This window comes from Phyllobates terribilis, unplaced genomic scaffold, assembly GCF_046119375.1.
Source record: "Phyllobates terribilis strain yellow unplaced genomic scaffold, ASM4611937v1 Scaffold_7__3_contigs__length_470593459, whole genome shotgun sequence".
In the NCBI taxonomy this organism is placed as follows: Eukaryota; Metazoa; Chordata; class Amphibia; order Anura; family Dendrobatidae; genus Phyllobates; species Phyllobates terribilis.
The window spans coordinates 354578188-354650276 of NW_027362767.1; the positions used below are offsets into that span (position 1 = coordinate 354578188).

Genomic DNA, 72089 nt, shown 5'->3' on the forward strand with positions numbered 1-72089 from the left:
AGTCCAACTTTCCCTTTGCCTGGCCCTCACAGGGTATCAAATACTTAGGAATTCCTATTCATAGAGACCTCTCCCATCTATGTTATCTTAATTTTGGGCCCTTTATTGAACAACTCCATACAGACCACGGTTGGCAAGTTAGAACTGTAAGATTCACTACGTGAACCACTGGTGTTTTGTGGAAAAGCACATGTACACTGTGTTCCAAATTATTATGCAAAAAGTGTTTAGGAGTGATAAGGGAAGAATTTGTTTGTTTGTCAGTTAAACTCATTGATGGTGATGTGTGTCAGGGCTCTTTATATCACTGTAAGCAATTGCATACACCTGTGCTAATTAGTTTGGCAGATGTGTCCAATGAAAGGCAAGACTACTTAAGAAGGCTGTCTCACATTATTAAGCAGCCTACATTTTCTGCCAAAATGGGAAAGAAAAAGGATGTGTCAGCTGCTGAGAAGCAACAAATTGTGGAGTGTTTAGGTCAAGGCATGACTACAATCAACATTGTGCGATGATCAGGATGAAGTGTCTTGGCAATCAAGAAGTATGTAGCTGATTAACAGTACACACGTGTGCGTGCTGATAAGGGCAAATTGAGGACTCTTTCCTACAGGCAATTACGTCAGGTTGAAAGAGCAGCGGCAAAAAAGCCTTGTCATAGCAGCAGACAAGTTTTTGAAGCTGCTTGTGCCTCCAACGTCCCCCGAACAACAAGATGCAGGGTCCTTCAGAGGTTTGCAGCTGTGCATACGCCATCCTGTCGACCTCCTCTATCCACTTCACACAAGCAGAAACGGCTCCAGTGGGCCAAACATTACATGAAGACTGATTTCAAAACTGTTTTGTTCACGGATGAGTGCCGTGCAGTGCTCGATGGTCCAGATGGATGGAGTGGAGGATGGCTGGTTGATGGACACCCCACGCAAACACGGCTACAGCGCCAACAAGGAGGAGGTGGAGTAATGTTTTGGGCTGGAATCATGGGGAGAGAGATTGTCGGCCCCTTTAGGATCCCTGAAGGCGCTAAAGATGAACTCCATAATGTATGTGGATTTTCTCAAACAGCACTTCCTGCCATGGTTCAAGAAGAAGAACCGTGTATTTCACAGCAAGATCATTTTTCTGCATGATAATGCACCATCTCATGCTGCACATAAAACATCTGCATCTCTGGCTGATATGGGCATAAAAGGGGACAAACTTATGGTGTGACCCCCATGCTCCCCTGACCTGTACCCCATTCAGAACCTTTGGAGCATCATTAAAAGGAGTGTCTATGATTGCGGGAGGCAGTTCACATCTAAGCAACAGCCCTGGGAGGGTATTCTGTCCTCATGCAAAACAATTGAAGCAGAAACCATCCAAAACCTGACAAATTCAATGGACGAGAGAGTTCAGAAGCTCCTTTCGAACAAGGGGTCCTATGTGAAAATGTAACATCACCTAGAATAAAGTTTTGAGTTGAAAACTGTTTGATTTCAGTTTCTAACAACCTGCTAATGCTTATAATTTCAAAAATGACCATTTTTTTGGTCTTTATTAAAATGAAAAGGTTGATCGAAAAGTTTGGGGGATCTAAGAGTGTGGCAACCCAGTAGTCATGATTACTTCGAATTCTGACAATATGAGGGTCATGCTGCAGGTAGTGCAGCAAGAAGGCACTTATGTGTCTTGCGCATCTCGGAGCCCCAAAATTATTTTCCGGGTTAGATGCAGCTAAAAATTATTATTAATTTTAAATCTGGTGAAGCTTTAGTATAGGTGGCCTAATAGGATCAGTGCTGCACACTGCTACAAAGCCCAAATTATTTTCCAGTCAAGATACAGATAAACATGATTAGTAATTTTAAATCTGGTGGAGCTTATTATAGATGGCCTAATAGAATCAGTGCTGCACACTGCTACAAAGCCCAAATTATTTTCCAGCCAAGATACAGATAAACATGATTAGTAATTTGAAAGCTTAAAACGGTTGGTAGGGTGATTTTAACCAATCATCAAGCTTTTACTCTCCCCAGGATGACACAGGGGTAGAAAAGTCGTTTCGGATCCATGATTTGTTCATCTTTATGAACGTGAGTCTGTCTACATTATCAGTGGAGAGCCGCGTGCGCTTATCTGTCAGCACACCACCAGCAGCGCTGAACACACGTTCAGACAGAACGCTGGCTGCGGGGCATGACAAGATCTCCAAGGCGTAAGTGGCTAGCTCCGGCCATTTATCCAGATTGGAAGTCCAAAAAGAGCAAGGGTCCAGTGACACAGTCGTGGCTTCAATGTTTACTTGGAGATACTCCTGTACCATCGTCTCTAGGCGTTGACTATGTGTCAGACTTCTTGTCTCCTGTGGCCTTGCAAAGGATGGGCTAAAAAGGTGGTGAAATGATTCCGCAAAATTGATGTTACCAGCAGATACTGTGGTTCTGTTACGGTTTGAGTGCTGAACACTTGACGGTCCCACGGTTGGCAAGTTGGAACTGTGAGATTCACTACGTGCACCACTGGTATTTTGTGGAAAAGCACATGTAAGATTCTGCAACAGTCTCTGCTGATACTCCTGCATGCGTGCATCTCTTTCTATGGCAGGAATAATTTCTGCAAATTTACTTTTGTACCAGGGATCTAACAGTGTGGCAACCCAGTAGTCAGGATTATTTCTAATTCTCACAATTCGAGGGTCATGTTGCAGGTAGTGCAGCAAGAAGGCACTCATGTGTGTTGCGCATCCAGGAGCACCAAGTCCCTGTTGTGTTGGTGGCGAGGTAACAATCATGCTTCCTTCCTCTGTCCTCTCCCCCCAACCTCGCACAACAGAAATGTGATCAAGGTCTCCCTCATCTGATGAGTCTTCCATCAGTTCGTCCTCCACTTCTTCCTGGGCTCCTGCACCTTCCTCACTAGTTTGGCTGCTACCATGCGCCCTGGTAAAACCATCTCCCCCACCCTCACATGCCTGCCGCCTTGGTGCTGCCGACCGTCTGGACCTTGCAGATGTTAGCCCTTCCGCATACAACTCCTCCTCCTCTACTTCCTCCACCTCCTCTTGTGCCACCACCTGACTCCGAATTCTGTTTAACATGTGCTCCAGCATGTAAATCACCGGAATAGTCATGCTGATAATGGCATCGTCAGCACTAAACATTTTCGTCGCCATTTCAAAACTGTGCAGAAGGGTGCATAGGTCCCTGATCTGAGACCACTCCTCCAGCGTGATTTGCCCCACCTCTGGATCTCGTTGGCCCAGGCTATACGTCAGAACGCACAGTCGCTGCAACATGTGCAGAGTTGAATTCCACCGGGTAGGCACATCGCATTTTAGCCGGTGAAGTGGCAGGCCCAACGACTTCTGTAGAGATGTAAGTCACTGAGCTGCGGGATGCGAACGGCGAAAGTGAGCACACAGCAACCGTGCCCTCTGCAGAAGGCCATCTAGTCTGGGATAGTGGGCTAAAAATTGCTGGACAACCAGGTTCAACACGTGAGCCATACAAGGCACGTGTGTGACATTGCCCCGGCGAAGGGCCGCACCCAGGTTTGCAGCATTGTCGCACACGGCCTTCCCTGGTTTCAGGTCCAGTGGAGACAACCATTCATGAAATTGGTTCTCCAGAGCTGACCACAACTCCTCAGCTGTGTGACTCTCATTTCCCAGACATTTCAATGTAAAAACCGACTGATGACGTTGAGCCCTACTGCCAGCATAGTAAGGAGGTGTGCAGGATCCCTTCTGCGCAGTTAGAAAGCTTGTGGCATGACCAGACAGGCTTTGGGTGCAGGTGGAAGACCGAGAGGAGGTTGAGGAGGCAGAAGCAGTGGAGGAACTTTGACATAAAGAGGATTGACGCACAACTCGTGGGGACGGCAAGACTTGGACAGCAGCCCCTTGTCCTGCTGTCACCATAGTTACCCAGTGCCCAGTCAGCGACATGTAACGCCCCTGTCCATGCCTACTCGTCCAAGTGTCTGTGGTGAAATGCACCCTGTCACACACAGAGTTTCTCAAAGAAGCGGTGATGTTGTGTGCGACATGCTGGTGGAGCGCAGGCACACCTTTCTTTGAGAAGTAGTGCCGACTGGGCATCTGGTACTGGGGCACTGCGACGGACATAAGATCTCGAAAATCCTCTGTGTCCACCAGGCGGAAAGGCAGCATTTCTGTAGCCAAGAACTTGCAGATGGTGAAATTCAACCTCTTAGCTTTCTCATGGCTAGGAGGAAATGGTCTTTTACTTGTCCACATCTGAGGGACCGAGGGCTGGCTATTGTGCTTAGACGGGGTTGATAAGGGTGTCCCCGGCAAACTGCCGGTCTGTGAGGAAGATGCAGGCGGACATGTTAGGTTGCCTTGATCCAAAGGTGGTGCTATCGATTTCGGACTGCGCTCAACACCAGCTGGTGTTACCACCTCCAAAGAAAATGATGACCTGCCAATCACGCTGGCTGTTGCGGGTAAAGAGGTGGCAGGTCTGCGCCCCAAAACAGGTGTGACTGCTGTCCCCCCAGTCACAGAGGATGAAGAGGCCGCGGATGCACAAGATATGGCAGACGGTGGTTGGCCCGGCCGGCTAGGCCGCATTGTAGCACACTGAGCTTCCCACTGCAACTTATGCTTCATGTCCATGTGCCGGTTCATGCATGAAGTACTCAAACTATGTATTTTTTGGCCTCTACTTAGCTTTTGCTGACAAATGTTACAGATAACACGAGTTGGGTCATCTTTATCGATCTGAAAAAATGCCCAGGCTATGCAAGGCTTAGCACCCATGCGACCTGAAGAGCCACCACGACTTGTGGTGAGAGGCAGAGTTGTGTTTGAGGATGCAGTTGTTGACGTGCTTCCAGTACTACGTCTCTGTCCTGGAAGGCGCAACCTGACCTCGTCGTCACTAGCATCTTCCTCCACCTCCTCTGCTGACCTCATCTCTTGGCTGACTGTGGGTTGACAGTAAGTGGGATCTCCAACCTCATCATCATCACCCTGTGTGTTATCACACCCGTCGTCCTCAGAGCCAACCTGTTCCTGCCCTGACAAAAAACTAAAGTTGTCGCTCCAATCAGGTATTTGAGTCTTATCATCGTCTTCCTCATTGTCTCCACCAACAGGAGTTACAGTTTGGGAATGAGGGTCTACATTATGGTCAGAACCTTCTGCGTCTGGTCCTGGATCCGACTCATAAAGATTATGGGCATCAGTGCAGATCATTTCCTCGTCTGGATTCACAGAAGCGCTGGAGTCGACCTCTGATTCCCAGGCTATAGTATGAGTAAACAGCTCTGCAGACTCAACCATCTGTTCTACCTCATACTCAGACGGGCAGCTGGAGATTTGGGAGCTGTGAGGAAGCAAGTGCGATTTGGGTGACACCTTTGAGGACTGGAGTATTTGTGATGTTGAAGTTGATGTGGAGGAGAGCCCACTTAAAGGAGCACTTGATATCCGTTGAAGCACCTGCTGTTTTTGTGCCTCATCTGGAATTTGTAGCGATTGGCGTGGCCGTAAGAAAGGGATCTTATCACATTGTCCGCTAAAAGAAGTAGACATTTTAGTTTGGCTGGAAGATGGTCTTTCTTCTGCAGATGTTACTGTTGCTTTAACACCTACCCCACGGACACAACCTTTTTTCCCCTTCCCAACACGCCTATTCCCCTTTCCACCAGCAGCAGGCCTTTTTCCACTCATTTTGGTGGTTAACTAATTCACAACTCTGGAGTTGTTTGCACAAAAAAACAATGGATGGTAACCGAGCAGAGCTGAGTGGCCAAACTGTGGTATTAGGCCAAAACTATTGGCTGGGTTAGATGCAGAAAAAAATTATATTCAATTTGCAACCTGATGGAGGTCAGTATAGATGGACTAATACAACAAGTCCCACACACAGCTAGAAGCCCAATATTTTTTCAGAGGTAGATGCAGAAAAAAATAGATTCAGTTTGCAACCTGATGGAGGTCTGTATAGATGGATTAATAGAACAAGACCCACACACAGCTAGAAGCCCAATATTTTTTCAGAGGTAGATGCAGAAAAAAATATATTCAGTTTGCAACCTGATGGAGGTCAGTATAGATGGACTAATACAACAAGTCCCACACACAGCTAGAAGCCCAAATATTGTTTCAGAGGTACTGTAGATGCAGATAAAAATTATTTTTAATTTGCAACCTGATGGAGGTCAGTATAGATGGACTAACAGAGAAAGTCCCACACACTGCTAGAAGGCCAAATATTTTTTCAGAGCTAGATGCATACAAAAAATTATTTTGAATTTGCAACCTGATGGAGGTCAGTATAGGTGGACTAATAGAACAAGTCCCACACACTGCTAGAAGACCAAATATTTTTTCAGAGCTAGATGCAGAAAAAAATTATATTCAGTTTGCAACCTGATGGAGGTCTGTATAGATGGATTAATAGAACAAGACCCACACACAGCTAGAAGCCCAATATTTTTTCAGAGGTAGATGCAGAAAAAAATATATTCAGTTTGCAACCTGATGGAGGTCAGTATAGATGGACTAATACAACATGTCCCACACACAGCTAGAAGCCCAATAGTTTTTCAGAGGTAGATGCAGAAAAAAATATATTCAGTTTGCAACCTGATGGAGGTCAGTATAGATGGACTAATACAACAAGTCCCACACACAGCTAGAAGCCCAAATATTTTTTCAGAGGTACTGTAGATGCAGATAAAAATTATTTTTAATTTGCAACCTGATGGAGGTCAGTATAGATGGACTAATAGAGAAAGTCCGACACACTACTAGAAGGCCAAATATTTTTTCAGAGCTAGATGCAGAAAAAAATTATATTCAGTTTGCAACCTGATGGAGGTCAGTATAGATGGATTAATAGAACAAGACCCACACACAGCTAGAAGCCCAATATTTTTTCAGAGGTAGATGCAGAAAAAAATATATTCAGTTTGCAACCTGATGGAGGTCAGTATAGATGGACTAACAGAGAAAGTCCCACACACTACTAGAAGGCCAAATATTTTTTCAGAGCTAGATGCAGAAAAAAATTATATTCAGTTTGCAACCTGATGGAGGTCTGTATAGATGGATTAATAGAACAAGACCCACACACAGCTAGAAGCCCAATATTTTTTCAGAGGTAGATGCAGAAAAAAATATATTCAGTTTGCAACCTGATGGAGGTCAGTATAGATGGACTAATACAACAAGTCCCACACACAGCTAGAAGCCCAATATTTTTTCAGAGGTAGATGCAGAAAAAAATATATTCAGTTTGCAACCTGATGGAGGTCTGTATAGATGGATTAATAGAACAAGTCCCACACACAGCTAGAAGCCCAATATTTTTTCAGAGGTAGATGCAGAAAAAAATATATTCAGTTTGCAACCTGATGGAGGTCAGTATAGATGGACTAATACAACAAGTCCCACACACAGCTAGAAGCCCAATATTTTTTCAGAGGTAGATGCAGAAAAAAATATATTCAGTTTGCAACCTGATGGAGGTCAGTATAGATGGACTAATAGAACAAGTCCCACACACTGCTAGAAGCCCAAATATTTTTTCAGAGCTAGATGCAGAAAAAAATTAGATTCAGTTTGCAACCTGATGGAGGTCAGTATAGATGGACTAATAGAATGATGCTATGCCCAAAAGATTTTACTTCACTAGGTGCAGTAAAAAAATTGGTATTCTATACACAGGTGGTATATCTTGCAACACAGATAGGCTACTCCACTGACTAACACACTCTGCAATAGGCCAAAAAGGATTAGCTTTGCTAGATTCAGCCAAATGCTGTGAAAAAAACTTGCACAGCACTGGCACAGACCTGCCTGGCAAAAACTGATAGGAACTCATGTAACCTAGTCCTGAAAAGGACTCCAATTACAATTAGTCTTTACTCCCACAACCTATCTATTTAAGAGCACAGACCTGCCTGATAAAAGTCGTAGGAAATGCTGTAACCTAGTCCTTAAAAGGACTGCAATCACAACTATTCCCTACTCCCAAGCTATCTGTATATTTGTGCGAAAATTGGCTTGAAATTAACAAGGTATAGCGCACACAGCAACAGCGGTGCCGTCTAACACGCAGCTGCAGCAGTGAGAAAATGGTGGCGACGGGGAAAATGGCTTGGTCTTATAGGGCAAGGACATGTGACATACACTGCCAATGACACATTCCCTTGCTTGTGTGAAAAAAAGCACTTCGCTCCGTGTGTGCGCTGCTGATAGGCTGACAGATTGCACCTCCCCACTGTAAATGCGGGAAAGAGAAAAAAAAATGGAGATCTTCATTGTTCCTGCAGAGATCCATCCCCTGCCCCTCCCCCCACCCCGCTGTACACTCAAACTGCGTATTAACGTTAATTTTCATCATTACTGAGAAAAAATCCAGTTATGATTTTGGTGCACGAACAGTTATCGAACATAACCTCGAACAGCCGAATTTTTCTCAAATTGTTCGTGTTCGCTGAACGGCTCGAACACCGCCCAAAACAGCTCGAATGTGAGATTGGCGAACAGTTCGAGTAGAACAACGCTCATCTCTAGTCCCCAGCCGCCCTGCGGCCGGGTGTCCACACACGGTCCCCAGCCACCTGGGGGCAGCCGGGTGTCCATAAACGGTCACCAGCCGCCCCTATTTCTCCTGTCAACTTCCCCCCACACACTTTTCTTAGCCTGGTCTGCTTTAGGGAAGCATTGGATGAGCCCACCAGAGAACCTGACTCCTCCGGTGGGCCCTGGCTTCTCCATCAGGGGAGTTGAGAGTGCCAAGGTGAGGAGCATGATGATGATGATAGAAGTTAGCATCTGCTTTGTTTTCTTGGAATGCAAGCGCATGTATGTAGTAGCGGCTAGACCTGAGGTGGTCAGCGTTTTGGCACATATCCTACCTCCTCCGAGGATTGCTGGATGTTTTCCTGCTACTATCCCAGTTCTATGACTCCCGTTAAAACAAAGATTCAGGTGATAAATGATGGATGAGGTGGTGGCAAAGGAGAAAGAGCAGGAGGAACAGGAGCCATTCACATCAATATCAGGCCAGTCAACCACATATGTCTTGTAGGATATGTTTCTGTAACAAAAGGAGCGGTACGGCTACACAGTTATAGGGCATACAGTGAGTGCAATGCCTACCAAAAATTTCGAGGCACTCTAATGCCCCTTGAAAATGACATGGAGGTCAGAGGGCCTTAACTAAACCGTTTTTTCCATTTATAGCAACTGGGTCTCCTGTACAATGTTGGCCTAAGCAGTGAATGGAAGGCTTTCCAAAAATTATGAGGAACTGCAATGCCCCTTGAAACAGACATGGATTACAGCGTACTAAAAACCTTCTACCCATTATTGGGGAGTGGGTCTCCCTTAGTTTTCGCCTTTGCATTGAAAAGCAAAAGCTGACTAAAATTAGGAGGAAATGCAATGCCCTTTGGAAGAGTCGTGGAGGTTAGAGGTAATTAAAAACAACATTTCAATGCCCCTTGGAAGAGCTGTGGAGGTCAGAGTGGCTTAAGAAGACACTTTTAATGCCCCTTTGAAGAGACGTGGAGGTCACAGTAGCTTAACAAGATGGTTTTAATGCCCCTCGGAAGAGACGTGGAGGTCCCAGTAGCTTAACAAGATGGTTTTAATGCCCCTTGGAAAAGTGGTGGAGGTCACAGTAGCTTAACAAGACGCTTTTAATGCCCCTCAGAAGAGACGTGGAGGTCCCAGTAGCTTAGCAAGACGCTTTTAATGCCCCTCGGAAAAGTGGTGGAGGTCACAGTAGCTTAACAAGACGCTTATAATGCCCCTCAGAAGAGACGTGGAGGTCCTAGTAGCTTAACAAGATGGTTTTAATGCCCATTGGAAAAGTGGTGGAGGTCACAGTAGCTTAACAAGATGCTTTTAATGCCCCTCAGAAGAGACATGGAGGTCCCAGTAGCTTAACAAGATGGTTTTAATGCCCCTTGGAAAAGTGGTGGAGGTCACAGTAGCTTAACAAGATGCTTCTAATGCCCCTCAGGAGAGACGTGGAGGTCCCAGTAGCTTAACAAGACGGTTTCAATGCCCCTTGGAAGAGACGTGGAGGTCCCAGTAGCTTAACAAGATGGTTTTAATGCCCCTTGGAAGAGACGTGGAGGTCCCAGTAGCTTAACAAGACAGTTTGAATGCCCCTTACAAGAGCCATACAGTACAGCATCTTAAAAATATTATTCCCATTATTGGGGAGTGAGTCTCCCACAGTCTTTGCTTATGCCTTCCAAGCAAAAGATGACAAAAATAAGGACAGAGGAACTTTCAATAATGGCAACACGGACCACGGTCACCCTGGTGGTATAGTGGTGGTGGAGGCTGAGGATAAAGAGAAGAACATAAAACAGCCAAAATGAGGAAGCGTATACCCATGTGTGGGTGTGAAGCGGTGCATGTGAATACACCTCCCGAAATAACACAGTGGATTTGACTTTATGTTACTCTGCTGTCATTTGGTGGTGATGAGAAGTCTGGCCCAATCCAGCCCTTGTTCATTTTGATAAGGGTCAGCTTGTCAGCATTGTCAGTTGACAGACGAGTGCGCTTATCAGTTATAATTGCCCCAGCAGCACTAAAAACACGCTCCGATAACACGCTAGCGGCAGGGCAGGCCAGGACCTCCAAGGCATACAGAGCGAGTTCATTCCAAGTGTCCAGCTTGGATACCCAATAATTAAAAGGCACAGAGGAATCACGGAGGACACTGGCACGGTCGGCAAGGTGCTCCATCACCATATTTTGAAACTTTCCACTCCTTGTGAGAGTACCCCGCGCCTCAGGGTCTGTCCGAAGGGAGGGTCTGAGAAAACTGTCCCAGAACGTTGACAGTGTTCCCCTGCCTCTGCTAGATTGGAGTTGCGTCTCTCTCGCATGTACGCCTTGGTTGGGCAATGAACTGTGACCTCTGCCGCTAGCATGTTCAGATGGGAATTTTTTTAACAGTTCTGCAGCAAGGGCCTTCTGGTACTGCCCCAGACAGACAAGTGGAATGCTAACACTAATGATGGCGTCATCGCCACTCACCATCTTGGTAGACTCCTCAAAGTTTGTCAAGATGGTACATAGGTTAGACATCCAGGTCCACTCCTGAGGTCTTAAGTGTGAAGTCTGACCAGATTATCGACGGCTTTGTTGCAGCTGGTACTCCACAACTGCTCTCTTCTGCTCACAAATCCTTTGCAACATGTGGAGGGTAGAGTTCCAACGTGTGGGGACATCACACACCAGTCGGTATGATGGAAGCTGCAAACGCTGCTGCAACACAGCAAGGGCGGCGGAAGCTTTAGCCGACTTGCGAAATTGAGCTGACAGGCAGCGTACTTTGACGAGCAGATCTGGCAACTCGTGGTACAATTTAAGAAACCGCTGAACCACGAGGTTAAGCACATGAGCCAGGCATGGTACGTGTGTGATCTCGCCTCGCCTCAGAGTCGCCACCAGGTTACGGCCATTGTCACACACGACCATGCCTGAATGTAGGTTCAGCAGTCTCAGCCACAGATCTGCCTGCTCTTTCACAGCTGTCCACAACTCTCAAGCAGTGTGAGGTTTCTCACCTAAGCTTATGAGTTCCAGCACAGCCTGTTGCCACTTGGCGGAGGCAGTACTGCAGTGCTTCCAGCTTGTAACTGATCTGGTGATATCTGAGATGGAGGCTGAACATTAGGAGGAGGAGGATGATGAACAGGAGCTGTACAATGTGGGGGCAACTCTGACTGACATAGGGCCCGCAATCCTCGGTGTGGGGAGGATGTGTTCCGTCCCAAGGTCTGACTGGGTCCCGGCTTCCACTATGTTTACCCAGTCTGCCGTCAGGGAGATGTACCGTACCTGGCCACAAGCACTTGTCCACGTGCCCAATGGCAGGTGGACTCTCCCAGTAACTGCGTTGTTGAGGGCACGGCAGATGTTTTGGGACACGTGCTTGTGTAGTGCGGGGATGGCACACTGGACAAAATAGTGTCGGCTGGGGACCGAGTACCGAGGGACGGCCACCGCCATAAGGTTGCAGAAGGATTCCGTCTCCACCAGCCTAAAAGGCAGCATTTCCAACGCAAGCAGTCGTGAAATGTGCGGACTTAGGACTGTGGCCTGTGGGGCATTGGCTGCGAATTTCTGCTTTCGTTCAAAGATCTGGGATATGGACAATTGAACGCTGCGGTGGGACGTGGACGTGGATGTTGATGCTGTTTCTTGAGAAACTTCCATAACAAGTGAAGACTGAGAGGAGGGGGTATCTTTGCATGCAGTATGGACAAGGGATTGCCTTGCACACACAGCAGGGGGTTCTATTGCACGCATAACCGCGGAAGAAGCAGTGGTGACACCCACTGACACTGGTCGTGGACTCTGGGGTTCAACCCACAAAGTCGGGTGCTTTGCTGCCATGTGCCTGATCATGCTGGTGGTGGTCAGGCTGGTAGTTTTGTCACCCCTGCTGATGCTGGCATGGCAGGTGGTACAAATGGCCTTTTTGGGGTTATCAGAGGAGTCTTTAAAAAAATTCCAGACTCGGGAAGACCTACAGGTTGTACTGGCAACGTCCCTCGTGTTGGTGTTACGGGGAACTGTTGCCTGCCTTCTGTGTGCGGCCACCACACTGCTTCTTCCTGCCTGTTGGGGTACTCTGCCTCCCTCACCCTGTATGCTGCTGGCCTTGCTCTGCGTGTCCACTTGCCACGTTGGGTCAGTTACTAGATCATCCACCACCTCCTCCTCTTCCACTTGCGCACCACGATCCTCCTCCTCATTTCCTGGCAATTGTGTCTCGTCATCGTCCACCTCTTGTGACAAATTGCCAGCGTCGACTTCCTGTGGCCGTGGCTGTTCAAATATTTGGGCATCGCTACATGGGATCTCGTCTTCCACCACTTCAAGCGGAGCAGGCGAGGGGCACAAATCTGGAAATTGACAAGTGAACAGCTCTTCAGAGTGTCCAAGTGTGGGATCAGTTGCTGTCTGACGACACTCGGCATGGTGGGAGGAAGGAGCATCAGGGTGAGGAAGAGTATGCGGTCGAGACTCATGGCTACTAAGAGTTGACCGTGTGGAAGACAGACCGGAGGTGGTGGTGCCCAGGTAACTGGAAGTATTATCTGCTATCCAATTAATAACCTGTTCACACTGATCAGTTTGCAATACTGGTGTTGTTCTGTGCATCCCTAGTAATTTGGTCAAGAAGTGGGAGCGAGAAGATATGGCTGTTGGTTGTGGCACATTTTCACCTTGGCCATGGCCCCGTCCTCTGCACGCACCATCACCAGAACGTCCAGTTCCACGTCCCTTGCCACGCGCCTTGCCCATTGTAAAGGAAGTAAAATAGCTTACACTTGCACTATCAATGGAAAAAGGGTAATAAAAAGTAGATTAGAACCGTGGAAGAGGAAAACCACAGTTCTATTTCTCTGGCCTACACCCGACTCTTTTAAACTATCTGAACAATAAGGGAGAAACTATTACTGTTTTTTTACTGAAAAAATAGCAAAAGCTGAATAATAGAGATTTTTTACCGTGGAATGGCAAAACCACAGTTATTGTTTACTGGGGTATACCAGACTTTTTTAAATATATATATATTTGCGGCTGAACAGTCAGCGACACACTCAAACTGTTTTTTTTAGATACAAATGGCCCAAAAGTGGATAACACAGAGGTTTGAGCCGTGGAAATGCAAAACCACACTTCTGTTTCTCTGGCCTACACCAGACTATTTTCAACAGATATATTTGTGTCTGAAAAATCAGGGAGACACTATTATTTTTTTTTTTATGGCAAAAAATGCCAAAAGCAGGATAATACAGAGATTTGACCCGTGGAACTGCAAAACCACACTTCTATTTCTCGGGCCTACACCAGACTATTTTCAACAGATATATTTGTGTCTGAACAATCAGGAGACACTATTAGTTTTTTTTATGGCAAAAAATGCCAAAAGCAGGATAATACAGAGATTTGACCCGTGGAACTGCAAAACCACACTTCTTTTTCTCGGGCCTACACCAGACTATTTTAAACAGATATATTTGTGTCTGAAAAATCAGGGAGACACTATTAGTTTTTCTTTACGGCAAAAAATGCCAAAAGCAGGATAATACAGAGATTTGACCCGTGGAACTGCAAAACCACACTTCTATTTCTCGGACCTACACCAGACTATTTTCAACAGATATATTTGTCTGAAAAATTAGGGAGACACTATTAGTATTTTTTTTACGGCAAAAAATGCCAAAAGCAGGATAATACAGAGATTTGACCCATGTAACTGCAAAACCACACTTCTTTTTCTCGGGCCTACACCAGACTATTTTCAACAGATATATTTGTGTCTGAAAAATCAGGGAGACACTATTAGTTTTTCTTTACGGCAAAAAATGCCAAAAGCAGGATAATACAGAGATTTGACCCGTGGAACTGCAAAACCACACTTCTATTTCTCGGGCCTACACCAGACTATTTTCAACAGATATATTTGTGTCTGAAAAATCAGGGAGACACTATTAGTATTTTTTTTACGGCAAAAAATGCCAAAAGCAGGATAATAGAGATTTTTTACCGTGGAACAGCAAAACAACAGTTATAATTTACTGGTGTATACCAGACTTTTTTAAAAATATATATTTGCGGCTGAGCAGTGAGCGACACACTCAAACTGTTTTTTTTTTACATACAAATGGCCCAAAAGCAGGATAATACAGAGGTTTGAACCATGGAACTGCAAAACCACACTTCTGTTTCTCTAGCCTTCACCAGACTATTTTCAACAGGTATTTTTGTGTCTGAAAAATCAGAGACACACTTTTTTTTTGGTGGGGGGGGGGGCACACCAAAAGGTTAATAAGACGGGTATTTGTACAGTGTGAAGGAGGAAATAAAAAAGAGGATTTAGATGAAAAAAAAAGGATTTTTCCTGGTCCCCGAGACCTGGAGCTAAGTCCAGCAATTTCAGCAACAGGAGCACACAGGACTGTAATGCAGCATTTGCTGGTATAACCACTGCGTCTCCTATACAGCCTGCCTGCCTGCCTGATATCTGGGATGGATATTAGTCCTGAGAAGGACTTTTTGTATGATCTGGCAGCCTTTACAGACCCTACACTAACTATTTTGCAGGATATATCTCTCCCTAAATCAGCAGCGCTGTCCCTACACTGTCTGATCCCAGCAGTCTGTGTCCAAGATGGCGGCGACTGGTTTTAAATACTCGAGGTGACGCTGTGCGGCCAGCCAATCACTGTAATGCCCACAACCAACATGGCTGCGGCATTACAGTGACTGGCTGGCAATCCCTGCATGTTCATTGTCTCTGTAAAGATCGTCAAACATGCAGGGCGGAGACCCGAGCTCCCGCCCGAGTAACCCGGAAATGCTCGGTGCTCGCCGAACATCCCGAGTAGCGTGATGCTCGGGAGAGTACCGAGCAGTGTCGAGCATGCTTGCTCAACACTACTGCTGACGTTTTCCTGACCCCGAAGTATTGGCGGTCAGATCTTCAATTTGAAAGATGCGATTACAATTGAGTTCAGGGATCTGGCAGTTCACTGCTTCTCTGAGCTGGCTGTCAGTTTGACAATTATCTTGGAGAATGGCCAAATTCCACTCCCAGGGGGGTGAATCGAATCTTAAAATGTTCACATTCACATGAAACCGCAAATTTCTGGATAATCTACTAGAACTTGGTCCTCCACTAATCAGTTCGCTCATCTCTAGACATCACTGTAGTTTTTCAATAATAAAATTAATCATCAAAAATACTAATTGACTAATAATTGTGTACAGTGTAGACATGAAATACCTAACATCTTGTGTTCTCTTGTAACATGTCTCAGCAGAAGCCAAAAATCAGACAGAAAAAAGTCAGCCAATCCAACCAGCAGTCCTCATTGACATTAGATCATTGGTGGATCCTATGAAAACTGGACCTAACATAAAATACTAAATGTTTATGGACTGGTTTGGTCTTGGCAGGACATCTTATCTCAGCAAGAAAGATAAGTTGTACACATACTCTATGACTGGAAAAAAAAATTGCATTTGACATCTTTCTACAGGATTCTTCTTTGTAGAGGGTATACTCTACATTGAAATATTGCAGAACTGTTATACAACTGATTCCAGATAAAAAGGATGAATCTGCACCTGCTTATTATAAAGCATATAGAAAAATATATTACAGCTATATAAAATTTAGAAGAGAAAAGTCTTTGACATATTACTATATTCAAAGTATTTAAAGATATTGAAACTCAACCTTGCTCTATAGGGTGCTATTTTTTTTATAGTTGAGGCTTGATATACCAAATGTTTTATTAATAATAAATCCAAATTCTAAAATATAAATAAAATAAAAATGGTGTAACTTAAAAGTAAAATAAAATAGTTTACACACTATTTTACATCCGCTTGATCAGCTTACTTATGGGGATAAAGATGACACACACATGACTTTTAGCAGTACTATTCAACTAGTGTGCATGAGAGTTTCCCAATTGTCCCCAATGGATTATAACAAGAATAAAAAAGATAGATAGGGCATGTTCAATTTCAACATGCCCCATCCTGTGTTCTCAGAGAGGATAGGTTGCTGTCAGAGGTGCCCGAGAGCGGCTTCTTCCCTTTCCTTTCCAAGAAGGTAGGCTCCTTTGTGGAGTCAAGCATGCCTGTGCATTGGAGAGAAGTAGCTAGTGGTCAAGTGAGTATTTGACCTACAGCTGTTAAAGATGTGTAGACAGTAGTTTATTGTAGCAATCTCTTTTATAAACCCTAGCCTCCTGAAAGAGTTGTCTTGAGTGATATGGACTGTTAACAGACACTTCAAATTGGTTACTGCTTAGGAAAAGGCTTCCTAGTTCACTTAGTTCAATCACTTCTGTTGATTGCTCAAGTCTGAAATATGGTTCTAGGATGCATAAAATTTGCTAGATTCAAAATTTAGTAAAATAAATCATCATAACAACCTATATATTGTTATGATTATTTTCCTTTTTTTATTTTGCTGATCTATTTGGAATAGTGAAATGCATAGATAAGGTGGGATATGGTTGGATAAACTGCAATTTTGTTACTTTTTATTTTTTTTAAAGTAAAATCTATTTGTCAGAAAAATACATTCTTAAGTTTGCAGGTAGTTTATTCACACATTACTTACATTAATAAAATAATCACCTTTGACTTGGAATGAGTTTGTGTTGTCTAAACCCAATCATCATATAGTACCAGCATGACTATCCCAACATTAAAGCACCATTTATGCTACGACCATTATCATTTTTTTTCTATAAAGGTTTCAGAATGTCTTTTTTGGCAACTGAAAACTACATATTTCCAGTTATAGAAAAAAAATCAAAAGTTTGATAAGATTAAAATATTCCAAACAAGAGTTTCCTATTTCACAGACAGAATTGGTTATTTTTTTGTTTGTTTTTTTCGGTCTACACCAAACTTGGTAACCAATCATCATATTGAAATTTGTAGTCAGCTGGAGTTCGCAACAGCTTCAACTTGGCAGAAGACTATTTTAACCAAATGAAAAGCTTCGATGCACCTTTAAAGAGAATGTTGCGAAAAAAAAAAATTGGGTGTTCATCAAAGATTCCAGTTATAAAAAATTCTTCTACCTGTCTAAAAATACTTAATTTTAATGCAAAAATGTTCTTGGCCTGCAATATTGTCTGAAGAATTTGTAACCTTGTTGATGCTAATAATCATCCAAAATGCTTGAAAAATATGACATCTGTGTTATTTCACTCATGACCGTTATTTAATAGGTATTTTGAGATGATAACGCTTCAGTACTATTGCTGTTAATAATACGTATTATTATCAGCAAAAATAAAATGCACTTTTATGTAGCGCCAAAAACAAAAAAAATAAAAAAGTATAGCTATTATCTTATAACAAGATTAATATCCTAGATTCACTGAAACCAGTAACACTTAGGCTACGCTCTGTATTTGGTCAGTATTTTACATCAGCCAAAACTAGGAGTGGATGAAAAATGCAGAAGTGGTGACGTGTTTCTATTATACTTTTCCTCTGATTTTGGCTTACAAATACTGATGCAAAATACTGACCGAATACTGAATGTATGAACGTGGCTTTAGAATGAAAAAAAATAAATACTTGAAATATTGAAAAAATATACATATATCAGGTTAGACCAATACCAAATGTAAGAAAAGTCCCCATAATTACATGTATATCGAATTTACATGTATATCGAAGTTCTTAATTTGAAAAAAAGTGCATTATATAGAATATTGAACACAATTGTAAAGTGCTGCGGAATTTGTTGGTGCTATTGAAATAAAATTATTATTAAGGGTTATAACATCAATTCTTGTGCTTTTTTTTCAATACTTTCTCCTGTTACATATACTCATAGGAAAAAAAAAACTATTTTTTGCCCTCCAGTTTTTTTTCCTAGGTTACATGATGAAAAACTACAAGCAACCCATACTTTATTTTTCCTACTGAATGAAACTTCTCTTTCCCTGCTGAGCGAAATCAGTGGGCCTCTGTCCCTCCCTCTCAGCCAGTCTGGAAGATACACAGATGAACAGAGCTTATAGAATAGACTTGAGAGCTTCTTTTAGCCCTGAATATGAGACTTGCAACCATTTAGCTCCGCCACTGCAAAGGGTGTAAATTCAATTAGGGAAAAAGTTAAAAGAAACACTTATCTTCCCAGGGTCCACTACACTCGCACCTTTCTCAGCTGGTCTGTCTAGTCTCCCAGTCTTCGGCAATCTGAGAATGGGGGCTAACCTCCTAGCAGTGGAACTAGTCCAGATATACTGGATTTTCCTGATACAGACAATATTTAATGAACTTCCCTGACAGATACATTAACTTAAACAGGGATAAAACATTTACAGCACATTCAATAGAAGAAAAATGGTATAAACAGGACTGAACATATGGATAGATGCATATATTGTCAGGCTGCTGAAGGACTGGACATATTTTTCAAATATTTTATATTCCCTCTTCCTTCCCTTTCTCCCTTTTTTTATATAGGAATTTGAATGATTTTCGCACATTTTAGATATTGACAAAAACTTTAGAGCCAAAATGGCAAATTAAGATTATTATATCAGTTACTGTTATATTATATATAACAGTATAATATAATATAAAATCAATATATGATATTTAATATTTGCAACAAGCCTAATGCATTGCTCATCTAGATATATGTACGTATTATCAAAGACGCTAATCTTAATTTAAAAAAAAAGGGCCTGTTATTGATCAAAATTACATACAGATATACATATATTTGGGTGAGGGTCTTTATGTGGGACTGCTTGCCAATTGTCATTGGCCTGTGACTACATAGCTAAATTCATTCAATTTTCCATCTGTATCGTCATCTGTTTGGCATTTGTTAAAAAAAATTACAGAACCCAATAAAGTTTCCGAAGTTATTAATGGCAACCGACCGATAAAAATCAAATGCTATCCCTATGATGCATAGGGGGATGTGATTTTTTTTATGCACATCTGTAGATCTGAATAGAGTCTCATCTAAAATATGGACGAGGCTGCAATTTTTTTTCACTCCAATATTCAGTCTGTGTGAAAACAACGGTCATTCGAACAGCCCTAAATTAATAACATTGGTCCTAGTGTGATGGCAGATTTTTACATGGACCAAAAATACAGCCACGCGAATGTAGCCCAAGAAGAGTATTTTTCCACTAATCTGGGTGTCTATAGGTATAAAAGTATTGCTGCTTATCATGCTTTGTATGTAAAAAAGCCTAAGTGTCATCATCATGTTAGTATTAGTGCAAAATAAAATGTAGGTTGAGTTATGAGTACAGCATAGCAGAGTATGTTGGTGCTATGCAAATATTATTAATAATATTTTGTATGTGTAATATTATTTTTAAATTACAATATTATATTCAATATCAACACCTCCAACCACCAGCCTCGCCTCCAATCCGAAGAGCAGCATATATTATTTTCTATAATATTTCGAATTAACTGTATCCATAACAAAAATAAATGATGCAACTCAGTTTACTGCATTAGTTGCATCCACTGAATAGTCAACGCATTTCAGTATAGCAAAAAAAACACACCATAAAATACATAAAAAAGTAAGTCTGAGTTAATAATGTAAGAAGAAGCCCTTCAAGAACTCAATGGTAACCCACGGTGTTTTGATTTTTCATGTAGGTGAAATTCTTCTTGCTACTTAGGCCACTTGTTTAAACTTTAGTTGTCAAATGTACCACCGAAATCTAGACGAGCGGCTTACATAGACTTTATTGTGCAGATATGTATCTATCTACAACGCATATCTAAAAGGGCTTTACTACACAATCTGGGGGTCTCTATCACTATCCACATCCATGCCCACGTTAGTTATGCTTGCCACAATGTGAGACTATTTGCATATGGAAGCATAAAAAAACAATAATGACTATAAACAGTCATCACTTCCAAAGCGTAGAAGTTCTACATATCAATAATAGCACTGGCATATTAAAAATCACTTTTACTATTCTATGGAATATAATATCATATCATATTACTTAAATACAAAGAGAACCAAAGAGCTTTGAGATGCGATCTGTCGCCTCACATAACATATCATTTTTATAAAACAGAGATTAAATGGATGATCATCAGTGTTCACTATCACATTCAGTAAAGTAATAGAAGTGCTGTACCCGGAGTATAGTATAATAATACCAGCTATCCCATATCTATCCTGTGCATATTATCGGTCAGCCTTACTAGCATAAAGCATTCATTTACCGACAAAAAAAAAGCACTGATGTCAGAAAAGTTGTGATTTTTAAAGAAAAGTAGAATCATAAACCGGATTTAGAGACAAATCTAAAATCTGAGGAGGGGAGGCGGGGGGGGGGAGCCAATCGTGTTTCCCTTCCGGTGGTCTGGAGATGAAAGGTATCAAAAGCTGGGAGGAGAAAGGATCAGCGCCCCTATGAATCATCAGTATACGCAGCAACAGGGCGTGAGGAAGGCTCCTGAATGACAGCAGTTATGTTGGCCTGTGCTGTTTACCCAAGCCTCTTTTTCTGTACACCCCATCTATCTATACCTCTATATATATATATATATATATATATATATATATATATATATTGGTACATATCTATGTATATAGAGATGTGTATATGTGTATATATATTTATGTATATATATATAAAAATATATATAGATAGTATACACTACATGCCACAATTGTGTATAGTATATGTATATTTTATATATAAAGATAGAGCAAGAATAGATAGATAGATAGATAGATAGATAGATAGATAGATAGATAGATAGATAGATACAGTAGAAAATGGATTATAAATAAATTTAGACATATACAGATGCACATACAAATAAACACTATGCAAAATAAATAGCAGTCAATAAATAGATGAGAGCTAGATGGCTTCAATGGATGAGATAGATAGATAGATAGATAGATAGCTATAGAGACATATACAGATATACATAAGCAAAAACACTATGTAAAATAGATAATTGACAATATATAACTGATGATAAATAGATTAGATAAACATGTAAGCAGATATACATACACAAAAACAATATGTGAAATAGACAGCTGACAATAAATAGCTAATAACAGACAATAGATAGATAGAGAAATAGACAGATAGATATAGACATATACAGATATACATACACAAAGCAATAAGTAAAATAGATGACAATAGATAGATAATAGCAGAAGACAGAATAATAGATCGATTGATAGGGAGATAGATAGATAGATAACAGATAGCTGATAGATGGATGGATACATAATAGATGGATAGATAGATACGTATACAGACACACAAACACTGTGTAATATAGATAGCAGGCAACAGATTAGATAGATAAATAAGTAGTGACAGATAATGACAGCTGACGATAGATAGATAGATAGATAGATAGATAGATAGATAGATACATTAGATATAAGGAGCTAGTGATAGATATATCAATATATACAGGTATACATACACAAAAGCACAATCTAAAACAGATAACTAATGATGATACATAGATAACAATACATAGACAGATAGCTGAAGATATATCCACAGACAGATGTACATACACAAGCACTGTGAAAATTAATTTCTGCCTAAGAGCCTTCCATATTTGCATTGTTAGAATTAAATACGACATTACTACAATTCTATGGAAAATTAAAATAAAAGTAGACTTTGCGCTTATCATATCTATATATTTTTTTCACTTGCTGGTTAAGTTCTGAGTTTAGCATTGCTCAGTCCCCAAACCAAAGGCCATGGTTTAGTTGGTGCAGCTGGTAATGTCACCACAATTTTTCTACACATAAATGTCATGGCCTAAGCTTCTGAAATCTGACTCAGCGAATCAGTCTGGAGGTAACAATATTAACCTCTCTACTTCTCAAAAACATCAAAGATATGCAGCCATTTCAATCTTTTCAGTAAGATCCCTGCTGTTCTTTGGAACCACTACCAGTCTTAATATGTTAATGAGACAATCAATTGAAATTTTGCAACAATCTGTGAAAAAAATGGCAATGCAAAAGAAAAGAGAATGTGAAAGCTCTATTTTCTTCTACTTTATTATAGATTTTTTATTTACCTTCCTGTATTTTTTTTAGCACACTGTTCTGAATATTTTCTAGCACTGGGTTTTATGATATACACAATCATAGGAGATATATGTATATTATTGTCATTTTAATTTATTTCAACTCTTTTCTTTACTTATTTTTTTCACATTTTATTGATATGAAGCTATTAGGCAAAAACAGTTCCAGTTAATAAAAATATAACCCTCTTACTGTATATATATCTGTAAGCAATAACCAGGTGGAAAATAAATTAACTTCCGGCGTAAAAATAAATCTTTTATAATGCATTTTATTGACATGCGCCACTTTTTTGCCACTATTATTACCAATGTAAAATGCCGATAGAGAAAATATTTCCTAATCATGCCAGCCAACCCATAATGGCTAGTGTATGATACCTATAAAAATATGATTTTTTTTATATTGAAAAAATACTAAGGGTTACCATTACCATCCAATTCTAATTGAGTCATTTAGAATGACATGTCCCTCCAGCACTAGTAAATACAAGGGTACAGGTACCCTCTTAGTTACCTTTACAATCCGCCAGGTTCCATTTTTATTGCTAATGTCAATTTTTTCCAGAAAAATCACCAATGGGACAAGCTTTTTAGCGAATTACTGCATCTATGTTAAATCGAATATGTATAGGTTACAGCTAAAGATATAGCATTATTAAATGGGTGGGGTCAAGGAATAATTGAATAATGTGACGATAGAACAACACTGCCACTGACACATTTTTCAATCCTAAAAGCTCAGTATTAATTACTCATTTATTTATGTAATAAACCAAGAAGTACTAAAAAAAAGTAAAAGAATACAGAGCCGGACACAACTTTATCTAAAATTATAAGCATAATCATAATTATGAAGCTGCCAAAAATCATGTGCACATTTAGAATGAGAAATGTATGCAATTTTTCCAATGCTTGCCTCTTTTTTACTATCAGAAAATACTGATACTTGCAATAATTTCAATTTTTTTTTTAAGATTTTTTTTTAGTATTCAACTGATTTTTTTAACATGAATATCAATGATGACATTTTAAGGCCTCAAAAATTCTATATAGTTCTTCCATTCTTTTTTTTTTGAACCCAACATCTTCTACCTGACTATGCCATTTCCTATGTCACAGAATTAATATTCCTTACATGTTTTTTTTTTCCCCTTACAAGATAAAACTGAACCTATTAAACTCTTTGAAATTTGCTGGAGAAACAGCAGCATGTTCCCATTTGTTCTTTGAAGCATTAGATAGAGATGTCATGGTACCCAACTGAATTGATTAGAAATATATGATTTGCCTGAACGACGTTGAAAGGAAAATTTATTATACTTACTGCTCAAAAACAAATATCAACTACTTTGAAATGTCTTTGATATCTATCCTTGTCACCTAAACACCAGCAACTGACTGTTACAATCTTCCAAAAATATTCTTGAATTTTTTTTCTTTTTCGCCCCCTCCCCCCTCATAAAAAGATTGTTAATGCAAAGGAACTCATAGTTAGACAATTTAAAATTTAGATTTTTTTTTTCAAAACAATAAACTTTAATGCTAAAGCAGTTATAACCAAAAGCTATACAGAGTTTTGTTAGAAAATTTTTTTTTTCATAAATATTGTTCAGTTCCCGGCACTTGTATCAATAATTAAATTACAAACGATAAATATGGCATCATGGATATATTTACAAAACTTCTTACAAAAGGCAACTGTATACTAAACGGTCACAATCTGTGAATTAATACACATCCCCATCCTGAAAATATACCGAACAACAGCTTTGACCCTATAGGACAAGGAATACATTCACAAGTGTAATGCTTTGAGAAAGTTCAAGACATAACAAGACTTTGGCACAGTTTAAGAATATGTGAGAGTTTTACAATCACCATGAAAGGTGAATGATATTTTTTTTTATCTGTTAAATACACTGTTAAAGAACCTATAATGTAAAAAGAAAAAAAAAGTAATATTGATAAAATAAAAAAAAAATTGGATAAGAAATGCAAATGCCAAAATATGTTTTCAAATCCTGAGAAAGGGACACAATTAGTCCACAGCCTTCTTTAAAGAGGAAAAAAAAATCCAGGGTAACAAAACAAAGCCCTGTTTTGTTGTTTTGATAAACTCCATCACCTCCATCTTGGTAGAACAACCCATCTTGGTCTCTGTACGTCATTTGGTCCTTGTTATTGAGCACGATTTCGCCTCTGTGTAATTTTTTTTATTTTTTATTTTTTTAAACATACCACTCGTTAAAATTGGGTGGAAGTAATCCTGGGTTGTGAGTGTTGCTGTTAGTCTGAATTGCTGCTGAAGTAGTTTTAGATGACTCCTCACTACTGGCAGAAACCATTGCTGGTGGGGTGGCAGATTCATAACCTGAACTGGCAGCTGGGGATGAATCAGACCCTTGAGATTCATGTACCTTGAAAAAAAAAATGAGAATGATAATTGTTTATTACCCTGTCTAAATATTACTATTATTCATTAGAAGTAATTAAAGAATAATAAAGATAGAACTGGGTAATGGCTTAGGTTTATCTAACATGTTTAGAAGCTAATTGACTATAAATAAGTGACTATATAATATATAGTGTTAAGGGTGGTCTAAAAATATAAAACATTTCTAATACAAATACAATTTTAATGCACAATATGAAATTATTTTGTAAATCAAAAAGTAACAATAATAATAGTTACCTTCATATGTTTCCGTAGAGAGCTGGGGTGCGTGTAGGATTTATCACAGACTTTACAGATGTATGGTTTGTCTGATGTATGCACGTGCATATGCTTTTTCCTGTCACTGCTGTTTGCAAACCGTCGGTCGCATCCTTCAAACTCACACTTAAAAGGCTTCTCACCTAATAGAAGAGTACATAGCTTAGTGTATGATATAGTCCGAGCTGCAGCATATATATAGAGTATATACAGCCATCGTTGTGCCACATTTTACAGTTTTGTCCCCCCTCCCCACCACTACTACCCTTAATGAAACTCATATTGTTTGGCCCAGAATGTATGATTTCCTCCTTTAAATATTCCCATACGTCATCTGCATATCATGTTGAAATATTTAACTAGCCAAATTGACACTTAATAAAATGCAAAGAGATACCTATAGAAATCCTGTAAACAGGTTAAACAGTCTGGCAATTGTTATCTAAGTAAAATTTGATGATTGTGGCTTCTGAAGAACAATAGTCTTGGTTAGAAGTGTTAAAACAAAGCAGCCAAAGACCTTGATCAATTACAGAACAATATGAAGAGACCATATCACTTAAAAAAAAAAAATCTGAGTAGTTTTACGACCTGTTATACAAGAGAGGACATTAGTTGTCATCCTTTATTTTCTAAACTCACTTTGCTTGCAAAGAGTTTAATTAAACAGAGAATTCCAAATAAAAATACTTTGACAAAAGTATCACTGCTTTAATTAGGAGATGTGCCAATCAAGAGGAGAAAAAAAGAGCGGAAGTGAGTGAAAATGAGATTTAATTAGCATTTCTATAGTTTACTTAACAGTATGCAAGGAACTAAAGTGCCTGGAAAGTGAATCATCCCTCAAAGAATTCCTATTTGTTCACTGAAAGCCAGAAACAAGACAACAAGAAACTGCAAATCGTCACATTTTACATGACTTTCCTAAAAAGTCTAAATATGCAATAAACAAAGAATTAAATATTTGAAAAAAATTATGAAACGCAACGTTGATTAAAATACAACTTTTATGGGTACTATACCGGCCTAATAAGTCACAATTTACAAATTGATATATAGCAATAAAGTCCTGGTGCATTCTTACCTGTATGAGTTCTTTTGTGGATCTTCAGATTTTCTGAACGTGCAAATATTTTTCCACATCCGGGGAATGGACATGGAAAAGGTTTTTCTCCAGTATGCACCCTTATATGATTTACCAGTTTGTATTTTGCTTTAAAAGATTTGCCTCCCCTGGGACATTCCTCCCAGAAGCAAATGTGATTACTTTGTTCTGGTCCCCCAACATGTTCCATTGTCATATGTGTAACCAGTTCATGCATACTGCTAAATGTCCTATCGCAAGATTTCTGCGGGCGGTTCATCGGTGATTCCTCCATCCACTTGCACGATAATTCTTGTTTGATTGGTTGCCTCATATATCTAAAAAATGCCCCTGGGCCATGATGAGCAGCCACATTCATACTCATATTCATGTGATTGTAGTTGTGAAATTGGGCAGCCGCATAATGATCAGTCCTGGGGCTGGGCACCGCTCTGTAAGGATCTGGACGTCCGAAAATATCACCTCGGAGACCTAAATGCATTTGACCATTGACCACATGTCCATTGGGTGAAGTGTGGCTGGAGCTTTGTTCATGAAGTCCTGGGAAGATCAGATGTCCTGGTGGTTCAGTCATACCAGGGGGGCCATGGCTGGCGAAAAGTCCATGCTGACCACCTGGAGAGGCAGCGTCCCCAATTCCAGAATTCCGATTTCGGAAAAGAAAATCTCTTGTGGAGTTAAAGGCAGTGCCGCCATAAGATGGCACCTGCCCAGCATGGTGCCCAAGCGCGTTGGCATATCCGGATGCCTGCGGGGTAAAAGCTGAGCTCTGGCTTGCGGAGAGATCATGACTGGCTGGACTAAGCTTAAAAGCTGCAGCGTGTGAAGGTTCAGCAAAAGGATTAAGCCCCATGCCAGCATCTCGGTTGGACATTTCATGATGGCGAGATGTCCCAAACCCACCAACTCCCAGGGTGGGAAACTGAGGTCCTCCATCTAGAAGCATCGTCATGAATGAACCTGAGCAGTGTGCAGACCCAAAAGAATGGTCAGCACAGGATGCAGTTCATGCAGAAGCAATGGTAACAAAAATAAGTTTTGCTTTTATTCCTTTTGCTTGTTGGAAATCCAGGAAACAGTTCACCCTCTTCAATAGAGTAATGTCCTTGGACTGATAAAGTCAATCACTCACTCCTCACACATAAACCAACTCAGGAGGCAGTCTGAATTGCACCAATAGAAACTCAGCTGGGGGAGTGTCATTCGAGCCCAGCCCCAGGCTCCCATTTGCCTGTGAACTCTTGATTGACAGAGTTTAGCATTGAATATGGCAGCTTCACTAATATCTATTCTCTGATTGGTCTACTCAGGTTTAGTATTTGCAGGTAAAATTAACCCCTTTAGTGCTGTAAATGAATGGCAATGCAAAGCGAACATATATGTGGCAGCCTCTCCCAGCACTGCGTGTGTTAATAGATTACGAAGAGACCAAATATTTGTACGAAAGATCCCTAATTTTCAACCACCTTTCTAAACATCATAAGCCAGTGATCGCTCTTCATACCGATATCTTACATTTATCCTGAATAAGACCCTGAAACCTTCCCAATAAATGCAACACATAGAGTTTTTAGCAATGCGCAGACAGAAGGGAATGTTTCAGCCTTTGTCTCTGCACTCTTTGTAGTTTTTATTTCTGCTGTATAGTAGCTCTGTGGTTATTATCTGTGCCTTTGCTTATTGATATATGCTGCCCCTTTAAAATTCACCATCGTTACAAGAAAGCAATGTGTATTCTGAAAATTCCCCCATGTGGAGAAATCCAGCACTCCTTAATTATTCTGTTCTTTATTTGCTTTATAATATATGATAAAATTTGGTATTTTTATACAATTTTTTTTTATTAGCCATGAAAACCTATAAACTTTATGTCTATTCTATTTATTATTTTCTCTTTTTTTTTACTCTTTTATGACTGTGGATTTTCATATATCTCCATCCCTCCCCCCTTCTCTCTCTCTCTCTAGTGACAAAAAGGAATAAACAGTTAAATTGCTTGGATGGAAACAAAAGAAGGAGACTTTAGGGGAGAATCCCTGTTGTGTGTGCTCTGAGTTAGGATTTTTAAACTTCCCAGTGCAGTTTCATACAGAAAACACATATGATCCCATAAGACCTTCATCATATAGGCTGCACTAAGACACCAAGAAAAGGATTTTTTTTTTTTTAACAAAAAAAAAAAATGCATTTGTCTAGTGATGATTATAAGCTTTAGACAGCTCTATAAATTCCGTTCCTTTTCTTTATGGGAAAGCATTTGCAAAGAACTATAGGGAGTAAGATTGGGAATAAAAGAGAGAGAGAAAGATGGCCGTAATTGTAATATCCTGAGATTTGCTGAGCCCAAAAGTCTGTCTATTGAGCCACTTTCACAGGATTGTCGCTGTCTCTCTGCAGGAAACATAAAATCTGATCAAGTTCAGAGACGCATTGAGAGACTGCTTCAAGCAGTGCTTTATAACTGCAGTCTTTTCACATCCTTCCCCCCAATCAGCCCCAGGAAAGAGTTTCGCATTCTTTATTTTAGAGTTTTGCAAAAAAAAAAAAAAGAAAAAAGAAAAAACTCCACCCCTATAAAAATCAGCTTCACTAGTAATGCCATGTCCCATCAAAACCAATCAAAATTCATGCAACACATCCAACAGGAACACACTAAAAGTTGAAAGGTGAGTCCCTCTTGTCTTAAATTATTGCTTCTTAAAGCGTGGAGCTTAAACCTTAGTTTACTGTGTGTTTGTTAGACCTCACTGTGGTCCAGCATGTCTACAAGGGTAAGGCGAAGTTGTGGAGATTTCACTGATCTTATGCTTGGAGCTGCACGAGAGGCTGCATTTGGAGCTGCTATGCCTGGGAACTTGGGCTGGTTTATTTGATGGACGCAAAGCTTATCCCGATGCAGTAGTGGGCTTTGATGTCCCTTTGGTGAATGCACTACATTTCAAATGCCCTCCTAGTCACTGAGAGTCCTATAGAAAGCAGCAAAGGTTTATGGTGATTCTCTTGTTCTTTCATAGGTGTCAGCAAAGTTTTTCAGACCTATCCCCCCTTTCATTAGTTTATTGGCCTGTTCCAAAGCAAATTGCTGATTTTCCTTACCTGTTTATGTGGCTTGCATACATGCAGGGCATTGTCCCAATAAGATAATTCATTAACTCAGGCATATGTTGACTTGTTTCTGTGACAAAAAGGACATAATTTAATTAGACCATCCAGTGAGAATGCGTTTGTGAAGTGTCTGTGAAGTTGCCGACTTGAAACCACTGTGGATAACTGACCTTTAATGTTCCAGAGGCCTCAGCAGTGGTCCTCCTGTGTGGGTGGACTTTTTTTTTTTTTCTTTTTTTTTACTTTTTCTCTTTATTTTTTGATACTTCTTTTTTTAATACTTCATTTTTACTTTTAAGTTTAACAGAGAAGAAAAAAGAACTCTGGATGGATATGGGGGGTGACTTGTCACACTTCACTTTCAGCTGTAGGATCTTCCTTTTTTTTCTTATAAAAAAAAAAAAAAAAAAGAAGAAGAAGGTAAATCCATCCAGATGTGTGAAAGTCTTTACTGTAAAAATAAACACTCGATTGAATATAAAATGCACGCTGTACTGTTTAACCTTTTGCCAGGCCTCAGAGGGTGGACAATATATCTTTTTGAGGAGCCTAAAATAAGTGGCGTTCTCTGACAGAATAATTCCAGTGCTATATGTAATATATGCTGTTGTCTCAAGACTCAAGATGACATTACCAATACAAGCGCTCAAAATCAACATTTTTTTTTAAATGACAAAGATTTGCTAGTCATCTTTTACATTAAAAAAGTAAGAGTTTTTATATATGCAAAAGTGTATATATATATATATATAAATGTGTGTATATATGTGTGTGTGTATGTATGTGTATGCATATATATATTTGTGTGTGTGAATATATATACATATGTTTATATACACACATATACACACACATATGCATATAAACACACATACATATATACACACCCATATATATTATATATATACACACATACATATATACACACACACCCATATATATTGTATATATACACGCACATACATATATACACACACACATATATATATATGCACACACATATATATAAACATACACACATATATAGATATATATATATATATATATATACACATACATATATACACACATATAATCACATATATATGTATATATACACACATATATATACACACACACACATAAACACATACACATATACATACTAACAGACACACACACATATATACATACATAAACACACACGCTTTTACACTATTTATTAAACAATGATTATTTTATTGCATTATTATATATGGACTAAACCACTTAAGTTACTAATAGTCCCTTATAGAGTGTTCTCGTATTCTTTAATGAATCACTATGACAGCAGCACATTTAATATTTATACAATGGATATATTTATTGACATAGGTATAGATAATTAAGTCATGTTGATCTCATCGAAGAGAAAAAAAATTGAGAGTTGCATTAACCCTACAGATCTCCATATTTTATACATTTTCTTCATTAATTTGATCTTCTTGCCTTGATAAAACAAAAAACTTTATAAATGAGTGTAACTCGGTGTGTATATGTTGCATTGTGTTTGTGTGTGTGTATACGCATATTGTATGTGCATATGATACAGATAGTCTTTTGGTATTTTCCTATATTGCAAATCGTCTTATATGATTCACGTGACTCAAATGTATTTTAAATCAGAAATAAAAAAAAGACTGAAGCTGTGAAATCCATCGACTAGGTTGTATATGGCTTGTTCATTTGTAAACATATTGTGGTTGCAGAATAATTAAAGCCAAACTAGGGGCAAATGAAACATGTTCATTGTTAGTGTCAATCAATGCAGTATAATCACATGTACACTTGAACTTCGAAGGGATGCATTGAAGTAAACAGGGCCTTGGGTGGGAAGAGAAAAGGACCAGAATGACTCTGTTGAAGAAACTTCATCGTACAAAGAAACCAGGACTTCCGCACAGAATGTAGACACTTACTCGATAGTGAAGGCTCATTCACTGTCTTTGGGCCAACCTATCTGTGCGAAGAGGGAGAGACAGATGCGAGGTATTAGTCAACCACAAGATAAGCTTCTAGCAACGAGGAAAGGTTGTGGAATGACCACATTAAGATTAACTTCTTCCAAGAAACAAGAAAAACAATGATCATATGCCCGTCTCACAGATCATAGCTGGTGAACAATGCTTTTGTGGTCTGGGTACTTTTGATAATAAACCAAGACAACGTATTAGGCCTCCTGATATATTCTTCTTTATCATAAAATCCATTACTCTGACAAATAACATTACTTTATGTTTAATGACTAATATTAAAAAGCACCACATTTTTTAGAAAGAAAAATGATGTGGGTAATTCAGCAAAATCCATTTTTCTCATGCTGGATTAAGGAAAAAAAAACTTCAATCATAATTTCTACTATGGACTCTAAAAGACAGAGCGTCCACCCCCCATGAGTGACATCTGTTATCTCCTTAAGGTGGAAATATTGAAGTATTTCCGTGTTTGAACGAACAGGGCTGGAAAAATAAACGTGCAATATATCTTGCCGCGATGCGAGCAAATGTTCGAGTTATTGCTAGACTAAATAGCAGAGTCACTGGCATATTAGCGTGAATATTAAAGGCTTATGCTTCTGGGCTCAACATCTTAAATCCATCTAATGTGCTTTGTCTTTTAGGTAGACAATCCAGGCTCTCAGTCTGGGAGTATATTAGGCCTGTTTCAGTTCCCTAGATCGTTTTGCTTACACTGTGAATCCCATGAGAAGACACATTTTTAGTTGCTCTTATCATAAAAAAAAAGAAATGGTGTTTTGTAGAAAGTTTCAATACAAACACAAATGTACCGACGACCGAGCTGCCGCTTGGAGTCAAGTCCTTGGTGTGACATGGCTTCCATACACGTCTCCTTGTAAACAGCGAGCTCTAAAGCTGGTTCGCCCTTGTTTAGTTGTTGCTTGTGTGTGTGGTAACTTTAGCTGACGAGTAAAAGAAAGTTGAGAATATCTCAATCAGTGATGAGGTGACCTGTGACCTGGAGGGTGCTTTTTATTGTCCTCTTTCTTTTGAGGGGGACACACAGTTTATTGACCCATTCAGTGTAACTTTGCCCTGAGGGGAAACCACAAGCACCATACCACTTGAAGATATGAGGACTCTATGACTACTGTCTGTGTATACCAACATTATCACAACTTCTACCAAATGTCCATAGACACTAGTCCTGGTGAGATTATCTATTTGTCTCGTATGGGATCTATTCGTATGGTTTACACATATACAGGAATGCAAGCTAGACAGATAAATGGACTTATTAAAGGATGATAGATAGATAGATAGATAGATAGATAGATAGATAGATAGATAGATAGATAGAGAGATAGGTAGATAATGTTTAAATCAAATAGTCCATCGAAAATTTGTGTGCAGTATATATTTATTACAAAAAAAGTTGTCTTTCATGTGTTTCAATGCTCATTACCATAAAGACTCAATATGTCATGTTACAATATGTTTTTTTCACATTTGTATCTTTTGTGATATATCTTTTTTTCTAAATAGATTTTGGGCTTTTTTTTTGCATCTCACCTAACTAATGGCTGGAATGCCGTTCAGAAGTGGATATTTTTTGGCCAGATATTAATTTAAGACATCCTATTGGAAAGTGTATTAAATGAAAAGAATATTTCTTCATACCGTAAATGCGCTATACTTTTATTGGCCTACGTCTTAATATTTCATACAGAACATATCTTTGGTGATAATAAGACGCCTTGACTTGAGGTTATTCTCGAACAGGATAGTCTGCTTTCTTGCATCATGACTCAGTATGGAAATAGCATAACAGTAATGCAATATTATAGACCTAAGAACCAACTGGAGAAAAATATAGAGAAACCAAAGTTAATGTTCATGAAAAATGAGGAGAAACGTAAATTTGCCAGTAGTTACGTTAACAAATCTGTGAATCAAATGTCATTCAATGTGTTACCAATCATATCCCTAAATTCCAAAAATAATGACCAGATTATTGCTTGCATGCTTGAATAATAGTCTAAATCAATACTTTATTTTATTTTTTTCATGCTTTGAAAAATATCTAGCTATTTTGCCACTAAGCAAAATTTTTGGAAAAAATAAAACGTATTCAACAGTTGCCGACTTTCCATAATAACTCCATAGCACCACAGCATAGTAAATTCTATAAATAAGAACTGCAAAATACAAAGCCAGATTTGAGCTGGTGACAGAATGCCAAAAGTTTGGAAGAGAGGGGGTACTGGTTATGTACTGATCAAAAACACTTTCTTAAGGTTAATTAATCAGTCTTCTGTGACATGTTGTGACCCTTTGAGGCAGTTACTATATATAATAAATAGCATTGGGCACAAAGTCATTGTCAACGCATGAACAAGCGGGTGAAGAATGTGATAATACGGTGGATAATTGATTTCTACTTTATTAGTTACAATTGATGATAATATTAGTGATGACCTGCCTAAGTTATCTGCTAAGGTGGCTGAAAAATGTTTAGCCTTGCTGATATGACCTCGACATTGGAAATCTGTTTTATGAGTGTATTCATTATTAAAACATTCCTAAAATGTATCAATCACCATCAATTAAATCTGGGCATTCAATCACAATCAGCTATAAATCTTCACTTGAAAGCTGATACCCTTATGTTCAGAAGTAGGAAACAACGTCATGAAACAGAAAAATATATTCACGTGAATGGTGCTTTGGGAAAAATAATCCCAAATTTGAAAAAAAAATATTGGACCAATTGTTCCATTTCTTTGGAATTTTATTCTTGGCAGTGCATAAATCTCAAGATTCTGGCATCGTGTACTGACGTGAATTATTGCTTTCTGGGTACAACGCTACTGATTTTGTTGGAATGTTATAAATCATAAGGGCATAAGCAATAAGGTCCGAGCAGCTGATGCTTTCAGTAATAAGTGTTAACACAAATGTGGATTGCTACTATAAACTCAATGAATAGTAGAGATATGGCAAAAGGTATATGCACACTGTATTTTCTTGATGAGACTTGTCGTTATAGCATATTGTATTTTTATTAACATATTGGGTATGACAAAATGAAAAAAACATTTTTGCAAAAATTTTCAACTGATGTGGACGCCTGCTTTGTTTGTGCTTTCCATTCTTTTCCGTGAGATACTTGACGCATTACAAACAATTAAAAATAAGCTATGTTTGTAAAACAGAGTGGTGCTTTCCAACCAAAATATGTCAAATCACATCATAATTGTAAACTGTTGTAGCTCTCTTCCACTCCATAGGAGCAGGCTACTGGTCGAAAATGACTTAAGTCTCGTACATAGGCAATCTCGCGGGTCCCATGAGCAATTGAGGTCTCCTTTGGACCAAGTGGTAAGCCGTCTGATTGTGCGCATGAAAGATTGAAATCCCCCAGGAAAACACGCTAAGTCCCTCCATCAAGATAAGTACAAGACTTGTGCCAGAGTCTTGGCTTTTGTGTTACTAAAACCGTCACTGTTCTTTCATGGGTGTGGAGAACCCCTTGGTCCATTGTCAGAGAAAAACTTGTTTGTGTCTAAAAACTTTATAAGGAAGGCAATGGGCAGCTTAATCTGTATTTAGTTTGCTGTTTAATACTTACTAGATCAAATTTACAGCACAGAAGGTTCACTTTCTTTTATTTCCAGTACTTATTTTTGGATTTTTTCTTTATTCATTTTGGACTTTTTGAAAATGATTTGCAATCAATTTTACAACATAAGAACATATTAGAGAATAAACTATTAAATTAAAGTAAATGAATCAAAAAAGTAATAAAAACACATTGTATATGAAACTTGAAAAATGCATAATACATAGGCATGCTTGCACGAACATGCGCAGTGCACTAGTGTATAGCATCACTATGACCGATCCATATGCCTCGCTATTCTTTATAAGGGACAGCTTTGTTCGAACTAGTTCAAATAAAATTAAAATGTCTAACATTTCTTAAACACTTGGTAAATAAAGAACTTCTTACACATAGCAGGAATGCACATTGGTCGGGATTAATTACTATATATATAGTTGTCTATATATAGATAGATAATCTATATATTTATATGTATATATATATATATATATATATATTTATATGTGTATATATATATATATATATCTATAACAGCATATTGTCAGTGTATAATTTTTTTGTTATTTTTACAAATTGTGTTTTGCAGCATTTTTTGCAATTTTTTGCACTTGTTTGTATGATATATCTTTCACCGATATGAAATAAAAATAAATATTTTAATGATAGCAATATATAAATAAAATATACTTTAAGGTGTTTGCATCTAAACTAAGCCATACAGTTATTAGACCTACAATATAAAGTTTCTAAATGGAGAATGTGTCATGTCTTTTTCTTTCTTTTTTTAACATTAGTTGACTGACACCTTTGCCCCCTTGTAAACCACAACAAAAGGAAAACCAGCAAAGTGGGTAACAGCAGGTAGCCTCTGAATCTTGTGCATATAAATGAACCTACCTTACTAGTAAATTGTGTACCTATTTAACCATTCGAAAGCGAACAATTCACCTTTTGACTTTGGGGGACTTGATGAGATGAAATTTAGTTGAGTCGTTAACATATGTTTATCTACCATGAAAGACACCTTTTAACTTTGTAAAACTGCCTTAAATTTTAATTAAAGATCAAGTTGCCACTCACATGTAACTAATGCACAAAAGATTGAAATTCCTTGTAGATTGGAATAAAGTGTATATGCTGAAACTGGAGCCAAGGTGAGGCAAGACTTGTACAATACTCTCCATATCGCTCTCTATATACTGTGTATATATATATATATAGGTATATATATAGATAGATAAGTATACACATATATATATACATGTTCATGTAGATAGATAGATAGATAGATAGATAGATAGATAGATAGATAGATAGATAGATAGATAGATAGTATACGTGTATATATTTACATATTGTTTTTGTTTTTTTATGTTGAGATCAACAAATGTGATTTTTTTTTATGACAAAATACAGAAGTAGAAGAGCTTTAATTAGTCACAACTCACAATGACAACACTGGTCAATTAGTATTTGTCTGACTTTAATCCTGTTAGTCCCGTTATTATGTTGTTTAAATGTAGCCCAGATCATAAAACCTATTTCCTTTCAGCACCTAAGACACTCTGACCTTCGCCTTGACACAATGACCCCTTTAAAGAGATAGGGCAACATATTGGAAACTATCAGGGTACATCTGATGTTTCTTTGTGCTACATTTCTAATTTTTATCTCAAATTCTTGGCATTGAATTCAGTCACTCACTTTCCTTCTCATGATATAATGAATAATAAAAGGAATAATGTGCAAATAGTGTTACTGTGACACTGTAATCTATCTATCTATCCAATTTCTATCTATCTATCTATCTATCTATCTATCTATCTATCTATCTATCTTTGTGTCTATCCATCTGTCTGTCTACCTATCTGTCTTTTTCTATCAATTATCCATCTGTCTATGTTTCTAATACCTATTATCAATCGATCCATCCTTCTTTGTAACTGTTATCCATTATCTATTATCTAGCTATCCATCATCTATTTATTGAAACAATCTATCTATATATACATTATCTATCTATCTATCCATCGATTATTTATCATCTGTGTTTAATCTATTATCTATCTATCATCTGTCTATAATCTATTATCTATCTATCTATCTATCTATCATTTGTATATCTATCTATCTTTCTATTTATGTGTCTAGTCATCAGTCTACCTATTTATCTCTTTCTATCAACTATCCATCTATCTATCTATCTATCTATTTTTCTAATTATTATCTATTGATCCATCCATTTGTCCTTGTATCTATTATCCATCATCTGTCATCGATTTATCTTTTGTATCTATTTATCTATTACCTGTCTATAATCTTTCTATCTATCTATCCAGCCATTTATCTTTCTATCCTTTATGTCTGTCTATCCATTATTGACATAAAGAACCTCATATAATAAAATAGAGTTCCTCAACGTTCCTAGTTTAGGACATTACTTTTCATCTTCCTATATATATGTTCTTTTCAGGCAAGCCAATACTTAAAACAACGCATATGCTTTTGACACGAAAAAATGAAATATAGAACTGATAGAAGAGGCAATAATTGAAGCCACACTTTTCACCTTCATTCTCCAAGAAACACAAGACATTTTTCTCCTCCATAATATACTCCTAAGATTACCAACATGAAGAATCGCTCCCTTGAAACCTTCAAAAGTTCCTCTGAGATCCCATACCTTATATTTGTTACTTTATTTAAAAAAAAAAATAATTAGTAACATCTAATTAGTGTTACTTTCGTTAAATAATTCCACTTCTGTCCCCCCTCCTCATCCAATTTAGGCTGCATTTAAAAAAAAAAAAAATGTCTCCAATTGATAAAGCAGGAGGCTGAGCGTTATTTTCTTGTATCGTGCGGCACTTTTCAAAGGGTAGTGTGATATATTTTAGAAAAGAGATCAAGCTGTGAAGGTTTGCGTGTCTTCTCTCCACTAAACTAAGCTCTTGTCAGTCAAGCCAGCCCCTATCCAATCATCATGGCTCTTTCCTGAAAGCACATCATCCTGCTGTGCTTTTATACATCACACTGCAGTATGTTTTGATGCATTTTCGCTATCACTTTTAGGGCTGTGAATTAGGAGAACATAATACAGAAAACTGTTCTCCCAAACAGTTGCTTGCTCCAGTGCCGGCCATGATTTTGCATACGTCGCCTGTAATATTCCAACTGCAAACTCTGATAATGAAATAAAGAGAAAACCATAAGTGTTTACTCTGTAATCTGTAGACATCTACCTGGATCTCAGGATCTCTGGATTTAGTGTGCACCCTGGTGGTGACAGGTATCACTGTTCTCTGTGCACTAACTTTCCTTGTTAGGTAACCCCCATAGCACTCAGTGCAAGTTGCTGCATAAAGTCTGTTGCACATATTGTGTGGACGCACATGAAAAGATGAAGAGTATGACATATATCTCTATGGCACGTATTACTGTCGTCCAAAAACGTTATTAAGAGCATATTGTATGGTGTGTACAGCGGTATGTAATGGTACATATTATCATAATACATAGGACCTATCAGTATGACTCTTATACTTCTTCTATGACACATATTAAGTAGTGTGTGTATAGTAGTATATACACTGCTATATAAGCTTACTATATGGTGTGTACATTATTGATATAGTACATATTAAAAAGTGTGCATATTTATAACTAGGGTATATATTATATAGTATTAGGTAACAGAAAAATAATATAATAAAATGCATGCTGTTATGAAGCTTATTATGTAGCGTTCATATTTGTTACTAAAGAACTTATTATATAGTGTGTATGTAATAGTATACATACCGCTATGGGATTTATTATATAGCGTGAATACCTTTTGCTGTAGTACATATTGTATAGTGTGTATATAGTAGTATATATACCACTATGGGACTTATTATACAGTGTGCATACCTATTGCTGTAGTACATATTGTATAGCATATATAGTAGAATATATACCGCTATGAAACTTATTTGGTGCGCATATCTATTGCTATGGTACATGTTATATAGTGTGTATATAGTAGTATATATACTGCTATGAAGCTTATTATATAATGTGCATATGTATTACTGTGGCACATATTATATAGTTTGTTTGCAGTAATGTATATATACCGCTATAAGGTTTATTATATGTGCACATTTATTACTATAATACATATTATATAGTTTCTGTGCAGTATATGTCTGCTATATATGTAGTGTGCATATCTATTGCTATGGTATATATTATATAGTGTGTGTGTATAAACATATATACACACCTTTGTGCATATTTATTCCTAGAGTACATAATATATAGTGTAGAAAATATTTTGCTATGAATCTTATTATATGGTGTGCATATTTATTGATATGGTACATATTGCCTTAAAAAATTCTTCTATGGGACATATTAGTATATGACCGAAATTACACCTCAGTTTTCTTTCATGCACAAAAAGTTGACTTATTTCCATCTGTTTTTGGTCTAGGTGTCCATTTTTTACCATCCGTGTGGCATCCATTTTTCTTGAATATTAAATAGTGTATGTGTGTATTAGTTTATCTATAATATCTACCTGTGGAACTTATTGTATGGTGTGCATATTTATTATTATGGTACATATTACTTTATAAAATTCTGCGGTAGGACATGTTAGTATATATTTTTTTATACTTTTCATGTAACGTGTGTTTGTTTAGTAACATGTATATTACATAGTGTGACTAGTAGTATATACATTGCTTAGGCACATATTATAGTAGTTCATATAGTTTTTATGGGATATACTATATGATATATATTATGATGTGTGTATATATATATGTATGTATGTGTAGATATATACGTGTGTGTATGTGTATATATATAATGTGTGTATATGTGTGGGTATATATATATATATATATATATATATATGTCTGTGTATATAGATTATTATATATATATATACATACATATATATCTCTATATACTGTAAATATATATATGTATATATATATATATGTCTATGTGCATGTATATATATCTATATAAATCTAGATATATATATACATATGTACATATGTATATATATATATATATATATATATATATATATATAGCATTTGATGAGCAATAAATTATACTGCACAGGTTACAACAGAGTGAACCATATTAAGTAAAAGTACAGACTGGCATTACATGTATTAGTATATCTTAGTATGTGTACAGTGTGGTCAGTATTACAGATGTAGCAAGCACCAGCAGACAACACAACCTGCGTTTGAAGGCTCAGTGCACTGATCAACCACCTGTGACGTGCATCCGTTTTAGCTTATCTACATCTGTATATTGCATATAATAGCCTCTGCATATTCCATATCATAGCATCTATAGTGTGATCATACATATGTATTGTAGTACAAATCCTCCTATGACACATATAACGCCATAGTGCCTACTACTATAATGCCATAGTGCATAATACTGCACTGTGTATATTTTTATGGTGCGTATTTTATGTAAAAAATACCAGATTCCTTCAATAGAATAGTATGAAGTGAGTATTTGAAAGTTGCAATGTTACGGTATTTCCCACTGAATGATGTTTTTTCTGTTTAATATGGTTGCTTGGGTGATTTTGTGGTAAGTGTCCAGCTTAACTTCTAAAGTGCAGCTGTACAATGCAATGATTGGAGTCTTGTAACAATGCCAGTTATGTACCATCAGAAGCAAATGGGTGTCATATGTATCTGCTCAGCCTATCTTCAGTTTCTATGAGAAAAGCAAGTTTGATGAATCCGAATAGGTCAATATCAATATCATCTTTCCATGGAGTACTCATGCAAAGACAAAATTTGTACTTTACACTGGTTTGGGACTAAATTATTTGGTGTTCTCGTCTGCCCCAGTGCTTCTGAAGACACCTTTGTCAAAAAAAAAAAAAAATGAAGGAAAGTTTAATAGTACTTGCATGAAATATAATCCCTAAAATAATAGGTTCTATTGATCTTGGAAATTGCCTGCTACCTCCTGCTAACACGTTGTTATCGTTCCTCTTACATATTCGATCGCATCACTTGCTGTTTTGTGGGCAATTTGGTTTCTATACTAGGAGGAGAGGAAGGGGGGGCATAAAATAAAAAAAAATGAAATTTGACTTCAGTGGCTATAATAGGAGTTTGGCCAACATTGATGAGAGCAGAGAAATCAGCAGCCGGTATGCTCTGAATCTCCAAGTCATGCATTTGCAAACACAAGAGGTTCGAGTGGTGGCATACGCATCCCGCTCTTGTCAGGCAGTGACTAAAGATGCATGCCTCTGCAAATTCATCAATCAGTCTGCTATGGCCACTGTGTTCTTTGCAACTTTGTAAAAATACAAAACAAAGAGGCTGGAGACTTGTGCACGGTTTTTCTCCACTCCTACACTGGTCAATTTCTCCTTCTTCAGGAGCTAACCAGTATCTACCTTAGGGGGGGCCTAAATCTCCTGACAAAAATAAGCTGTTTGGCAGTTTCTTTTATTTAGAGCCTAAAGCTGGTCAAAGATAGAGTTTTTCACCAAGTCTGATTATTAGCCAGTTTCTACCATTATCTTCCCTTCACATTACATGTTGCCTTTGATTAAAAAAAAAGGAGCATATTGTAGTCGATAACTAGAATCCCTAGGGGAAAAAAGTATCATAATGATAAAGTTTTTGCACAAAATATTAGATTTACAGTAAGCAAAAAGATTTGTTTTCTTATAACTTCTAAATTATTGGCATAGGGTTTATGAAGAAGCAAAAGGTTTCAATTGTATTAGCTTAATTGCATATAAGTCTATGGATGCCTTACAGGGGTTTTCCAACAATACTTTAATGTCTATTCCTAATTCTGCTCCATATGTCCTACTTACCAACATCATATTGTGGTTTTCTAATAATCGGAATTCTCCCTGTAAAAACAAAAAAAAATCTTCCCAGGTCCCTGGTCCTAATGCTAACCTCTACTGTTCCTGGCAATAGACCAAAAAATTGTGGCCCTGCTTTAGTAAATTTCCCTAAAAGCACTAAGTGGAAGACCAACAGAAAAGAATGTGTGGGAACATTAAAATATATAAATCTTTATTATTACATACTCATAGAAAAATATATTTCAACATCACAGACACAAATGAAAGTAGTGGGTGAGCCAAATAAATTTATGTGGGCACAAGAAAGAGTATGATATTCGCAAAGTTATATGTATGTATAGAAATAATTTATGTGGCATACATAGAAATTACATCAGCAGATAAAGGGAATTGGTACATATATAGAAAAGATCATGATACAAATTTATGGTGCCAACAACAATAGTAAACCCCATTACCTTACATAATATAAAATGTATATCAGAATGAGGGCATAATAGGACTCACCCACCAAACACCCGACGAACGTTTCACCTAAGCTTCATCATGTGTTCCTGGAATTAGTGCAGCCATTTTGTGAAGACCTTACCTCTATAGATGAAACACCACCACAGATGGAAGTGATTGGCTTCATTAGCCATGGGATCATATGATGATACAGCAGATGACAAGAGCAGCAGGAAGGGACAATTTCACTTTAGGAGACTACTTTTGTTGAAAAAAACAAGAGCGAGAGCTGTCATATTTTTGATACATTAATTATGTAAAATTTCAGACTAAGAGATAATTTTAATGACTATAGTGAATAGGGGATGGATGAGCCACATACAGTTACCTCCATGGCAGAGAATCTGCTTAGAAATTAAACATTTCAGTGCTGGTCATGTAGTTCTACGTCATCTGGAACACCACAGGTCATTTTACATTGTTTGGTGAGTAAATAGAATATTGACTTATTGCGGTTGCTTTATGTCTAATGCATATAAAGAGCTATTTATTAGAAAATAATGAGTTACCTGAACACTGTTAAGTTCCCCATATAGTTTGGATAGCTGTTGGCCAAACAATAGTTCAGCTGACAGCTATCTCTCCTGACTTTCACATACACAGAAATGCTCAGCTGTTGTGTTCTCTTTGAGTGAGGCACTGCCAGACATCTCTGGCAGTGACTTATCTCCTAGAGAATAAAAGGATTGGCAGACTGAAGTTAGAAATTCCTGATCCTTATGTCTCTCAATGTGATTTGTTGGGGGATAGTCAGGAGGCTCACATACACATTAGCCTGTCAGCCGAACTTGTTGATATCGGTGGGTTCAGCCAACTTTAGTCTAATGTGTATGGGGGACTTTAAATTGAATCACTGGAGTTCTACTTATATTCAAGGCTTTCATCTAATGTGTATGCGATCTCTCAACCCTTCCCTAACAGATAATATTATGGGAAAGATGGAACCAGCCTGTTGAATTTCAATGGCCGATCCTTTTATTTATCAGGGACCCCATAGATCAGCTGATTAATGGGAAATTAAGCTCTATTGCTTACCAGATACAGCTCTGTCTGTTTTGTCAGGTTCATGCCTGACACTGCAGCTCACTCCCATTCACTTGACTAGTACTGAGCTGCAAAGAAAAGAACAGCATTACCATGCCTAGCCACTAGAAAGAGTATTGAGGTATGCCTGTAAAACAGTAAAAACAATCTGGCAAGTGCAGCAGCCCACTCAATTAGGTGATCACTTGGGTTAAGAAAAAGCCATTAATATCCAAGTTCTGGAGAACGTCTATAAATATACCATTGCATGAATTGTGGTCCAGTTAAAGTGACTTTACAGCTACATAGTACTTAAGAAATATTTTTGAAATAAGAAAGTCAAGGCTGTTAAGAAATTATTTCTACAACTCATATTTCATGGAAACCTCAGCTTGACCACAAAGGATCTAGACTAACAAGTTCCATTGACAAGGCTTGATTTAGAGTCACAAGTGGGAGAAGGACAAGTCTATTCAAATAATTGGTGCAATGAAGGGAAAACTTTACCTTTCACATAAATCTTTATAATAATAATTTTATTATAATATTTTATTATTTCTGTAGCATCAGCATAATGTAAAGAGATTACAGAATAACAATAGTCATATAAATTAACAGATATTAGGAGGAGCGAGGGCCCTGCTCACAAGCTTATAATCTATGAGGAAATAGGGGCGATATGAAAGATGGATGGTAAAAATTGCTTGTATTGTATGGTCCTCAATAATATACTCACTATTAAAATATAATAAATTCATCCAGTCCTTAGTTGATTATATAGTAAATATACTAAAATAGATAAAATTCATTTTGTCTGGATCAATTCCTGAAAGATATTTCTCACCAGTTCATTAAACCAACATTGTCTTTTTTAGTGACCTAAGGCTAACATCCTCAATAATCTAAACTTCCCACTCCCGTTTCCAAGACTTCTTTTGTGCTGTGCCAATTCTCTAGAATGAACTGCCTCAGATAATTCAATTAATTTCCAATACCCACAGTATTGAGCATGCCCCAAAAATGCATTTCTTTCGACTGGCCTATCACTTCACTTCATTTACCTATTTCACGTTTTGCCCTTCCAACATTTTCCTCCAAATCTGGGGTCTCATAGGATCTGTTATACACCTCCATGCACTTTACAACACTCTGTATCTGTACTTACAGTATACAGATACTGGCTGGTGACCGGTTCATGCAGCGTTATGTGAATACCCTATTTATTACACTGATGGCTGACCGTACAATACAAGCACTTCTTACCATTCACGTTTCGTGTCTCCCCTATTTCCTCATAGATTGTAGCTTGTGAGCAGGAACCTCACTTCTCTTGGCATCTGTTGAACTATGTGTTACTCTGTAATGTCTGATATTGTCTGTACAAGTCCTCAGTAATGTAAAGTGCTGGGGAATATGTTGGCGCTCTAGAAATAAAATTATTATTATTATTTACGAGTGCACAGGTTGCCCTGGACCTACATTAAAAGCATGATAGTCCAGCTTTAGGCTAGGTTCAGATGGCCGTACTAAACCTTGGAGCAGTCATATTCGCAAATTGCGAGTTCTTAAGGGAACAGTCATGATGGACCATCTCCTCATACTCTGTGTTGTGTATAATAAAGAGTACAAGTAGGGTTGCCATCAACATATTACTCAAAAGGGTAACAAAATATTGTAAAGAGATTCCAGAACAGGTCAAAGAAAACTCAGAGAATCTATTGGGTCAATGAAACAGGATCACAGAGAGCAAGTAGTTAGATCAAAGATGGGGCGCTCATTTTTATTCCAGGGCAAAATTCATTTTTTTTTTTATTTGTGCCCAGATTAATTCTTTGATCTATTGTTTAGAGTTTCCCTTAAATTGAGCAACAATTTTATAGTCTTATGAGCTCAGATAATCTTTTTCATAGACAGCTTGGAATACATATTGCCATATAGCATTTATTTATTGACTCAAGTAACTTAATGTTTTAAAATGCAATCTATGCGGAATATGAAGAACAGCTTAGAGGATCAAATATGGGACCACATGGTTGATACTCTGAATATCAGAAATGAGCTGTCAATGTAGGAATACTATAGATCAATATTACTGTGTTCTTTTAACCTCCCTCTGCTATGAAATGGCAAATGTGATTTTTTCAGATTCAAGGTGCTTCGTAAACCACGCTCATTTTTTTCTCACTGGAGAGAAGTTAGTTTATTATTCTTTCATTCATGTGCATATGATGGGAGACTCTATTTATAAGGGTGAAGATTTACAGAAAATCTATCCCATTCTTCAGAATCAATGGAGAAAATTATTTTTAAAGGTTTGCTCATCTCGAGCTGTAACCTATAATAACCAATAAGACAAGAACACCCTGAACTTGATAAAGCTTCACGCTGATTGGTTGCTGTGGGTTATTACAGATTAATATGATAATTTGTGTAGAAAATGTAGAATCATTGTCAGTAGTGAATTACTATTTTAAGAATGAGTCTTTCACCCTTCAGAGAACTGATTTTATTTTTTAACATCAACACATATATTTAATACATTTCAGCAACTTTTGCAATCTGCTTAAATTAAAAACGAGAAACTAATATGTGAATACTGAAACAATTCTACACAGATAAATTCAAGCATTTCTGCTTTAACCGAAGGAATCTGGTTCACTTGCATCTGTCAAACCATATATATGAGTGATATAATATTATTATTTTTTTATTCAATTTTTTAAAATTATTTTAAGGTTATCATATGTACAGCCTTTTATAAATATTTCATCCATGTAGGAGCAATAGATGTAAAGCATGGCTATGGTATCTTACTGTGACACTAGCATAACTAAAATAATAATTAGAACAATTCTTTATGTCAATATTAGTTTCAAACAATTGCTTCGTTATAAATAATTATAATACTGCAATCAGTTTTACACATTCATAATTGTCTACCAGAAATTCACTACCATTTTGCCTATTGTTCCATCAAGGGGAATTATCAATCACAAATTGTCCCATTGTGGAATAGACGACCGTAAGAACAAACAACCAAAATTTTAAAGATGCATAATCCATATTTCTAAAGACCCACAGGATTTATATTGATTTTATCTAATCGTTTTTGGTGTCATAGATGAAGCAAAAATAGCAACAAAGGTTCAAAACTCATCTTCATTTGTGAACCATTGATATATTCATAGCAAAACAAAGCGTGATTAGTATCTTCAGAACCAACATATTTCATTCTAGAAGTAAAAAATATTGCGTTTATGATAACTTTTAATACGGAACACTCAACAACTTAAGTTCCATATTAAAAAAAAAAAGAAGGCAGAGATCTAAAGCCAATGACTGCCATTACAAGGTGTATTACAACATAATTATCCACCTCATTTATTACAAGTGTTGGAACACATGAGGGTAATTAGTGAAATAGTTAACCATTTATGTCCCTCCTTCAAAAACTTCAAGAAAATACTTAGAACTTTGTTTCTCCTCCAGTTCTGAAACTATTTTTCTAAGCTTTCTAGAAAAATAAAAGGCATGAATATTAATTGGAAGAAGAACCCCTCCTGCTTACACGTTGGTTGATCTTACCTTATTCCCTATATAAAACTACCATTTAATCAGCATTTCTGATGACAAGGCAAAATTTACCTCTATAAACTCCATGCTGTGTATGCTGGGACATAAAGTATATGGTTGGCATTTTACAAGTAGGAAGCAACCAGTGGTGGTGCACTTTGATTAGGTGTGTATTATTCATTTACATGAATTCTTAAAAAAAAGTTTTGTTTGAAGCTTGCAAATCACAGCAAGGACTCAAGGTGAATAAAACATTATGTGTGAGATGAGTGCAAGCACTGCTCCATCCTGCAGTTCTTATGAGGGGAGATAACTTTTCATCTACTGACTTGTAACTTATTTTTAAGGGATAAAGTTAATGCTATATAATCCAGTAGCTATATGTTTGATATTGCATGCCTGTGTGATATATATATATATATATATATATATATGTGTTGGTGTGTGTGTATAATATATATGTGTGGATATGTGTCTATATATATATAGACACATATGTATAATATGTGTGTGTATATGTTATATATATACATATATATGTGTGTTGTACATATATATATGTGTGTGTGTTTTAGGCCCTGCATTAATTTTTATTTTCTCGTTATTGTTTTTTATATTAGAGAGTTATAATTTTACTTGATTGTATAATGACAGATTACATAAACATTGTACATTTTTCATTTATTCAGATAATTTTTTTTATTATATTTCAGTATTTTTTAATGAATGATACATTAATATATTTGCTTTTTTAAACAGACAAACATAAACTATATATACATGTACATAGATATTTTTTCTTATATGAGAGATATATATTTATATATATGTATATAGATATTTTCTTATATAGAGAAATATATATATTTATATATTTGCACATATATACATATATATATACAAAGATTTATATATATATATATATATATTTATATATATATATATATATATATATATATGTATATATATATATATATATATATATATATATATATATATATATATATCATAAATTGTGTGAATTCCCCATAAACACAAGTAGATATATGCTGTATATAAATTTCCTATTTATAGATTTATAGGAGACAATTTACAGATACTTTTGTCTCTGTAATTGTTTATAGTCTTGGGAGTGATTCCATTTAATTATCAAAATGTAAGTTTTTTTTATCTAAGTATGTGTATTTCTACCTGCAAGCAAAGATGTTTCTGTTGTCCAAACACTATGTTAATTATATTAATTGCTGACTCTTCTCTTTTTAACAAGCCTAGTTTAATTTAATTATTTACCATCATATTCTGGAATAAAATATTCAACGATTATTTAAGTCATTAACAATTGCAAAAAAAACATAAAACATCCCACTTTTCTAAATAAAATTCAACAATTGTGTCTGCTTGATTGAAATTATATTGCTAAAAAGCATTTTAAATATGTTTTTATCTTTTTTTTAAAGTAAGAAATACAAGAAAAATTCTGTATTACTTTTCCCATAAATTAAATAAAGTACATTTGTAAAAAAAAAAAGAAGCTTCTCTGTGAATACATACGATGACACTAAGACACAATTGTGGCTTTCTATTTTAAAACACATGTTGAAGAACAAAAAGGGAAAGCCTTTTGCCCTTTAGCCTTTCTAGCCAAATAATGGTCTTTTCTGTCTCCGTGCATTTTTATTGTTTGTAAAAACATTTTGCATTCTCAACTGGGCATTTTTAAAGTGAATACACCAGACGCCCTGCCATAAGTCAAAGAAATAAAAATGTATGAGCTAACACCAAAGACTTCTATAGTGATAACCCAGATCAAACATGCAGTCCTCTAAAAAAGAAATCTAGAAATCCGTTTCAATGTGAATAGTAATTTGAGATATATATATATATTCATTTAACTTACTTGTATTAAACTCGCTGTGCTTTGATGTTTTAAACCTTTTTTCATATGATACATCCTTGATTCTACGTCGTAGCTATAACTTTTCTGGGAAATACAATTGAAGTTCAATTTCTGCAGGAGTCCAGCAAAGTGGTAAAATTTCATTTTTCATCCTATATTTAATAAAAACTTTAAATTGGTTATTTAAAAAAAATTTACTTTTATCCATTTGTCAAGACATTTGAAAAGATAATACAAAGATCTTATTTTAACATTGAATAAATACATAGTTTATGACTAATGCGTGTCTCATAATTATGTAATATATCTTTTTATTAAATTCATTTATTGTTCAGCTAATTAAAATGATATATCAATGTGCATAGATAGAAATATATACATGGATAGAATATCAATACAAAAAAAAAATAGTGAAACAAATACATAGATTGTAAATAAATAGATTAATCTATCGATCTATTATTCCAAGACTCTTTTTAATTGGAGCAAAGTATATCTTGGTACTATACTTTCCCAAGTAATTTGAGACATAGGCACAAAGGTGAGGCTTTAGCATAGTGCCCCATAAAGGAGGTTGGCTTGTCTCTGGCAGATAGGTATATACACTTTGGTTAAATTCTGCACTAAGAAAGGAAGAATGTCACATTCTGTTGCATGTTGATTGTATAGATCTATGGATAGATAGATAAAATACATAGATAGAATACATAGATAGATAGAATAGATAGATAATAAATAGATATGTGGATAGAATACATAAATAGAGTAGATAGATATAATACATAAACAGAATAGATAGAATACATATATAAAATAGATAGAAGACATAAATAGAATATATAGATAAATACATAAATAGAATACATAATGAGAATAGATAGAATACATAAATAGAATAGAGATATAGATTACATAAATAGATAGATAATATACATATAATAGATAGATAGATAGAGAGAATACATAAGTAGAATAGATAGATAGAATACATAAATAGATAGATATATAAATAGATAGAATACATAAGTAGAATAGATATATAGATAGATAGAATACATAAGTAGAATAGATAGAATGCATGAATAAAATAGATAGATCGATAGATAGATAGAATACATAAGTAGGATAGATAGATAGATAGATAGATAGATAGATAGATAGATAGAGAGACAGAATCCACAAAACATGGCAGCATTCCTCCAATAAGTGAAAAAAATAAGGTACCTTTATTAGTCCGTATTCAATCGTTATTGGATATGCACCAATAAAGGTTACTAATTTTTTCACTTATTGAAGGAGTGCTGCCGTTTTTTGCATATTATCTACTATATACCTGGTTGAGATGAAATTTGGATTTGCACGCTTAGACTGAGCCGGTGCTGCTTCTATTTTTCCACAGACATGCAGATAGATAGATAGATAGATAGATAGATAGATAGATAGATAAGTAGAATTAAAAGATTTAGAAAAATAAGAGAGCTAGATTTACAGTAACTATATAGGTAGTGTATAAGATTAATTTATATATATTTTTATATATATAAAGAAATAAAGAGAAACGATATACTAAGAGTATAGGATAGACAGATATTAATATATGAGATAGATAGATAGATAAATGGATAGATAGATAGATAGATAGATAGATAGATAGATAGATAGATAGATAAATGGATAGATAGATGAATCTTCAATTTGTTTGGAATTGATAAAATTCTTGAATAATAATATGTATAGGAAAATTCCTCCTATGAAATATGATTTCTGATTTGTGTTTGTGTCCAACATGAAATAAGGGGAATAAATGAGATAGATGATTGGAATAAAATGGGGAAAAAAATGTATTATGCAGAAAAGTAGTGGTAAATCTATCATTTAATAATACTTTCATTCTTATCTGCTGACAGTTTAACATATGACAACTCTCATATGTTAAAAGCCCAGGTACGGTGCTGTGTTGATTACAGTGTTCTATACCACAATAGCATAATATATACATTTAGATTTGCATGTTGTGTGCGTTGTATTATGTTGCGTATGTTTGTATAAAAGTATGTGTGTGCCTATGTTTCCATGGCAAAATATATAAGGTGTTTAACCCTGTAAGGGCGAAGTCTATATTTATTTTTGTGTTTTCATCTTTTCCTCTTCTACAAAGACTCATAAGTTTTTTTCTCTATAGACATTGTCTTATAAGGGTATAAGGGTTTTTTTTTTTGATGGACAGGTGTTAGTTTTAAATGCCACCATTCAATTTAACGAATAATTGACAGAAAAAAAAATACAGGGAAAGAAACAATCCAAGTGATTTGAAATATTAAAAAAAACACAATTCTGCTATTGTTTCTATGAGTTTCGTTTCGAATGAGTTCATTGTATAGTAAAAATGATCCTCCTGGTCAGTACAATTACAGCAATACTACATTTTTATATTTTGTTACTAATTTAGTGACTTGAAACATATCTGAACTTTGTTAAAAAATGGTTTGTGTCACCATTTTCCAAAAGCCATAACATTTTATTTTTTCCATTGATGGGGCTGTATCAGGGCTTATTTTTTGGCTGCAAAGCTTTAATACCTGTGATACACTTTATTGTATTTTTGAGGGCGCTTCGGCTACCAAAAATTGACTGTTTGTGCTTTGATTTTTTTTTCTTTATAACAGACCCCTGGTTTTCATGACAATCTATCAGCAACCTTCAATCACAACGTAGGGGGCCAATGGGTGCCCAATTAGAGACCCAGGCAGGATCCCACAGCTTAAATGCTGCTGTCAGTTTTTGACAGTGGAATTTACGGTGTTAACAGCAGCAATCTATCACTGCTGTAAGATGCAGATGCGGACGGTGTAATGGCTCTTGAGCCCACTCCACACACCTTGACGCCCTCCATAACATATATTCATTATGGGGCATAAATGGGTTAAATACATGTGTGCATGCATGCGCTCTTTCATTTGTATGAGTGATGACGAAAATAAAATCTTTCGGCTAAGTACTCTTTTAAATTCAACAAATCAAAGAAATTCTACAGCAGATATTTTACTGTCTGTACAGCGCTTCCAACAAAGTGGAACATGACTCCTTTAAATTAATGGAACAACCTCACCATTAGTCATTTTTTTCACGTGTGTGAAGTAAACAGACTGATTTTCATTAGTGTTTTGGATCACATTTTGCAAAGTATTTGCTCCTTGTGTCAGTTTTTACCATCAGAGTTTCATTACTGATTTTCTTGAATGCAAAAATTTTTTACAAAACTTCTCCTACCCTTTGCAATTTTAAGGAAGCACTACCATGAATATTTTTTTTCATTAATTGTCTGTATATGTGTATGCTGTGTAGTGTTAGGGTATTAATCTACTCGTCTACCATTGCTCTGTCCAGTGACCAGCATTGTTCTGCGCCTCTTCTCAGTGATGTCACCACAATTCAGACTGTCCTGATCACTTGATGCTCTATGCATGAGCTGGAAATCTCTGTTAGGGTATGGTCATATAACAGTATAAAAAAATTGGTCAGACTTGCATCCAGAAAAGTGGGACGATTTTTTTCTCACTTGACATTCATGTATAATCCATTTTTTTACAGCAGCAGCTATTAAACAGTTACAGGACCATTTACAGTTTCCTGTTACAGAATTGAAATGCATTCGTAAAAATCAGATGCTATACTGAGTTTCTGTATGGCATCCAATTTTTTTCTCGCACCCATAGACTTGAATGGCTGAGTCTCATCTGACTTTCAGAGGAAAATTGTGCATGCTGTGATTTTTTTCACATTAAGATTTAGTCAGTGAAAAAAATCTTTCATCTTCACCGCCCCATTGAATTAATCCGAGTGCTATCCGTTTTTTTAACGGATAGCACTCGGACCTTAAATATGGTCATGTGCACGAGCCCTTATGATGTAAGTCAAGGAGCCTTGTCCTGTATTGTAAAAGCCACTTCCGGGTCACACAGAGTGCAGCTAAACTCAGAGAGTCTGCAGAGCGGTGAGGTCACTGAGAAGAGGAGCAAAGCGGCGCTAGATCCTGGAGAAGGCAGCGGTAGGTGAGTATATTAATACACTCACACTACGCACCATACATATATACACACATTTACTGAAAAAAAATATTCAGGGGAGGCCGTCTTTTGAAATGACAACCCACGGACTACACACTGATGGCATTCTCATAGCATCCATGATTTTTACGAACTCATGGACTTTGCAAGGATTCCACCCACTCGGCAGCGCTAGAGGTATTCATCAGTAGCAAGTTCTTAAATCATGCAGGATGGTTTATTAAAATTTCATAAACCTTCCACGAAACAAACATAAAAACAGCCTCTCAGAATAGGGAAAATAAAATAAATAGTCCATGTAAATAAGCACCAGTGTGACAGACCAGGCTCACCCGAACAGAATAGTGTCCAGCTCTAAGTCTCTTGCCGAAGACTGATAACACTGGAGGTCTGCACACCTCCATTCACAGTGCAACAATGATACAGCTGGGGTCCCTTATATCTGCCGTACCATGCCCCGGGGTGAGAATATGTGAGCAGCCAGTCCCACCCATCTCTCTGACTGCTCGTAAACCCGGCCATTGACACTCCCTATTAACTCTCTCAGCACTCTACATGCTGGAGCTTGCTTTTCTGAGCTTACATCACCGAGGCTACCAACCTCGATGATACAAATCTCCCCTCAAGGACCTGTCTGGCAGCCATCGTACAATTTGTATGGTTGATTTTGATGGGTGACTTTGTTCAAGAGCAAACATCTCTGTGATTTTTTACAGATACAAGGTCAACAAAATATTATGGACATGTGAACAGTTCCAAAGACTGTAATGGGTATGTGTTCTATCCATGATTAACACGGACACAACACATCCTTGAAAGATGGCCTGAATAGGTTATAAATAATGTCAATATGTGGCTATCAGCTTTACCAGCACTTAGACTACTTGTATGTTTACATTCACCTAAAATAATGAACAGGATATTTGCCGGTTAGTAGTACATGTGCATGGATTTGTACATATCAATTTACATTTGGATAATGTACTACTGTTCTCTAATTTCAGTAATAATGACCATAAATTGGATGTATAAATGGATGGATGGAAGGAAGGATTGAAAAGCAGTACTATACTTGAAATGTGTGCAAGGTAGCGTTCCCAACTATGGTAGTAAAAAATAGCAGAGTTTTTTTTCACCCATATGACAAGCAATATTTCAGCTTCATAATACGTCTGAGCTTGAGAAGGCTCAGTCATATTTAAGAGTTGAAATGTAACATGGATGAATAAACAACTAGTATTTTTTACTAGCGTACTTCAGAGTTTTGTCATTTTTGGATAGATCGATAGATAGATAGATAGATAGATAGATAATAGATAGATAGATAAAATAATAGTCATCAGATAAAAATGATAACTAGATACATAATGAACAATAATGATTTGTTTCTCACTTAAAAGACATACTCATATTTATGTAGCATGCACCAGATAAATTACTTGACTTAGCAATTCCTTATTTTTGTGAATTAAGACTGTGTCAGCTATCTATGTAAAGTTGACCTCTAAAGAAGAAAATGTCATCTGCCCAATGTCATGGAGTCTCAAATCCCTGGCATTAACAGCTTTATACTCAAAAGATTTAAGCCACATTAGTGTCTAATTAATTTAAATATCTTAATTGAACGTATTTTTATTGTTTAGGGGGGTTTCCACTTTTTTTTAACATTCATCTTTTTTTTACATATAACATCATTAAAAAATATTTAAAAAAAAATGTGTTTAAAGCATTGACTTTTCTACCACCAGAATGTTTTTTGGATTCTCCGTCTTTTTATGTTTTTTTTTTTAATTTTTCTAGAAGTACTGTTAATACTATGGATGAGTGGATCAGGCAAAATATAAACTTGTGTGGACTTTACCGTGAGATTCAATTTGCAGAGAAGTTATTCTCCACTAATTGAATGTCCTTTATTATGCTCTGGGATCTCTATAAACCCCTGAGTATAATAAACGTAAGATGTAAGAAATTAAAAAAATACTTATATTCACCTTGCCGCTCACTTTCCAGGCCTCTCCACTCCTCACCCTCACCCGTTTGGACCTTGTGACATCTTCTCATCATTGTTGCAAGCGCTAAATCTTCATGCCTTTTCACGCTGGGTAAGGACTTCCGGCCATGATAAGGCCCAGAATGGCCTTTTAGGCTGGGCTGGGACTTCTGGGTTTGATAAAGCCTGGGAAGGTTCTACACTATGACGCCATGACCTTTCGCATGCTTGCACAGAATCCTACCAGGCCTCATCAAAGCTGGGGATTTCAGCCTGAGAGGTGGCTATCCGAAGATGTAGCGAGGATGGGGGACAGAGAGAAGCGGAAGAGCCAAAGAGATGAGAGGAAAAGTGAGTACAAGGATTTTCTTTTAATTCTTTACCATTTTGATGGCAGTTTATGGTTCAGAAAAATGGCGGCCTGTGCCAATTCCACTCTAATGTATTCGCTCATCTGTACTCAGTGAATATACCAGTTTCTAAAAGCTGCCATGTGCACATACCCTATGTAAGCAGCATAATAAGAAACAAATAAACTAAAAATTAAAATATCAAAAAATTAAATCCTACACGTTGCACCCCTGCCAATAAAGTGTCAATTGCAATGATCCCTCTATACAATTCCAGCCATGATGTGCCATTCATTTAGTGCCTGTCACTTCTTCTCTAACACTGCACCAGTGACAGTTTGCTCTATACAAACTGATATGCCCTTAATATGGTGAGACTTGAATGTTTCTTAAGCAGAAAATGCAAAATGTAATTTAAAAGGCATATTTAAAGCCATCATTTACAGAAAAGTTCTAAATCAATGCTAACAAAGTGAATATATTCAGATTAGTGATGAGCAAATCTGTCAAATTAGATTTCAGCCGTTCCCTCTAATTTGGTCAGGAATTCAATTTGCATTCAAGCTATTTGATAGAAATCAAATGTTCCTCATTGTACTCTAGGGTCTATTCAGACCCCAGAACATAATATACACCTTATCACCTGTTCTGCCACACTACCCACTCCTATTCTCTGCACGTACAGTCTTTTGTACATACTTTGGCTCTTCTATCATGGTGCTGGGACCAAGTAGGCCTCAAACAACAAAAAGCTCATCATGACATCATGATGTCACAGCGCACTGCACCCGAAGCTTAGTCAGTGTCTTGGACGATGTGCAATTTGATGTCATGGCGTCAGAATGCAAATAGTGATGTTACGATGCAAACCATGATGTCATGACGCACATCGTGATGTCATGATGCACATTGTAATGTCTGAGGCCTACTTAGCATCAGAAGCCCAGGTACTGAGTGAAGATGATGGAAGAACTGAGAAGAATGTGGAAGAACTGAGAAAGACCTTGGTAATTAGACACCTTTTTTATAGGACATCAGTTGAAGCAGCTGATATTATTTTTCACTAAGTGGCAGGATTGATTTCAAATTATTGATAGATTTTGGCTGGTGTCAGGACATTCCATGACTTTTTGCACCTCTATTTTTTCATGTATTCAATACTTTCTCCCTGTTTCATTTCTCGTTATTACACATAACTTAATTTATAGACATCTATGGTTTGGTTTCTTTGCCTGTGTGGATTGGATGGGTTATTTTAGGCTATGTGCCCATGATGCAGAAATGAAGCAGAAAATTTCTGCAGCATTTCTGCATCTCCCTGGCAGAAAAAACGCATGCAGATTGTGCATGCGTTTTTCCTGCAGAATACATGCTGATTCACATGCGTTTCGGCATGCGGACTGACAAGCACTTTCCAGGCGATAGCATCGCTTGGAAAGTGCTTGACAACTAGGTCACACTGTATAAATCCATGCAAACGGCATGGATTTATACAGTGTGACCGTAAAAATAAAAAAAATAAAGTTCTACTTACCCCCGATGCCGCCGCGTGTGCTGCAGCGCTCGTCCTGGCTTCTTCCGGGTTGCCGGCATCTCGCGAGACAGGCTGCGGTCACATGACCGCGACGTCATCTCAGGTCCTGGAAGGAGAAGCGCTGCAGGGGCCGCCGGACAGGCGAATATAAACTTTATTTATTATTTTATTCTTTTTTTTTACAGGTACAATGGTACCCAGGTCTGGATGAGAGTCTTCTCTCCTCCAGAACTGGGTACCATCCGCACATTGAAACGCATATTATCCGCTTGTACAAATGTACAGACACGGATTCTATGCGTCTCAATGCAAGTCAATGGCGGCGCTTCCGCTGCGCTTCCGCAAAATTAATGAACATGCTGCGGATTTATGAGCGCTGCAGAAACGCTGCGGAAAAATCCGCAGCATGTGCATTGACATTGCGGAATGCCATTGGGGACCATGGGGTGCGGATTACCAAGCGTTTTTGATGAAACGCATGAAAAACGCATCGTGTGCACACAGCCTTAGAAATATATTTACTTAGAAAATTGGTGACGTGTTCAATACTTATTTCACGGGCTGTAAAAAACTGTGAAAAAGTTTTAGGCAGATGTGGAAGAAATGTTGCAAAGCAATAATGTTTTCAAATATTAGAGTTTTACTAAACCATTTATCAATTAGCAAAATGCAAAGTGCATAAACATAAGAGAAATCTAAGTCAAATCAATTTGGTATGACTGCTCTTTGCTTTCAAAACAGCATCAAAGTATTAATTACTCTAGGTACAATTGCATAAACCCTTTGAAGGATCTAGACAAACATGTTGGACAACTAACCACAGATCTTCTATGGATGTAGCCTTAAAGGGGTCTTTCTATCTCCAAGATCCTATCCCAATATGTAGTAGTTGTAAAATTAATAATATTATCAAATACATTCAATTAGAAATTTAGTATAGTTCTTCAGATTAGCTATGTCGCTTACCTCATGTAGAGCAATGCAATAGCTTAGGTATCCATGATTATGAGCAATCATATAGTGACAGTTATACAGCTCTTAGTGGTCGTAACCATGGATACCTAAGCTACTGCAATGCCCTACATGAGGTAAATGACATAGCGAATCTGAAGAACTATACTACATTTCTAATTGGAAGTATTTGCTAATATTATTATTATTATACCTACTACTGTACATATTGAGATAGGATCTGGGAGATGAGAATGTCACTTTAAGCACATATTTTTGCAATTTCAAACAGACTTGATGATGTTGAGATCAGGGCTCTTGGGGGCTATATCATCACTTCCAGGACTATGTTTTCTTTTATTATTATTAATTATTTTAGCGCCATTTATTCCATGGCGCTTTACATGTGAGAAAGGGGTATACATAGCGAAAATAATGACAATAATTTTGAAAAAAACGTGACGTCGACTGATACAGGAGGAGCGAGGACCCTGCCCGCGAGGGCTCACAGTCTACATGGGATGGGTGAGGATACAGTAGGTGAGGGTAGAGCTGGTCGTGCAGTGGTATGATGGAGCGGTGGTTACTGCAGGTTCTCCGCTTGTCGGAAGAGGTGAGTCTTCAGATTCCTTTTGAAGGTTTCCACGGTAGGCGAGAGTCTGATGTGTTGGAGTAGAGAGTTCCAGAGTAGGGGGGATGCACGGGAGGAATCTTGTATGCGATTGTGGGAAGAGGAGATAAGTGGGGAGTAGAGCAGGAGATCTTGTGAGGATCGGAGGTTGCGTGCAGGTATGTAACGGGAGACTAGGTCAGAGATATGTGGAGGAGACAGGTTATGAATGGCTTTGTATGCCATGGTTAGGGTTTTGAACTGGAGTCTCTGGGTAATGGGGAGCCAGTGAAGAGATTGACAGAGAGAAGAGGAACATGCTAAAGATAGTTCTTTATGACATTGGCTAAATATTTGGGGTCGTTGACCTGCTGCAGAGTAAATTTGGAGCCAATTAGATGTCTGTATTTGTCAAAACTAAGGATACCATTAACACTGACCAAATCTCCAACTTCATTTGCTGAAATGCAGCCTTGATCTTGCATGGAACCTCCACCATGCTACACTATTGCCTGCATTCACTAATTATTATACTGCTCTCCAACCCCTTTGGTGAACAAACTGCCTTCTGCTACAGTAAAATATTTCATATTTTTACTCATCAGTCCAGAGCATCTGCTGCAATTTCTCTGCACTCTAGTTTCTATGTTTTTGTGCATAATTGAGTGTTTTGGTCTTGTTTCCTAGACCTGAACGTGATGATATGATCCTTACAGAGCCCTGATCTCAACATCAAGTCTTCATGTGATTTCAAGAAGAGACAGAAGGAATTGCTCAAGCTTACATGGTTAGTGGTTAGTTCTCCAAGATGTTCAGAACAACTTCCCTGCCAAGTTTATTCAAAATCTGGGTACAAGAGTACCTAGAAGATTTGATGTTTTGATGCTGATTTGAATTAGAAGGCTGGTCAGTGGAAAATAGAAGTGGTAATTGTTTATTTTTTAAAAATTAACAAAATGCAAATTGAATAATGAAAATAGAAATCCAAATCAAATGCATACTTGCTGTCACCACATTTTGTCTTCAAAACAGCATCAAAGCATTAATTCTTCTAGAGCAGAGGTCCCCAACCGCCGGTCCGCGGACCAGGACCGGGCCGTTGGGGTTTTTCAGCCGGTCCGCGGGGAGAGGGGGCCCCTCCAGCCTCCAGCAGGGCCGCCATCAGGGCATGACAGCCCTGACTCCAGTATGGGGCCCGGCCGGTAGGAGCCCCCTCGGAGCCCCCCTCTTGTGCGTCTCTCTCCTCATGGGGCCCCCGGCCGCATGCTAAGCGCCGGGTCCGGGACATCTTAGCGCTGCGCTGCTGCGGCAGCACCTTCATGATTCCCCTGACTTCCGGTCATGTGACGGCGCCGTGACATGGCCGGAAGTCAGGAGAACCTGGTGTCAGCGATTTGGACGAGTGCCAGGATTCTGCAGGGATCGCATGGGGGTAAGTATAACAAGTTTTATTTTTTTTTAAATACAATTAACTAGGAGTGGGGGGAATGGGAGATGCACATGGGGGGAGGGGAGAGATGAGAGATGCACATGGGGGAGGGGAGAGATGAGAGATCCACATGGGGGGGAGGGGAGAGATGAGAGATGCACATGGGGGAGGGGAGAGATGAGAGATCCACATGGGGGGGAGGGGAGAGATGAGAGATGCACATGGGGGAGGGGAGAGATGAGAGATCCACATGGGGGGAGGGGAGAGATGAGAGATGCACATGGGGGGAGGGGAGAGATGAGAGATGCACATGGGGGGAGGGGAGAGATGAGAGATGCACATGGGAGGGAGGGGAGAGATGAGAGATGCACGGGGGGGTGAGAGATGCACGGGGGGGTGAGAGATGCACGGGGGGGATGAGAGATGCACGGGGGGTGGATGAGAGATGCACGGGGGGGTGAGAGATGCTCGGGGGGGATGAGAGATGCACGGAGGGGATGAGAGATGCACGGGGGGTGGATGAGAGATGCACGGAGGGGGATGAGAGATGCACGGAGGGGGATGAGAGATGCACGGGGGTGAGCTGCACATGGGGGGGTGAGAGATGCATATGGTGGGGTTATGTTTACATAACTTTGTTGCCTTATGAAGGGCGGGGGGGGCCCCCAAAAATTTCTTGCAAAGGGGCCCACTACAGTCTGTGTCCGCCCCTGGGATGAAGTAAATGCAGCTGAACAGCAGCTGTCAGGACAGCTGCCCTGTCCTGCTGCAGGGCGTGATGGGGCCTCAGTGATGTGGCTCCTGGCACAGCACATTATGTGGGGCTCCTGGCATAGCTCCTGGCGGGGACCTGGTCTACACTATATGATAAGTATGCACTCAACTCCAAATCCCTCCATTACCCCGCCCCCATATGACAAAAGCCCCGCCCACCCCACCCCCTCCTTGCTGGGCCATGGAAAAATGATCTTGCTTCAAGCCGGTCCCTGGTGCAAAAAAGGTTGGGGACCACTGTTCTAGAGAGACTTCAATACATTATTTGAAGGAACTCAACAAGGAGTTTGTTCCAAACATCTTAGAGAACTAACCACAGATCTTCTGTAACTGGATGCTTACTGAAATTCTTCTGCTTCTTCATACAATCCCAGATTTGATGTTGTTGAGATCAGGGTTCTGTGGGTGCCATATAACAACTTCCAGAACGCCTTGTTTTTTTTCTTCTTTATGCTGAAGATACTGTAGTCCTTAATGACATTGACTGTATGTTTGAGGTTGTTGTCCTGCTGCAGAATAAATTTAGAGCCAATCAGACTCTCCCTGATGGTATTGGATGATGGATGATGTATACAGTATATACATTAATACAGTTCATACATTTATGTGTATTAAAACAATTACAAATTATTTGCTTTTGGCTTAATTTTCAAAATTCTATTTATTTAATAATTTAAAAAATAATAAATAAAAAATATTTTTTTGTGAAAAAAAATCCTGTAAAGCATGTGTTCTTTACAAAACATTATTTTGTTAACCTTCGTTTAAAAAATGTATTTCCTTAATTCATTTTTTTTGTCACACTCTTCATCATAGTTATACAGAAAGTAATAAGTTCATATTCACTTTAAACTAAGCTAAATTAGACACATTATTAAAGAAAAAAGTGCTTAAAACAAGGGTAAAAGTAAGGAGTGAAAAAGAAATAAAAGGAAAAATAAATTGGCTTTGCACTGAGATACTTCTTCTGTATAGTTTCAGAATAAAATTTTTAATTAGCAAAAAATATAAGAACAAAACGTTCTTTTGAAAAATATCACACTAAAGCCACGTTCATACATTCAGTATTTGATGCATATTTTACAGCAGTATTTATTAGCCAAAATCAAGAGTGGAACAATTAGAGAAAAAACATTATAGAAACATGCACCACTCCTGCATTGTTCACCCACTCCTGGTTTTGGTTTACAGATAGAGATGAGCGAACACTAGAATGATCAGATGCTCGAACCGAGCAATTTCTAATGCTTGGATGCTGGATTTGAGTAACGACTATAATGGAAGTCAATGGCAAAGCCGAGCATTTTTCCAGCAGACCCTACAAGGAGGTCTGAGGGGCAGTAAAAATATTGAAATGGTTGGAAAACGTGTTGAATGGAAGGAGTACAGCATGGCGAAAACCCATGGAAGCATCTCTGACACCTAGATCGCTGCTGGGAACAATGGTGTCATACTTTTATTCCACTTTAAGGACTGACACTAAAACATTCAAAATCGAAGATAAATTGGAGTTTACAGGAAAAAATGTTAAGAAACCTTACTTCCTGTTTAATGACTTGTATATAAAGCAAAATGTAAAAAGGATTTAAAAATATAAGAATTTAAGTAAACCAAAAGTGAAATTTGGAAAAAAAAATTTAAAATTTCAGGAAAATTAATGAAGAAAGCAAGAAGTGTCAAAAACTAGATAGAAGATGGACTCAGATACACCCAGTATTAGATAGGAGGGCCTCATACACATTCTGTTCAAATTGTCATGTAATGGTACTCCTAGACTCATAAAGGCTCTGCACTAAGTGCAAAGCCTGCCAAAAATTACAAGCAGGGTCATCCATAGACCCTTGAAAGCACCAACTGTAGTGTCCCATTCAAATATTGTGAACAAAGTGTAGTTGTGGTACTTCTACACTCATAAAAGTTCTGCACACAGTGCAAAGCCTGCCAAAATTACAAGCAGGGTAATCCATATACCCATGAAGGCACCAACTGGAGTGCCTCAAAAAAAAAATTAAAAAGTGTAGTTGTGGCACTTGTACACTCATAAAGGCTCTGCACACAGTGCAAAGCCAGGAAAAAAATATAAGGAGTGTAATACAGTCATCCATAGATCCTTGAAGGCAACAACTTGTGGGCCTCATTAAAAATTTTTGAAAGTGTAGTTTAATAAGTTGATGTACTCATACACTCATAAAGGCTTTGTACAAAATTTCAAAGCCAGGAAAAAATTATAAGTATGGTCACCCAGTCATCCATAGACCCTTGAAGGCAGCAATGGACAGGCCTCATTCAAATTTTGAAGATTAAAAACATTTTATGTGCTGCTGTCATCTGGTGGTGTGGAAAAGTCTGGGCTAATCCAAGCTTTGCTCATTTTTATCAGAGTGAGTCTGTCAGTACTTTCTCTTGACAGGTGAAAGTGCCTGTCTGTTATGACCCCCGCGGCAGCACTAAAAACCTGCTCAGAGAAGATGCTAGTGGTAGGGCAGCATAACTCCCCAAGGCATAGAGGGAAAGCTCATGCCAGGTGTCCAGCTTTGAGACCCAATAACTGAAGATCGCAGAGGAATTAGGGAGTACTCTGGTTTTGTCCGTCAGGTATTGCTTTACCATCTTTAAACTTTTTTCCCTCCTTGACAAAAATACCCAGTCATCAGGGTCTGTACACTGGCAGGATGTCATGAAAGTGGCCCAACCTTTGGCAGTGTACCCCTGCCTCTGCTGTACCTGGTGTGTGTCTCCCTCACCTCTGTTCCTTGGTTGGGCAAGGAAGCTTGCCCCCTGCCACTAGCGTTATCTGATGGGAATTTTTTCAATATATTTTCCACAATGGCCTTCTGGTATAGCACCATTTTAGTAGACCTCTCCTCCTCAGGAAGAAAAGATTCAAGGTTCTCATTGTAGCATGGGTCTATAGCAGGGTGAACAACCAGTACTCTTTTTTGGCCAAGATGAATGTAATGTGAGGGTCATGGGAAAGGCAGCGTTACAAAAAATCTGCCAAATGTGCCAAGGTCCCTACAGCCAACACTTCTCTGACTTCACCATGATGATGACTCTCTATTTCCTCCTCCTCCATCTCTTCCTCCTCATTCCCCTCCTCGGCCTATCCACATAGGAGAGACGGGACCAAGCTTGTGTGGGTACTAGCTTCTAGCTAGTTTCTGTTACTCCTCCTCTTCTTCAGTCTCCACTTTCTCATTGTTACCCAATCCGCGCTGAGCAGGTGAGATGAGGCTGGGCTTTGTACTATCTCCCTGTCTTATGTCTACCTCCATCTCCACCTGGTCCATATGCAAAGCTTCATGTTTAATAGTGTGCAGCGACTGTTTAAGCTGTTTAAGTATGCACAAAAGTAGAATCGCTGCACTGATGATGGCGTCATCACCACTCGTCATCTTTGGGGAGTCCTCAAAGGCTTGGAGAACTGCACAAATGTCAGACATCCATGCCCACTCTTCGGTTATGTATAGAGACTGAATACCAACAGGTGTTGGGTCTGGTATTCCACAACTGGCCTCTTGCCAGCATATTTGTAATGCAAGGTGAGGGAAAGACTAAGTGCAACACAAAGGGAAGTGGAGAAGGAAGCACAAACACTAGAGAAAGGGGGAGTTGAGACACCTAGGCAGATCTAATATTACCCTGCCTACCCTATTGTCCCTATGTAGGTTCCACACATATAGCCGAGCAGGAACCTAAGCCCTGAATGTCCCTAGTGCTTGGCTCTAGATAGGCAGGGGACAGGGTGAGCACCAGTCAAGCCCCACTACAAACTAAAGACAACAAGGTAGACAAAGGGGATACACTTAGCTTGAGCAGGCACCAGAGAGATAACACCAACTGTCCTCCAAGGGCACCAGAGAAGAAACTAGCCAACTGCTAGTGCTCCAAGCCAACACAGAAGTACATAGAACTATCACCGGTGCCTCTCTGGAGAAACTACCAAGTAAGGGTGTGTCAATCAGCAGCAGAAGGTGGAGGTAGCTGCTGGGTCCTAAAGGAAGAAGGATATAACAATGCTAAAGAGATGAGAGGCTCAAGAAGGCATCTGAAATGTCAAGCGCAGTGACCTTCTGCAGCTGGCTCCAGAGCTACTGTTTGTCACACCTGACACACTTGTGACAATGTTCCAGTATATGCAGTGTAGTGTTTCAGGGTGTGGTGATGTCACACATCAGTCAGTGAACTGGCACTTGCATATACTGCTGCAGCACTGCCAGAGCGGCAGCAGCTGTAACCGACTTGTAAGAATGGGAGCTGATGCGGCGTACCTTAACCAGAAGCTCTGGCAAATCTGGGTAGGTGTTCAGAAAGTGCTGAACTACCAAGTTGAGCACGGGGGCCAAGCATGGTACGTGTTTGAGCTTGCCAAGCTTCACAGCTGCCATCAGGTTACGCCCATTATCACATACAATTATGCCTGGTTGGAGGTTCAGCGGCAAGAGCCACAGATCTGTCTGGTCCGTTATTCCTTTAAGTAACTCTTCCATGGTGTGCGGTTTGTCTCCTAGACAAATTAGCTTCAGCAGAGCTTGTTGCCGCTTCTGTGAGTAAGTGCTGAAGAGCTTCAAGCTTCTGGCTGATGTGGACAACCTGCTCTGATATAACACATCGGAGATGGGGGATGAGGAGCAGCAGTAGGGGGTGCAGGAACTGATATAGGAGTTGGAGGAAACCCTGCTAGAACTAGGGCCAGGAATCTAGGTGTCGGGAGCACATGTGCCCTGCAAGGGCGAGACTTGGCCCCAGCCTCCACAATGTTCACCAAGTGGGCCATCAGGGAAATTTAGCATCCCTGACAACAAGCACTTGTCCACTTGTCAATCGCTAAGTGGACAATCCCTGTAAGTGTGTTGGTAAGGGCACGGGTAATGTTCCTGGACACGTGTTGGTACAAGGCAGGGATGCCACACCGGGAGAAAAAGTGGCGGCTGGGGACCAAGGCACGGCTGCCACCATGAGTTGGCCAAAAACCTCTGTGTAAACAAGCCCAAATGGCAAATTTTCCAAGGCAATCAGCTGTAAATGTGCTTGTTTAGCGTTTGGGCCTGTGGGTGGGCGGCTTTGGAAGTGCCTGATGATGATGATGCGTCAGAATGTGCAAGGATAGGTGCAAGGTGGGAGGCATCTGTTTTTGTGCCAGTGACATGGACAGAGGATTGTGAAACACCTAGCACAGAGGAAGAGGCAGTGGCGTCACCCGTGGGCACCAATCATGAACCCTGGAGTTTGGCCTTCCAAGTCGGGTACTTAGATGACATGAGCCTGATCATGCTGGTGGTGGTTAGGCCCTTAGTGGTCAAGCTCCTGCTGATCTTGACATGGCACAGGTTGCAAATTACCATTTTTTGTCTCAGAACTTTATTTAAAAAAGTCCCAGACTGGGGATCATCTAACTCTTTGATGGAAAAAATCATGAGTATTGGCACCTTGCGGAACAGTGGCCTGCCTTCTCCCTCTGTTCACCCCACTGCCTCTTCCTGCCTGTTTCGGTGGTGCCGATCCCTCCCCCTCAGCACTGCTGGCCTCGCTCTGCATGCCAGCTTCCCAGGTTGGATCCGTGACTTTATCATCCACCACCTCGTCTTCCACCATCTCACAGTGGTCCTCCTTGCATGGTGACTTAAAAACAACCTGACTTATCGTCAACTGTGTTTCATCATCGTCTACCTCCTTAAACAAAATTTGTTGTTCTCTACCTTCATCTTCTTGTGGTCGTGGCTGCTCTGAGTTTTGTGCATAATTAAACAGCATCTTCTCCTGTCCCTCTTGCACCATGCAAGGTGAGAAGCCACAAACAAGAAATGGTGTTGTAAAGATCTCCTCTGGGGGGGGCGTGGCCTAGCTCTTGATGTGAGAGGTAGGGTGGCAGTGCCTCTCCACCACCATTAGCTTCAATTATCCTGCACAGAGCCCGAATCAGCCAAATCCCTTATCAGGAACTGCTGTCTGAGGGTCCCGGGAGTCAGAGGCGAGCTTCTGCCAGACTCAGAGAGACCAACATGGGCCGCAAAAGGCAGAAGGATGCCGGGGCCTGCAGCAGTGCCTCAGCCCAAGATGGCACCGAGACAGAGGAAGAGGCAGGAAGGAGGAACACAGCCTATGCACGGAGGCTGGAGGCTTCAGCACGGCTGCACAGGTATGCGAGGGGCATGGAGGCAGATGAAGAAGGAAGTGAAGGCAGTGAGAACCATGGAGATGAGGAGGAAGACGGTGAGGAGATGCCTGTGCTACATAATGTACAGCAGGAGGAGGGGATGGTGACACTGTGCTGGCAGCTGAAAGTTCAGATGAGGCAGAGCCGACTCTGCGAGATGTATTCCAGGCTGTCTTATACTGCAAGACTGCTTTAACTGCTCTGACAAAGCAGGTGAATGGTCTGAAAGCCGACATGGGAGGCATTGAGGCTTCTATGCAGAAAGTTACAGCCAGATTGACTGAGGTGGAGGGCAGAGTTGGTGTAACAGAAGATCATTTAACCTCAGTGCAAAAGACGCAACAACAGCACACTCAGAGGATCACGGTAGTGGCTAATAAAAACGATGACCTGGAAAACCGGTCACGCAGGAACAATTTGCGTATTGTGGGCATCCCTGAAAGAGCTGAGGGTGCTGACCTCACGACCTTTGTTGAAACCTGGCTGCTGGGAAAGTTTGGGTCTAATATCCTGTCGAGGGTGTTTGCTGTGGAGCGTGCCCATCGTGTGCCCATGAGACCCCCAGTGCCTGGAGAGGGCCCTCGTACGATGTTAGCCAGAATCCTGAACTGCAGAGACCGGGACACTATTTTACGTAAGGCCAGAAAATTGACAGATCTCACCCTGGAGGGCAAACGCATTGAAATATACCCGGATTACTCGGCTGAGGTGCAAAAGCTGCGGCTACGGTATGGTGAAGTGAAGAAACAGCTCCGCTCTTTGAATGTGAAATACTCTACAATTTATCCTGCTAAATTAAGAGTGGAAGCCTTTGGAAAGGTCAATTTTTTCCCATCACCGGTAGAGGCCGCTTCGTGGTTGGAGCGGAACCGGAGCAAATTGAGAGAAGCTGAGGACTCGGCACGGTGAATACACGACCCTGCTATCCTGACTACTGGACAGGGTTGTGGTTCTACATTGCTCTGCGAAACCGCAGAGGAGGGGGAGAAACCCCCGCTGGGATCTACGTTTTATAGTTTTATAGTTAATTTGTTTGATTAATGGTTCGGGACTATGCATACTATTGATTATGTGGTGGAGAGACTGCCAATGCTGGAGGAGGACACGGCGCATGTTGATATGCGGTATACTACGATGTTGCTCAGGTTCTTTGAGCTCCCACTCTCACGTTGGGAAGAGAGTGACAAGAGAAGGGTGGGGGAGGGGGAGGGAGGGGGGGGTGGATGGGTTGGATTTGCGGGAAAATGGGGTTGCTTATGCTGTTTGACCTGGTATGCTGGGGAACAAAATGGAAAGATGTTACTTGATGATGGTGGATTGTTTTTTCTAATGCACAATGAGTAACCGTACGGTTCGGATTTTAAGTTGGAATGTACGTGGTATATCTGACAGGATTAAGAGGGCAGCAGTTCTGAATCACATCAGATCTTGTGATCCTATGATTGCGTGCTTACAGGAGACCCATCTCACTAGAGATACTAGGCACTGGCTATCGAGAGGGTGGATGTTAAAGACATATCATTCTACTTATTCCTCGTACTCCAGGGGGGTGTCAGTCCTAATACACAAAAACGCTCATTATGAAGAGCTGGCAGTGCAAGTAGACAGTGAAGGGCAGTATGTATGGATTGCGTGCAGATTGTATGGACACAAAATGATTTTAGTGGCTTTATATATCCCTCCACCTTATTCTAAAAAGGAACTTCAAGCAGTAATGGACTTGACGGCCAGATGGGGGGAGGCTCCGATGTTGATTATGGGAGATGTTAACAACACCATGAATGATCACTGGGATAAAGTACGTCCGGCAGGTATGGAAGCTGGACGGGACGGAATGACTGCATTTGGCACCTGCGTGGGGGAGCTGGGGCTGGTGGATCTGTGGAGAGTACGAAATGAGGGTAAGAGGACCTTCTCGTGTCACTCGGCTACACACGGAACACTGTCAAGGATAGACCTGGCTTTTGGGGATACTGCTATGGATGGGATGGTGGGGGAGGTGGAATACCTACAGAGGACTCTATCGGATCATAGTCCTATGGTTGTCACGCTTCTAGTGGGATCTGCTCAGGGTCAGAGGGGAGGTTGGCGTCTTCACCCGACGTGGCTTAAAGTGGTGGATATGGGTGGCATAACCAAAGAACTAGAGCACTTCTTCCAAGTTAATGAAGGGAGTGATGAGGCTACAGTGGTGTGGGAGGCTATGAAGGCATTTACGAGGGGACTCTTTATAAGTGAGATCTCACGGTGTAAGACCAAAACTAAATTGGCAGATCAACAAATAAAGGATGACTTGACAAGGGCAGAGGCAGACATGATTTTGGCGCCAACGAGTGTAGCTCACAATAGACTAAAATTGGCACAGGAGGCAGTTAATAAACTGCACATGATGCAAGCCGAGAGGAAAAGGGCATTTCAGCAAGCCCAATTCTTTGAGGAAGGAGAGAGAGTGGGTCGCTTGTTGGCGGTGATATCTGCGGCACAGAGGGAGTCTTCCAGGGTGTACAGGTTGAGAGACCAAGCGGGGACGACTCTGACAGACACAAAGGACATATTAGAGGTCTTTAAGGAATATTACATGGCACTGTACAATTCAAGAGTACGGGACACAGAGGGGGCCGTAGAGGAATTCTTGGAGGGCATCTCACTGTCTAAATTGTCTGAGGAAGATAGGTTAAGGTTGGATGAACCTGTGAGTGTGGAGGAGGTGGAATGTGCAATTCTGTCTATGCCCAATAACAAATCACCGGGTGCTGATGGTCTACCTGGGGAGGTGTACAGGGAGCTGGTGGAACTGCTAGCCCCAAAATTGAAATCTGTGTTTGATGAGGCTTTGGAGAAGGGGGCGTTACCGAGATCAATGGAGGAAGCGGTGATAGTGGTTCTGCCAAAGGAGGGGAAAGACCCCATGGATGCGGAGTTGTATAGGCCCATATCGTTGTTGACAACGGATGTCAAAATACTCGCTAAGATCCTGGCCACCCGGCTCACCGGGGTTGCGCATACTGTTATTCACGAGGACCAGTCGGGCTTTATGCCCAACCGCTCCACGGCTGTTAACTTGAGAAGATTATTTCTTAATATGCAGCTGCCTGCTGATAATGGTGGCGGGAGAATAGTGATGTCGTTGGACGCTAGGAAAGCATTTGATAGCGTGGAATGGGAATATTTATGGAAAATCATGGAAATAATGGGATTTGGCCCCGCATTCATGGTCTGGGTGAAGTTATTGTACTCATCCCCAAGGGCAGTAGTTAAGGTGAATGGTGAACGGTCCGGGATGTTTGACTTACATAGGGGCACAAGGCAGGGGTGCCCGCTGTCCCCGCTATTGTTTGCGGTGGCTGTGGAGCCCCTGGCGGCCAAAATAAGAGCTGAGAGAGGAGTGGTCGGATTTAAATTTGGGAGGCTGGAAGAAAAAATATCACTGTATGCCGATGACATCCTGTTATTTCTGGAAAATGCAGGAGAGACATTGGGGTGCACGATGGACGTAATTAAACAATTTGGGAGCATTTCGGGACTGGAGATAAACTGGCACAAGTCTTATGTCATGGCTGTAGATAGACCAATAAAAGTGGAGGAGATAGATGAGAGGGGGAAGCAGCTCCAGCTGGTTTCACAATTTAAATACCTTGGGATATGGGTGGCGCTTCCATTGACACGATTCACGGATCTGAATTTAGTTCCTCTGCTAGAGAAATTTAAAAAGAAAATAGGCGCATGGTGCCAATTGGCTTTGACGGTGACGGGTAGAACTAACCTGATTAAGATGGTCCTTATGCCACAACTAATGTACGTTTTGCACAACTCACCGATATGGCTACCAAAAAAACGGTTTCAGGGTATTGATTCTATCTTCAGATCCTTGATATGGGGCAAGAGGCAGGCAAGGATTAAATTGGGAACGCTGCAAAATGGGAAGGAGGAGGGAGGATTGGCCGCTCCCAATCCCTGGGTCTATTTCTTGGCAGTACAAGGCCAGCATGTCAGGGGATGGAGAGAGCCCGATTGTGGAGGGGCAGCTTTCCGGGTGCTGGTACATGTGTCGGGGAGACGCCCACTGGTCCAGGCGTTAGAGGATGGTACCTTTAAGAAATTGGGAGCAATATATCCTACCTTAGGCTTGACTCAGAAGGTATGGGACACTATTAAAAAGATCAGGGGGGTGGACGGGCTGACTAAGTACTCACCGGTGTTGGGCAATGAACATCTGCCGGAACTTAATAAGCTGTGTCAAATGGGCAATTGGAAGGCGCAAGGAGTGAGATATGTGTGCCAGCTGCAGAGTGGAACGGACCTGAAGACCTTTGAGAAATTGAGAGAAGAATTTGATTTGCCTTTGGTATGGGGATTTCAATACTATAGGCTTCGACATGCTTGGAGGGCACAGTGTGGATTGGGAGACATGACGGTTCAGGGTGACATTGTACTAGACTTTGTGTGTATGAAGGGAGGGACGAGGGGAGTCATATCGAGCTTATATCATGACCTACTGCACTCCTATCTGGGGGGGAATCACCTCATTGCAAAGAGTAAATGGGAAAGGGAGGTGGGTACCCTCACAACAGAACAATGGGAGGCGATTCTAGAATATGTCCCAAAGATCTCTTTAAGCGAGCAGGCACGGATTTCCCAATTATACATAATACATAGGACATACAAAACACCGCTGCGCCTGTACAAGGCGGGCTTGAGGGGAGATTCCAATTGCCCTAGATGTGGCACGGTTGGTGGCTTATTGGTTGTTCGTTGTCAGCAAAATTGAGAGGGCTTATACATGTACAATTGACAGAAACCCGGTGCTGTGTGTTTTGGGGGAGGTGGATGGAATATCTGTCTCAGAACATTACAAAGTGGCGATAGCGCGATTGCTATATGTGGCACGCAAACTAATAGCACGAAAATGGACAGATTCGGAACCCCCCACTAGGAGAGAATTTATTGCTCAGACACGTACGATAATGCATTTAGAGGAAAGCATTTATAGGCGGAGGCATGGAGAGAGAACTTTTGGGAAAATATGGTCCGCATGGATGGCGGTAATATGATTGTCAATGTTCCCAGGTATGCCCGGCATAAGGAGTATTGGCGGGAGGGGGGAGGGGGGAGAGGGTTTTGACTGTATTATTACACGTTATGTGAATTGTTATATGTATATTGATAACTGTTTGCTGTTAAAATTTTTGAAACCTAAATAAAAAT

The 72089-nt window shown here is 39.1% G+C and overlaps 1 protein-coding gene across 1 annotated transcript; it reads right to left on the minus strand.

Moving 5' to 3' along the window:
* Positions 1-22602: 22602 nt before the first annotated feature.
* On the minus strand, positions 22603-27617 carry ZIC3 (Zic family member 3). The gene is made up of 3 exons (XM_073641261.1): positions 26431-27617; positions 25326-25489; positions 22603-25050 (listed from the first exon to the last, which is right to left on the minus strand). Exons 1-3 carry the CDS (start codon positions 27401-27403, stop codon positions 24862-24864), a joined length of 1326 nt encoding a protein of 441 aa, XP_073497362.1. The 5' UTR covers positions 27404-27617; the 3' UTR covers positions 22603-24861.
* Between the last annotated feature and the right edge of the window lie 44472 nt (positions 27618-72089).

Excerpts from the sequence above, each read along its gene's own strand:
- ZIC3 (XM_073641261.1), bottom strand. The coding sequence starts at position 27,403 with ATGACGATGCTTCTAGATGGAGGACCTCAGTTTCCCACCCTGGGAGTT. Across the intron at positions 25,490-26,430 it reads CCACAAAAGAACTCATACAG|GTGAGAAGCCTTTTAAGTGT; the intron begins GTAAGAATGCAC and ends CTCTTCTATTAG. Across the intron at positions 25,051-25,325 it reads CTCTACGGAAACATATGAAG|GTACATGAATCTCAAGGGTC; the intron begins GTAACTATTATT and ends TTTTTTTTCAAG.